Source organism: Dromiciops gliroides, chromosome 1 (genome assembly GCF_019393635.1).
Source record: "Dromiciops gliroides isolate mDroGli1 chromosome 1, mDroGli1.pri, whole genome shotgun sequence".
Taxonomy (NCBI): domain Eukaryota; kingdom Metazoa; phylum Chordata; class Mammalia; order Microbiotheria; family Microbiotheriidae; genus Dromiciops; species Dromiciops gliroides.
Window position 1 is genome coordinate 290,828,828 of NC_057861.1, and position 72,089 is coordinate 290,900,916.

Sequence of the window (72,089 nt, forward strand, 5' to 3'; positions counted from 1 at the left end):
CTCCCTTTAATAGATAGGAATCTAGGCCTTTCTCTCTCTCTTTACCAAATTATCATTCTCCTTAATAAATGCTTAAAAGTTGTTGCTAAAGCTTATAATTTATTGGCGACCACTCATTAAATATTTTAGACAGTTTAGGTAGAATTTTAGCCCTTAACAGGTGTAAGATTTTGGACTAAACCTAATTTCTCCCAGACTGCTTTCCAGTTTTCCTAGCAATTTTTACAGAATGGTAACTTCTCATCCTTAAAAGTTAAATTGTTACAATTGTCAAACATAAGATTACTATAATAATTCAATGCTATGTAGTGTATGTCGACTCTGTTCCACTGATCCACCTTTCTGTTTCTTAGCCTCTACCAGATAGTTTTGACTATTATTTTCTTATAATATGGTTTATGACCCATACTGCTAAACCACCTTCCTTTACACTTTAAAACATTAATTCATTTTATATTATTTATCTTTTATTCTTCCCAACGAATGGTGTTATTATTTTTCTAGCTCAATAAAACATTTTTGGTAATACAATTAGGATGGGATTGAGTAAAAAGTTTAGCTGTCATAATTTTATTATATTTGCTCTACCCACTGATGAACAATTAATATTTTAACTATTATTTAAATCTGACTGTATATAAAGTGTTTTATATTTACATTCATGTAGTTACTGGGTTTGTCTTGGCAGGGATACTTCTGGGTATTTTTGTTGTCCATCATTATGTTAAATGGGGTATCTCTTACTATTTCTTGTTGCAGGGTTTTGTTAATGACATATAAAAATGCTGATTATTTATATGGGCTTATTTTATTTCCTACTACCTTGGTAAAACTAGTAATTGTTTCAACTAGTGTTTTTTTTTTTTTTTTTGCAGGCAACGGGGGTAAAGTGACTTGCCCATGGTCACACAGCTAGTAAGTGTCAAGTGTCTGAGGCCGGATTTGAACTCAGGTACTCCTGAATCCAGGGCCGGTGCTTAACCATTGTGCCATCTAGCTGCCCCCTCAACTAGTTTTTCAGTTGAATCTTTAGCATTTTCCAATATATCATCATATCTGCAAAGGAGATAGTTTTATTATTTCCATTGTGATTCCTTTGATTTCTTTTCCTTCTTGTATTGCTAGCATTTCTAATGCAATATTAAATAATAATGAATGCCATAAAATTAGTTTTTAATGTTTTTCTTATATTTATTATACATATATATGTATCTGTACATATGTACATATAGAGATGTGTATGTATACACATACACTCATATACAAGCATAGTGATATTTTATATATGATATTATGACATTATCATATATATGAAAACATCAGTAAACTTAAACTATCATTAGTACTAAGGTAGGTTGAAATAAAGATTGGGGGTGAATTGTGTAAAAAAACAAAACTGTATATGAAAAGCTAAAAAGAAGCAATTATACTATAAAGTGTGGCATGAAAGGAAAAACTAATACAGAGGAAGCAAGTGGAGGTGGAAGGAAGGTAATGTTGGAAACTTACTCTCTCCTGGGTTGAAGAAGAAACAATGTGCACATCTGCAAGAGTATATACATTTTCTGACCATGTAGAGGACTGAGAATATTGTGATACAGGGTGAGGGGAAACTTTTAGAGGCCTGTGTAGATTGAAATTGGAAGTGGGAAATGGCTGTGGGGGCTCTTAGAGGGGTGGATAGAAGTTTCATATCTTAAATACATAGAGAATTTTGACATATTTATAGCAATATGAGTTGTTCCCCAATGAATATATTCTCAAAGGATATGAAGACTTTTTAAATTTTTGGATGAAGAAAGCATATGTTAATATGAAAAAGTACTCTATAACATTATTGATTAAAAAAACAAAAAAAAAACTTTGAGACATCATCTCATACAAATCAAATTGATTAACATGATAGAAGGGGAAAATGGCAAATGTTGGAGTTCATGTGGAAAAATTAGCACATTAATGCACTGTTAATGGAATTATGAACTTATCAAACCATTTTAGAGAATAATATGGAATTATGCCCAAAGATTTGTGAAATTTTATAGAAACTTTGACCCATCAATACCACTATGAAGTCTGTTCCCCAAGGTGATCAGGGAAAAAGGAAAATGACTGATATGGTCAAAGGATTTATAGCAGCTTTCTTTGTTGTGGCAAAGAACTGGATATTTAGGGGATGGCCATAAAATTAGATAATGGCTAAAACAAGTTGTGGTATATTATTGTGATGGAATACTACTGCTCTGTAAGAAATGATAAACTGGTTGATTTTAGGGAAAAAAAACATGGAAGGTTTTGCATGAAATAATGAAAAGTGAAGTGAGCTGAAGCAAAAAAAGCAGTATACAGTAAGCACAATACTGTTAGAAGAAAATTTTTAAACAATCAAGCTATTCTGAATACTATAAATAGGCAAGTCAACTATTAAGTATCTATGTCAGAAGATGCTATCTACCTCCAGAGAAAGAACTAATAAATAGAAGTATACATAGTTTGATTTTACATATATTGATAAATCTTTGTCAAATGGTGAACATCTCCATTATGGGGTGGGGAAGGAGGGAGGAAGATAGCTTGGAACTTCAAATGTAATAAAAATTAAAATTTAAAAAGAAAAAAATAACCAATGGTTTATCTTTTTATTGATTTTTTTCACAAAACCACTTCCTAGATCATATCCTAGATTTATTGCTCCAATGTTTTTTCTCTCAATTTTATTAATAACAATAACATATATTATATAATTATAACAACCAATCTATTAATTACCAATTTGGTGCTTAATTTGGGATTTTTAATTTATTCTATTTCTAGTTTTTATTACATACATGCCTAAGCCATTGACCTACCCTTCATCTATTTTATTGATATACAATTTTAGGAGAAAAAATATAACCTAAGTACTTTTTGGCTACATACCACCTATATTATTTTATTTATTTAGATATTTTATTTTCCAAAATTACATGTAAAAACAATTTTATAAAAACTTTGTGTTCCAAATTGTCTTCTTCCAACCCTACCCTGCCAAAAACTGAAGCAATTCATATAAATTATACTTCAGTAGTCATGGAAAACATTTCCCCATTAGCCATATTATGGGGGGGAAAAATCCAGAAAAAAAATTAAGAAAGGAACTAAAAAAATTATGCTTCAATCTGTATTCACATGCCATCAGTTTTTTCTCTATAGATGGATTGTATTTTTCATAAGTCCTTCAGAGTTGCCTTAGATCATTGCATTGCTGAAAATAACTAAACCATTCACAGCAGATCATCTTGCAATATTGCTGTTCTTTTGTAGACAGTACATTTTACTTTGCATCAGCTCATGTAGGTCTTTCCAGGTTTTTCTGATACCATCCTACTCATCGTTTTTTTTTTTTTAGCAAACTACATTTATATAGAATGTAAAGGAGAAATATCCTTACAATAAACCCATGAGGTTGATTATTGCAACCACAGTAATATTCAACATTTATATAGTACCTTGTACCTGACAAAGAACTTTCTTCATAATTGCCCAGCAAAGTAAGAACCATACATTTTTTCACCATCATCATCATCATCATCATCATCAATAAATCCTCCTCATCATCAATCAATACTCATTATCAATCAGTCCTCATCTTCATCAGTCAGGCCTTATCATCACGAATAAATCATTATCAATCAATCATCATCTTCATCCAATCACCATCAATTCATCAATCAATCACCATTATCATCATCTTACATTACTCTTGTCTCTGCTTCAAATTTTTTCCCAATTACTATTAACTGTATTTCCCTCAATCTGATTCCCTCCCCATGATATTTACTCTATTTTCTTTCTTCTTTTATCCTGTCCCTCCTCAAAACTGTTTTCTTCTGACTGCCCCTTCCCACAATCTGCCCTCCCTTCTTTCACCCCTCCCCTCTTATCACATTTTCCTCCTATTTTGCTGCAGGTTTAGAAAGATTACTCTACCCAATTGAGTGTGTATGTTATTCCCTCTTTGAGGCAATTCTGATGAGAGTAAGGCTCACTCACTTTCCCCCCACACACACCTTCCCCGTGCACTCCATAAGCCTTATCTTGCTTCTTTTATGAGATAATTTACCCCCTTCCACCTCTAGCTATCCATTTCTCCCAATGCATTCCTCTCTCACCCCTTAATTTTAATTTTTAAAGATATCATTCAAATCACACCTATGTACTCTGTCAAAATATACTCCATCCACCTGCCCCAATAATGAGAAATTTCTTATGAGTTACAAGTATCATCTTCTCATGTAGGAATGCAAACATTTTAACCTTTTAATATACCTTATTATTTCTTTTTCCTGTTTTCCTTTTTATGCTTCTCTGGGGTCTTGTATTTGAAAGTCAAATTTTCTATTCAGCTCAAGTCTTTTCATCAAAGATGCGTGAAATTCCTCTCTTTTTCCCCTGAAAGATTATACTTAGTTTTTCAGGGTAGGTGAGTTTTGGTTGTAATCCCAGTTCCTTTGCCCTTCAGAATATAATATCCCAAAACCTCTGATCCTTTAATGTAGAATTGGCTAGATATTGGATTATCCTGACTGTGGCCCCACCATACTTGAATTGTTTCTTTCTAGATGCTTGCAATATTTTCTCCTTTACCTGGGAGTTATGTAATTTGGCAATAATATTACTGGTGGCTTTCATTTTGGGATCTCTTTTAGGAGGTGGTCAGGGGATTCTTTCAATTTATATTTTACCTTCTGATTCTAGAATATCAGGGCAATTTACTTTACAATTTCTTGGAATATGATGTCTAAGTTCTTTTTTGATGATGGCTTTATGGTAGTCCAATAGTTTTCAAATTATCTCTCCTGGGTCTATTTTCCAAGTCAACTGTTTTTCCAAGGAGAAATTTAATATTGCCCTCTTATTTTTTATTCACTTGGATTTGCTTTACTGTGTCTTGGTTTCTCATAAAGTCACTAGCTTCCATTTGTTGAATCCTAATTCTTAGGCAAGTATTTTCTTCTGGGAGCTTTTCTATCTCCTTTTCCATTTGGCTTTTCAAGCTGTTGACTTTTTTCTCATGACTCTCCTGCAGTGCTTTCATTTCTCTTACCATTCTTTCCTCTACCTCTCAATATCTTCCTTCTATCTCTCCTACTTTCTCCTCAGAATCCATTTTGAGTGCTTCCATGGCCTGAGACCAATTGATATTTTTCTTGGAACCTTTGGATATAGGAGCACTGAGGTTGCTATCCTCTTCTGAGGGTGTGCCTCAATCATTCTTGTAGCTAAAGAAACTTTCTGTAGTTCTCAACTTTCTTTGCTTGCTCATCTTTCCATCTACTACTTGACCTTTTTTTTTTTAGTGAGGTAATTGGGGTTAAGTGACTTGCCCAGGGTGACACAGCTATTAAGTGTCAAGTATCTAAGGCCGGATTTGAACTCAGGTCCTCCTGACTCCAGGGCCAGTTCTCTATCCACTGTACCACCTAGCTTCCCCTATTCTTTGACTTTTCACGCCCTCTTACAGTGGGGCCCTACTCCCAAGATACACTGTCCCAAGCTTCAGAGAGTCCCAGGTTTTTTGGTTTGAAGAAGGTCAGATTTTCCTCTGGCCTGGCCTCTTCTCTGGTCTGAAGATAACCTCAAGCTAACCTGCTAATTAACCAGTCAGCAAATTTTTGTGTGCTGTGGTTATTAGCTCTGATAAGCCTATGCCCCTCCCTCACCTGGGCCTGCTGCTGCTGAAGATTCATTCCTGGTTCCCTGCTGGGTTGGGATAGCCAAATTCCACCTTAGTTCCTGCAGACACCCCTGTATTTTCAACCCCCCTCCACCAGCAGTTCAACCCTCTCACCTGACCATTAGCTTAGTTCCAGATGACAATGGTGCTGCAGCTGATTTGGAGGGTTGTGCATGTTTCTCAGGTGCAGCCTGCCTGGGGACTGTGTTGGCTGGATTGCAGCATTGGACTCTTCTTATAGCCCATCACAGCCCACTCAAGGCTGTCTTTGGCTGAAAAATAATCTCAGCCCATTTTTTGCTGCTCCAGGGGTTGGTTAATGGCTGATTTGGGGGTAATTGTGTCAGGAGCTCTGTGCCTTTAATGTCTTTCTTCTGCCATCTTGGCTCTGCCCCTACCATTTCTCTCCTATAGCCATTTTAACCTTATTTTAGTATAAGGTGTAAGATATTGGTCTATGCCTAGTTTCTGCCATACTATCTTCCAGTTTTCCCAGCAGTTTTTGCCAAATACTGAGTTCTTATCCCAGAACATAGATTCTTTGGGTTTATCAAAAAGTACATTAATGGGGCAGCTAGGTGGCACAGTAGATAGAGCACTGGCCCTGGATTCAGGAGGACCTGAGTTCAAATCCGGCCTCAGACACTTAACACTTAGTAGCTGTGTGACCATGGGCACATCACTTAACCCCAATTGCCTCACCAAAAACAAAGTAAATAAAAGTACATTAATAAAGCAATTTCCTACTGTGTCTCCTGTGCATAACCTAGTCCAATGATGAACCATGCTATTTCTTAGCCAGTACCAAATAATTTTGATGATTGCCACTTTATATTAAAGCTTCAGGTTTGGCAAAGCTAGCCGACCTTCCTGTTCATTTTTTTTCATTAGTTCCCTTGATACTCTTGACTTTTTTTCTTCCAGATGAATTTTTAAATTATTTTTTCTCACTCTAGAAAATAGTTTTAGTATTCTGATTGGTATGGCACTGAATAAGTGAATTAATTTAGGTAGAATTATTATTTTTATTATATTAGCTCAGCCTATCCATAAGCAATTGATTTTATACCAATTATTTAGATCTGATTTTTTTGTCTGAAAAGTGTTTTGAAATTCTGTTCATATAGTTCCTGGGTTTGTCTTGGCATGGAGACTCCCAAATATTTTATATTGTCTACCATTACTTTAAATGGAATTCCTCTTTTTATCTCTTTCTGCTAAACTTTGTCATTTATAGAAATGCTGTATTTATGTGGATTTATTTTATATCCTGCAATTTGCTAAAGTTGTTAATTCTTTCTAGACCAATAATTCTTAAATTATCTCTCTTCAATCAATTTTCCATGCCAGTAGTTTTTCCAATGAGATATTTTACATTTTCTTCTATTTTTCATTCTTTCAATTTTGTTTCATTGTTCCATTATGCCTCGTGAAGTCATAAGCTTCCACTTGCCCAATTCTAATTTTCAAGGAAGTGTTGTCTTCTGTATCCTTTTCTATCTCTCATTCCATTTGACTAATTCTACTTTTTAAATGAGTTCTCTTCAGTGGATTTTTTTTGTCTTCTTTAATATTTGGTGAATTCTGCTTTTAAGATATTATTTTCTTCAGTATTTTTGTGCCTCTTTGTGCCGAACTATTCACTCTACTTTTGCAATTTTTTGTAATCAATCTCATCTTTTCTCCAATTATTTTTCTACCTCTCCTTGATTTTTCAAGTACTTTTTTATCTCTTTTAGGAATTCTTGTTCATCTAATTTCCAATTCACATTCTTCTTTGAGACTGTTCTTCTAGGTGCATTGAGAAAGTTGTTTTCTGCATTTTTGTCTTGATCTTCCCTGTCAACATAGTAATGCTTTATAATCATATTTTAACTTATATTTTTTCAATTTATTTATATAATATTAGAATTAACTATTCCTTAAATGTTTGGAAAAAGTCACTTATAAAGCCTTCTAGTCCTTTTTTTTTAAGAGCTCATGTAATATTCTTCAATTTCTTTTCCTATGAAAGGGTTATTTAAACATTCTATTTCCTCTTCTGAAAATTTAGGCATTATATATATATATATATGTGTGTGTGTGTGTGTGTGTGTGTATGTATTTCTAATTATTCTTCTATTTCACATAAATTGTCATTTTTCTGACATATAATTGGGCAAAATAAATTTAAATAATTGATTTAATTTCTTCTTCATTGGTGGGGCTTTTGCCCATTTAATTTCTGTGTTTGTTTTTTTATAGAATTTCTTTTGTGTGTGTGTGTTGGGGGGGGCAATGAGGGTTATGTGACTTGCCCAGGGTCATAAAGCTAGTAAGTGTCAAGTGGCTGATTTAAACTCAGGCCCTCCAGAATCCTTGGCCAGTGCTCTATCCACTTTGCCACCTAGCTGCCCCCTTCTTTTCTATTTTACAAAAATAGTTCCTTGCCTAATTCTTTGATCAATGCTTTCTATCTTTTTTAAAGAGGTAAATAGACTTTTTAATGTCCCCATGGAAGTGGGAGGCATCCATAGATGGCCTGTCATCCACAGCATGTCTTTTTTTTACATCACATTGTTAAATAATTTTTTAACATTTGGGGATTTTTTAAGTTTTGAATTTCAAATTCTATACCTTTCCCTTCCCTGAAAGAGTAAGCAAAAACAGATATAGGTTATACATGTGCCATTATGTAAAACATTTGCATTTTAGCCATTTGGTACAAGATTCAAAGGAAAAAGAAAGAAAATGGAAAATAGCATGCTTCTGTCTGTATTCAGACAATATCAGTTATTTCTCTTGATGTGATTAGCATTTTTTATCATGAGTCCTTTGGGATTGTCTTTGATCATTGTATTGTTGAAAATAGCTAAGTCATTCACAATTAATTTATTACTGTGTACAATGTTTTCCTGATTCTGCCCATTTCACTTTGTATCAGTTCATGTAAATCCAGATTTTTCTAAAATCATCCTGATTGTCATTTCTTATACCACAATAATATTCCATCTGTGAGAATATTACTCCCCAGGGCCCTCTTTGGGAGTGAGGCAATTGGGGTTAAGTGACTTGCCTAGGGTCACACAGCTAGTGTTAAGTGTCTGAGGCTGGATTTGAATTCAGGTCCTCCTGAATGACTCCAAGGCTGGTGCTCTATCCAATGCGCCATCTAGCTGCCCCTTGAGGTGACCTTTCTGAGTTTTCTAAGGTTGAATTGGTGTCCGGAAGTAGCCTCATAATTCATGAACCTCCTTTAAGTCATGTCAATGGATGGACTTGAATGCTACCAGCCAATTAGCTTGGAGCTGTGTGTGGGGACCACCCCTCTTCCTGTTCCACAGGGAGCTCCCAGTTGAACTGACTGAGATTCAGTTTTTGGAAGTGTGACCAGCTAGATGAAGGAGGTTTTCTCTCTTTCCCACATAGATCTGAGCTAGGTTTTTCTATTCTTTCAGAGATATGTATTCTCTCTTTACTAATTTCTAATGTACATTAATAAATGCTTAATGCCTAAAACTGTTGCTGAAACTCCTAAAGTATAAGTAAATCCTAGCTAGTTTCCCCTCACACTGGGGGGCAGGTAAGGTGATTTAGTTTTACTTGTCACACATCACAATCATAATAAACTAGTTTCTTTAGTCATTCCCCAATTGATGTACATCCCTTCTATTTCCAATTCTTAGCCAGATGGAGGCATGTTTTGAGAGTTATTTCTTGATGAAGTGGAGAAAAAGCTCATGCTACTGAGAGCAAAATGAAATATAGAATTTAACAGGAGCAACAACAATTCGTCAGAGTACAAGGGCATCTTAAGTCAATGGATCGTAAAAGGTTAAGGAAGGGAGTCAGTTCACTAATTTGTGTCTGTACAAGTGAAGAAATAAACTGTCTTTTCTCTTGAGGCAGAAACTCAATTTCCTGCTGAAGAATTTTCAGATGGGTTTGCAAGTCTTGGGGAGCCATACCAGCTTGATAACACTGTTTAAGGCAACAAGCCGGACAAGTTTCTCTGTTATATTTTGTGATTTTACAATCCATTGGTGGAACTCACACAAAATTGATTTCTTTCATTTCTTTTAAAGATCTCTTTTCCAAAGAAGCATCTACAAGAAAAACATGCAGAACCGTTATAGCGACTTTTGGTAGCTTTGTCACCACAAATCACACAATGATCCTGCTGGAGCAACTCAAAGTCCTTATTCATGAGCTTAGAAAGAAAAGCATTTAGGTGAAGATGTCCAGTCAAGTGTGGGGAAGGCAAAGTACCCTGATGACCTGTGGATTCCAACCTAGGAGAGGAGAGTCCTAAGGAGGTAATGACTTCTACCTGCTTTTACTGGAATTCAGATAGCTGAAGCTCTCCATTGTCTTTGCCTGTAGGAGGCAAGACCATAGCAAATAGTGGATAGAATTGTATTGTACGTTGGGGTGGGGACATAACTGAGGAGGTAGCAGAAATATCATCCAGCTCCACAATAAATCCAAGGCTTGTGCCATATAAATGGTATACAGGGAAGATGCTATCCAAAGTCCAAAGGAGGTGGAAAATCTCTATCTTTTTTTGATGTTTGTGTTGAGAGATATAAAAATTTCCTTAAGTACTGCTTTGGTTCTACACCCAATGTAATAGGTATGAGGTAATTTCTAAGAATTGTTTTAATTTGCATTTCTCCAATAAATATTGATTTAGAGCATTTTTTTCATATGACCATAGAAAGCTTTGATTACTTCATGTGAAAATTCCATATCTTTTGATCATTTAGCAGTTGGGGAATGGTTCTTAATTTTTATAAATTTAACTCATTTCTCTACATATTTGAGAAATTAGGTCTTTAATCAGAGAAACTTGCTTCAATTTTTTTTCAGTTTCTTTTACTAATTGTATTTCCTTCCATCTGATGCCTTCCCTTGTTTATTCCATTCTCTCTCATTTCAAAATCTCTCCTCAAAAATGTTTTACTTCTGGCTACCTCCTCCCCCATCTGCTCTCTCTTCTATAAACCCTCCCTCCTTTCTCTTCTCCCATTCCCTTTCTACTTTCCAGTACGATAATATAGACTTCTTTGCAAAATCTAGTGTGTATATTTTCACTTCATTGAGCCAATTCTGATAAGAGTAAGGTTCTGGGGGTGGCTAGGTGGTGCAGTGGGTAAAGCACTGGCCCCGGATTCAGGAGTTCCTGAGTTCAAATCCAGCCTCAGACACTTGACCCTTACTGGCTGTGTGACCCTGGGCAAGTCACTTAACCCCCATTGCCTGCAAAAAAAGACCAAAAAATCAAAAAAAGAGTAAGGTTCTGTCTCTCTCCCCCTCCAAATCCCTCATCTACTCCTCCATTGTAAAAAGCTTTTTCTTTTTTTTTTGCTTCTTTTACATGAGAAAATTTACTCCATTTTACCTCTTACTTTCCCTTTCTTCCAGGACATTTCTATTTATCACCCCTTAATTGAATTTTTTAGATATCTTCACTTCAAATTCAACCCACACTTGTGGTTCTCTTAAGTCTTGTATTTGAAAGTCAATTTTTTTATTTAGTTCGCTTTTTTTCATCAAGAATGATTCAAAGTCCTCTATTTTGTTGAATGTACATTTTCCACTTGAAGGAATATACTCAGTTTTGCTGGGTTTGTGATTCTTGGTTTACTCCTAGCTCCTTTGTGCTCCTGAATATTATATATTTAAGCCCTCCAATTCTCTCTCTCTCTCTTTTTTTTTTTTTTTTTTTTTTTTTGCTGAGGCAATTGGCATTAAGTGACTTGCCCAGGGTCACACAGCTAGTGTCAAGTGTCTGAGGTCAGATTTGAACTCAGGTTCTCCTGAATTCAGGGCCAGTGCTCTATCCACTGTGCCACCTACCTGCCCCCCACCTCCAATTCTTTAATGTACAAGCTGCTAAAGCCTACTATAGCCAGACTGTGGCTCCCATGATATTTGAATTGTTTCTTTCTGGCTGCTTGCAATATTCTCTCCTTGATCTGTGAGCTCTGGGATTTGACTGTAATATTCCTGGGAGTCTTCATTTTGGTATCTCTTTCAGGAGGTTATAGGTGGATTCTTTTAATTTCTATTGTACCCTCTGGTTCTAGAATATTAGGGCAGTTGTCCTTGATAATTCTTGAAAGGCTATTTTTTTACCTCACCATGATCTATTTTCCAGGTCTGTTGTTTTTCCAATGGAATATTTCATTTTGTCTTTTTTATTCATTCTTTTAGATGTTTTTGTTTGTTTCTTTCTTGATTTTTCATAAATTCCTTGGCTTCCATTTGATCAATTCTATTTAAGGATCTATTTTCTTCACTGAACTTTTGTAATTCCTTTTCCACTTGGTCAATTCTACTTTTTAGGGAGATTTTTATTTTTTCAGTAATTTTTCTTTGTGTCTTTTTGGCCTAATCTTGTCTACATTGGCTTGTTGTAACTCTTTTGCCATTTCTTTTAGTCTGTTTTTAAGGTGTTATTTTCTTCAGGATTTTTTGTGTCTCCTTTACAAAGCTGTTGACTCCTTTTTAATTATTTATTTGTATCACTCTCATTTATCTTCCTGATTTTTCCTCTACCTCCCTTCCTTGGTTTTCAAATTCCTTTTTGAGCTCTTCCATGACTTGTGAACAATTCATATTTTTCTTGGAGACTTAGATGAGGAAACTGAGGCAAAAATAGATTAGTGACTTGACCAGGGTTGCACAGCTAGTAAGTGTATAAGGAGAGATTTGAAGTCACAAAGATGAGTCCTCCAGATTCCAAGTCCATTGCTCTGTCAGTTGTGCTACCTAGCTGCCTGACTTGGCAAATACTAACCACTTAATAAATTATTTTACAATCTTCTACTCACAAGATAAACTAAGATCTCATCTATCAAAAATAAAAAATAGATATATAGATGCAAATTAAATGCACATACACATAAACATGTCATATGTTGAACATATCTAAACTATTAAGTATATATAGATATAGATGTACATTATATAAATATGCATATACAGAACCATCTATAATGTATACACATTGTGAAAAAATAGCAAGTTGAAATTAGAATTGAACAGAAGAAGGGCATTGCTGGATTCAGGAGATACTGAGTTCAAATCTGACCTCAGACACTTGATACGTACTAGCTGTGTGACCCTGGGCAAGTCACTTAACCCTCATTGACCCACTCAAAAAAAAAAAAGTACTCAGGGCAGCTAGGTGGTGCAGTGGACAGAGCACCAGCCCTGGAGTCAGGAGTACCTGAGTTCAAATCTGGCCTCAGACACTTAACACTTACTAGCTGTGTGACCCTGGACAAGTCACTTAACCCCAATTGCCTCACTAAAAAAAAAAAAGGGCACTGGAGAGTTTGTTTTTAGTGAATTACAGTGTTATTTTAGTGACCCCAACCTTCTCTCTGACTATATGACCCACATTTTTAATATCAATATTCTTCCTTAATTATTATATGGTTACCCATAGAACTCTAAAATTGGCCCCTAAAAACCTGAAAATTTATATCAACCAAGAAGCATGGAAAGGAACATTGTTATTTTGAGTTGGTTATAAAATATTAAAAACTGGAAGTTAAGGAGAATAAATAAATGCATGGAAAATAATTTATTAAATTCTTATTATGCATCAGGCATTGTGATACATGCTGAATATAAAGGTACATGATAAAGACCTTATCTTCAAGGAACTTTATTATGATAGATGGGTAGATGATGGCCAGGGAAGGAGTAGGAACAAGTAAGGAAATAAGCTGTGCGTCAGGCACTGTTAATCATTTTCTAAATATTATATGATTTGATTTCATAAAAGGAGTATGTGGAGACAGAGGGATGGTGAGTTGAATGAAAAGGCAGTTTAACTGAGAGCCTTTCCAGAAACAATGGTGGTGTGGTAATATTGATTTCATTATTAAGACTGGGGCAAGAAGAAGGAAATAGGGTAATCTGACTGTAGGATGAATGAGATTTGAAGAATGGTCAGATTTTATATTCTAGGGCCAGCTAGATATATTGGCCTATTTGAATTTGCTTGCTGGTCAAAGATGGAGAGTCCCAGGTCAGAAACTCCAAAGATGAGTGAATTGTCTCCTTCAGGGAGTAGGAGGATTTTGTTTTTTGAGATTAGGAGGAGTTCTTTGAATAAATTCTGATTCAGGTAGGGAAAAACACATCACTATCAGGGTAAATATCAAGGTGGCCAAGGTATATAGAATAAAGGATAATATCCAAGGTGTATATGAGCAGAACAGAAGGTAGATTGATTTAATTAGGGATTAAGGGATAACTAAATGGATAGCATATTATTCCATTAGCATCTATGAGCTGACAAAAGATAATCACAGTAGCCCCTAGCACTTTGAGGAGGCCCTCTATGTTAAACTTAGGGGAAGACATAGCTAATAGTTACACAGGATAATGAAACATGGATGGACTATAACCTGAATTGCTTCAGGGGATAATCACATCAGTGAGATCACAGACACATAAGAACATTATACCCAGAACACTACTAAGAGAGAGAGAGTATGTGTGTGTGTGTGTGTGGGGGGGGAGGAGCATTCATTAAGTGTCTACCATGTACCAGGCCAAGCAAAACACAATTCATCTGCAACTATTTGGGTCCCAGGGAAGTAAGCTGCTTGCCCATGGTCACATAGATAATAGGTATCAATAAAAGGATGTAACCCAGTTCTTCCTGCCTCCAAATTCATAATTTTATCCATTATACCATACAGTCTCCTTCAGATATATTATATTATATATAATACTATATATGTATATGTGTATATATACACATATACATATATACATGCACACACACACACACACACATATATAAAATTTAGGGGATGAGGGAGCATTCTTCCATGATATCCCAGTTCTTAGATCATTCACAATACCATCTGTCTGATATCAATCCATTAGAGAGTATAGTAAACTTGTTCTTAAAAATGTGGAATAGGGGGTCTCTGTCATTTCCCTCTTTGTTCAGGAATCTGGTGATGGCGATGGTGATGGTGATGAAAAGGCTCTTAAATTGGCACCTGATCCCAAGCTTAATGGGCTTTAAAAAGTTCCTATGAATAAAGTTTCACTTTCTTCTGTGGTACCTAGTGAGATAAGAATTGCTATGCCCAACTCTCCCCATATATTCACCATGTAGATACACAATCATGACACTGCTGTTACTTTTGCTTATTTAAGTAAACTCTTGTCATGTCTTAGATGAATGAGTATCATAAGGGACTCTATAAGTTGCAAAAAATTGGAAGAACCTTCAGAAGTCTAAAACGTAAAGTAATAAATAGAAACAGTGAGAATTTGCCATTACATTCTCTATTTTACTGCAATGAGGAATTGGACCTAAAGAGTCATCTATTTGACTCAGCCTATCAAAGAATTGACAGGAAACAGAAAATATCTATAGCTATTCTGAAAGATGAAGGGAAAGACTTTTCCATTATGAATTTCTAGAAAGAGTCTTAGAAAACATCCATGAGCAATAAAAGACATGTTCCAGATGCTCTAAGGACTAGGCCTTTATTGATCAGTTCCTCCATTACATATATTTGTAAAGGGGATAATTCCACACATGGAATGGAGTCGATTGTTTAATGCCAATCAAGACTAGGAGGTGAAAGCAATGTCAAAAGGTTCACTTATACTGAACCAAATTAACCCCTATACCTCTCAATTTTTAGCCTGATTAAGTTAATAAGTTTCTTTCAAGATTCAAAAGCAGTGTAATAGTGTGCATTGCTTAGAAATTACCAAAAACAAAGAAAAAAATCACTCTGATTTGTTTACTATTGTCCCAGGGTGATCTGGAAAAGATTCCTTCTCCTTCCTTCTAGGATAGATTCTCAAACTACGCGATTATATTACACCACAGCCTAGAACAAATCATTATTATTAATGACAAAGTACATGAATAGTGGTAGTGGTACTGGTGAGATCTATTATTTCATTATTATATGGAATTCGTAAGGAGAGGGAATATTCTTTACCAATGTTCTTTCACACTTTCCCTGCAATTTATATGTTTTAGACAATTTCTCAAAGTATTAAAAGTCTTTCCCAGGCTGATGTAATCAGTATTTGTTGGATGTGAAATAAGAATATCGGGAGGCATATGATAGTACATGTTTAACAATTGGCTTTCTGAAAAAAATCTATATGTGACACTTAAATTTAGTCTACATTAATAATGTTTTCCCTGTCACTAGAAAATCAGCAAATTATAAATTAAGCCCTGATTTGTAAGGATGCTGATTTCAGCAGTCAGGTGAGAGCTGGCATCTGGATCATTCTATATTTGAGGTAGCCTCTCTATACATCAGGCCATGCTGTTTCTATGAGGTTTACAATATACTTTAGTAGTGTAATAAAGTATAGAAACACAGATAAACATAACAACAAGATATAACAGGTTATATAATACTTTGTGGGGAAAGAATGTCCTTTTCAGTCCCTACCAGTGCTCCAGGGATGTTAGAGAGGAAAAGAAGCTGTGGATAATACTCTGGTCATCTTATCCACTAAAAGTCTGATATTAAATTCCAATATTCTCGGGAGCCAAGATGGCGGAGGAAAGGCAGTGAGCTCCTGAACTCATGACACGATCGCTCCTGAAAACATCCAAATAACGCCATAGGAAAATGCCCGGAGCAGCAAAACTCACAGAAGAATATGCTGAAATGATCTTCTAACCAAGAACAGCTTAGAAGGTCAGAAGGAGGGAGCTGCTATGCTGATACAGGAGTTACGCCCAACCCCACAGTCATGCTGACACAGATCCAGTCTCAAGAAGTCCTCACCAGAGAAGGAGGCCCCTAGAGCATCTGAATCAGCTGAAGCACCAGTGTCCTCTGGAACTAAGCTCACAGTCTGGTGAGTGGGCTGAGTAATGGGCAGGGGAGAGACTACAGCTCTCTATGCTGGTGCTAAGGCAGAACTTGGATTTTATACCCCTGCTGAGAACCAGGAGGTAGGCTCGAGTAGCAGTGGTCCAGGTTGGGGAGGGGCACAGGCTTGTCAGAGCTAACAACCACAACACACAAAGCTTGTTGATTATCAAGTTGGTCTGGGGTCATCTAGGACCAGGAAACAGGCCAGGCAAGTGAAGAACTTGATTCTCCTTAAATCATACCACCTGGGACTTCTTAAGCTTGCGATACTGCAGCCTGGAAACAGTGCCTCACTTTAAGGAGCTAGAAGTCTAGTAAAAGAAAGCCAAGATGAGCTGACATAGAAAGGTGAGGACCATAGAAAGTTTCTTCAGTAACAATGAAGACCAAGGGGCAAACCCAGAGGAAGATGTCAATATCAGGGCCCCTATATCTAAAGCTACCAAGAAAAATACAAATTGGTCTCAGGCCATAGAGGTGCTCAAAAAGGACTTTGAAGATAAAATTAGAGAGGAAGAGGAAAAAATGGAAAGAGAAATGAGGGTGATGCAGGAAAGACATGAGAAAAAAGTCAACAGCTTGAAAAGTCAAATGGAAAAGGAGGTACAAAAGCTCTCTGATGAAAATTATTGCCTAAAAATTAGGATTGAACAAATGGAAGCCAGTGACTTCATGAGAAACCAAGACACAATAAAGCAAATCCAAATGAATAAAAAAATAGAGGGCAATGTGAAATATCTGCTGGGAAAAACTGCTGACCTGGAAAATAGGTCCAGGAGAGATAATTTGAAAATTATTGGTCTACCTGAACACCATGATCAAGGTAAGAGCTTAGACAGCATCTTCCAAGATATTCTCAGGGAAAATTGCTCTGAAATTCTAGAAGAAAAAGCTAAACTAGAAATTGAAAGAATCCACCAATCACCTCCAGAAAGAGACCCCAAAAAGAAAACTCCTAGGAATATCATAGCCAAATTCCAGAGCTCTCAGGTCAAGTAGAAAATATTGCAAGCTGCCAAAAAGAAAGAATTCAAGTACTGTGGAGCCCCAGTCAGTCTAGCACAAGATCTAGCAGCTTCTACATTAAAGGACCAGAGGGCATGGAATATGATATTCCAAAGGGCAAAAGAAATGGGATTACAACCAAGAATCACCCACCCAGCAAAACTCAGAATTATCTTTCAGAGGAAAAAAATGGGACTTTAATGAAAAAGAAGACTTTCAAATATTTGTGATGAAAAGACCTGAACTGAATGGCAAATTTGACTTTCAAATACCAGACCCTAGAGAACCATAAAAAAATTGGAGCTGGGGGACATACCTGGGGTTGTACAGTGGGCGACTGTCTTGTGTCTGAGGCCGGGTTTTGGCTGGGACCCCCCTGGGTCCAGGGGTGATGATTTGTCCACTGTGTCACTTAGCTAGATGATAACATCTTTAGGGTTAAATTGAGGGGTGAAGGGAATTCACTGGGGGAGGGGGAAGGGCAGAAGTGAAATCTTATATGAAAGTAACAAGAAAAGACTTATGGAGTGGGGGAAGAGATGGGAGAGGAGCAGGGCAGTAAATGAATTTTACACTCATCAGAAAAGGCTCAAAGATCTTAAACTCATCAGAGCTGCCTGAAGGAGGGTCTAACAGACACACTGAAATGAGTGGAGTAATCTATTTAATCTGGGCAGCAAATGAGCCTAACACTCATCAAAATTGACTCAAAGACCTCTATCTCATTAGAATTGGCTCAAGGAGGGAATAATGTACACACTCAATTGGGTGGAGTAATGTCTATAACCCTGCAGGAAAATAGGAGGGGAAGGGGATAAAGAGAGAGGGTTAAAAGAAGGAAGGGCAGAGTGGGGGAGGGGACAGACAGAAGCAAATCCCTTTTGAAGAGTGATAGGATGAAAGAAGATGGATAATAGAATAAATATCATGGGGAAGGGAATAGGATGGAAGAGAAACAGTTAACAATAGTAATCATGAAAAAGAGAAAAGGGGGAAAATTGTGCAAAAAATATTTATAGCAACTCTTGGTGGAGGCTAAGAATTGAGAATGAAGGGAATGTCCATCAATTGAGGAATGATGTAAAAAGCTGTGTTATATGATTGTAGTGGAATGGTCTTGTGCTACAGGAAATGACAAACAGGATGATCCCTGAAAAACCTTGAAAATCTAATGAATATCAATGTATAGTGAAGTGAGCAGAGCTGAGAGGACATTGTGCATAGTGACAGCAGTATTTTTCAGTGAGCAATTGTGAATGACTTAACTACTCTCAGCAGTGCAATGATCCAAGACAATCCTAAGGAACTAATGAGGAAGCTTATTATGCACCCCTATAGAAAGAACTGATAAAAAGAACGCTTGTGTATTGTACATATATAACCTGATTGTGATCTTGTGGAGGGGGAAGGAAAGGGAGGGAGGGAGGGAGAAAAATTTGGAACTCTAAATTTTATGAAAATGAATGTTGAAAACTACCCTTACATGTAAATGGAAAATAAAATAAATGTTTGTTGCTAAAAAAAATCCAATATTCTCTCTGCCCTACCTAAGTTCTCACTTGGTCTTCATTTTCTACTGAACTGTATTCCTCTCCACTCTGCTTTGCCTTCAGGCAGAAGGTTCAAGGACCCATTACAACTCCTTTACTGGGCTAAACGTGGAAGTAGCTTTAAACGTACATCATCTTTATCTTTATTTTTACATGATTTCTTATTTAAAGGTATTTGCTTTGAGGTCAAAAGCATCATAGGTAACACATGTATACCCACGTACAAATATGTCACCAGTCCACCTTGTTTTCCTTGCAATATAACTGGGAAGAGAGATAGTCTTAACTAAGTATACATAATTATTTTTTAAAAATTCTCTAAATTCTCTAACTACAAAATCCTTGTGTTTAAAACATATATGTCAGGGGCAGCAAGATGAAGCATTGGATAAAGCACTGGCCCTGGATTCAGGAGGACCTGAGTTCAAACCTGGTCTCAGACACTTGCTAATTACTAGCTGTGTGACCTTGGGCAAGTCATTTAACCCTCATTGTCCTGCAAAAAACAAAACAAACAAAACAAAACAAAAAATTTATATGTCTTCCTCAAAGTGATCCACAATATATGTGCCATTGCTCAAATTCATAAATTTTATTTACCATATCATATATCATCTTAAAGTTTGATTCTGAATATTTTAAGTATATCTGAGACGTATTCATTTAATTTTTAAAAGTGAGACTTTACTATGTGCTGAGGCCTGCAAATAATTATAGAAAAATAGATTTTTCAAGCTCAGAGATCCCAGCTTCTATCATGGCCAATCACACAGAAGAATAGAATCCCTAGTAAAATGTCAAAAATAGCCATCCATATAACTTCTGCTTAAAGAGATCAATCAAACAGGAAACTAAAATATCCAGAAACATCCCAGCCTAATGTGATTGTGTGTTATGCTACTGTGCAATAAGAAATGATGATCTCATTGATCTTAGAAAAACATGAAATTACTTGAAGAAAATAAAAGCAAGAAATGGACAGAACCAAGAGAACACTGTATATAATAACAGAAATAATGTTTAAAGACTTATTTTGAATGAATAACTTCGACTATTATAGATACCCAAATTAACTATAAAGGACATATGAGGAAATAAACTATTTGCATTCATAGAAAGCATTGAAAAATAGAAGTGTGCATAGAATACTTTGAAATATGTGTGTATAATACATGTGTGTATATATGTACATATGTATGTGTATCTATGCATACAATGCATTTATGTGTGCATGTGTGTGTGTATGTATGTATATATTTATATGTGTGTATTTGGCTAATGATGATCATTTCTAGCATGGGGAGGAGGAAGAAAAAAAATAAATTTACCTGATATATTTGTTGTATATTTAGAAGAAATAGCAAATTATACATATTAGATTTACAGTCAAATTTAAAATAAAATAAATTTTTAAAATAGATATTCTGTCATTAAGTTGTATTCTCCTCTAAAATCAAACCTAAATTTACATCTTTATAACTTCTATCCATTGTTCCCAATTTTGCCTCTTTAAGCCAATCAAAACAAGACTAATTTTTCTTTCACCTAATAGCCCTTCAAATGCTTGAATATAGTTTTCATGCCCTACTGTTCCCAATCTCATTCATGAATCTTCTCATTCTGAGGATAATCATCAACAGATACTTCAACTGATGCTCATATGACACTGTTGTGGGAAGTTTTTGATTCATTTTTTTTTCTAATTTTAAGGATGAATTTCATTTATGTATATTCCAAAGGTAGAAACAATTAAATTATTAACACAGATAGTGAGAAATTTTAAGTAGTGTGGTCTTCATTTAACAAATATTTATTGCTTAAAGAGATTGGACAAATATTTATTCTTAAAAATCTTTGTATCCCTAATTTCTGCAAAATATAATGGAAACAAAATGAAAGAAACATAATGATGAAAAAAATAGTATTATTCTTATATTTTTTCTTTCATATTTAAGAATCCCTATTTATTGACTTGTTTGTGATTCTATGAATGAAAGCAAAATAATATTTTCCCATGTTGCTAATGGACCTTGAAATTGGGGTAGCTGTCAGTCTATCAACATCATGATGATGTCAGCAATTCATGAGAAAAATGAGATATACTCACCCACCTTCTTCTTTCATAACAAAGGGTCAGTGTCCCATTTTTGAAACTGACAGGTCCTTTACAACTCATAAGCAAGGTGCAGGAGGAGAAATCCTTATTTTTCTAGATCTGAATAACAACTAATAGCAAATTTTGTTAAAGAATAAAATATGACATAAATCTATGCATTTTGAAAAAATCCTGAATAAGGTTTAAAAGTTTACATTTGTCACTTCAGGAAAAGAAGGAAGTATAATTTGGGTAATTATTTGGTTGATTTCATTAGTGACAGAATTCCCCCCAAAAAGTAGTTGTGGCACTAAAAATCTATTAGAGGGTATGACTTATTAACATTCTCTAGCTTCATTTATTATATAAATATACAATGATTATTGACTATGAGATCAGCTCAAACTCAGAAGAATATTATGTCCAAAGACCAGAAAGAGTAAGAAATATAATAAACCAGATGTTATGATCTAGTTATAACTATCATTAGTTTAGAAAACTTAGGGCTTTGATGCAGTATAAGAAATTTCAAGGGCTGTTGACAAGTGATTATATTCTTCTAACAAAGACATCGTGGGTGTAAACTGGTAGTGGAATGATTCTTTGTAGTCTTGTGTTCATGTTGGGCCAGATACTGATAATGGAAGAGGATGGAGGTGTTGCAGAAGGAATAGCTGACACATGGTGAGAGGGGCAGAATGATCAGGGTCCCAGTGAAAGAACTAATTTACTGAATGGTGGATTCCTAGAAAGAAGGTGGCAGAGCCTAAACTCTGACCTAGAAGGATGATGTGCAGGAAGGCTTAGCCACATCCCATAAAGTCTATCCTTTTATCCATTTGGTCCATCCTATCACTGCCAAAGATGGTCTAAGAGCCTTCTTACAGCAACCTTAATTTATTGACATAATATAACAATGGAGAAAATGTATTAAGATTAAAGTTATATATGTCTCATATGCACATTTGTTTTTACACTGTTGGTTTAAAAACATTTACCAGCATTCCACTGATAATATTTTAGAGAGCCATGATTCTCTTAAATCTCTACCCATCCTATTCCTGGAACACTTCTTTCCTTCTCCCCCAAGCTACTTAAATTTTCCTACAGAACAGAACTAAGCATGAAGGGCTACAGTGTACCCTGGAACATGAAAGACTGGCAACATGATTTTTTTGCATGTTCTGAGTCATGATACCCTTACTTGTATTCTAAAAGACAGCAAACTTAACCTGGATAAGAGAACTGAACCATGAGTCGGAAAAAAAAAAAAAAAAAGATTGAGAATCTAGTTTTTACCTTCACAGTAAAGCTGGATTTCCATGGCTGGGGAGAAGATCGCCTTGTAGGTTTTTTCCAGTTCTAATTATCTGTGGGTCTCCATGGTTTGGGCTCAATTTCATTTCAATTTACCTTATCCCAGCTTCAATTTCAGGAAGAGTTGAATGAATCTTTCTCTTTCACCTTGAACAAGTCCTTTTATCTCACTGGACTCTCAATTTCTTTCTCTATAATTGAGTAGTTGGAGTAGATTATTTGTAAGGTTCCTTTTAGTACTACTATGATATTTTTAGGGAATTGGGGGAGGATAATTGGCTTTTGTTATTTTCTTCTTTGCCCAAAAAGCATATAATTATGCACTAAAAGGTTTACCCCTACACTCTTCTATCCCCTTATAATCAGTGTGCTTGTGTACCAAATGTAAAGAATAAACTGATTTTAGCAACTAATTATCAAGAATATTAAAACTCTAAAATGGATTTGGGATACATTTATTTGAATGACCTTTTCAACAATATAGATATAAACCTTTATGTTTGGATATCCTGTGGTATTCTTATTCATTTTTTCCCATATGTTCGCCACAATTGATTTACTTAAGATACTGGAGACTTTCCTTAATCATTTCCTGACATGTCATAGATATCATTGGAAGACTCTTGACTATCTGTCATCCCCTGTCTTTGCCTCATGAATAATTTATCATTTTTCTATCATATATATAAACACACACATATGTATGTGTATATATATATATATATACATATATATATATTCACACACCTAATGTTGTTTTATACTCTTATTTTTCTTTAGATTTCTACCTTGGTTATATATTATGCTCTGTTTATAACCACCATGTACTTCTCAATTGCCCTTTGATATAATTTTAAAATTTATTTAAAAATTTAAAATTATTATTTTAAATAGGTAGCTATCAAGTGGGTCAAATATTGAGGGTAGGCATAGATAGCATTTTCATCAATAGGTATTCTTCAGGTTCTATTTTGCCCTAAGAGGTAGTAACTTCCCATCACCCCAAATAAGGGTTTTTTTGGGAACTAGCAACAAATATAATTTGTAGTATTGATCCCAAGTATAAAACTCCCTAGTTATACCTTGTGGCCTTGTAAGAAAAGAGCATAAAAATTAGCACAGTGATCCAAGCCCAGAAAAATTTGAGTTTGAATTGTACATGCATCATAAGAAATTGACAACTCAATCCAGTATTTGATTCATCAACATATTTTGAATAAGAATTTAAAAAGCATATGCTTCAATGACTGCATTTTAAGCCTGAGGTGTGCAAATGAAATCTTTTGTTAAATTTTTCAATTGTTGAAATTAATGTCAAATGGAAAGCCAGGCTACAAAGGATGAGGTACTTTTGAAATTCAAATAACCTGTTATGATTCTATTCCAAAATGAATTAATCAAGTATGAGAAAATATGTGCCAACAATTAATTTAAGATAAAAAGAAGATAAAAATTACATAAACTTCCAGTTATTCTGTATCAGGTCCCCAGATTTTTTTCACCTTTCTCATCAAAGGGAATTAACCCATCTGGCTTGGGGTTGTTATTGGTGGTAATTAACACATTTTAAGAAATTATAGTGAATAATAAATATTCAGCACCCTTTTAAAAAATGTTATGTTGTGTTCAATACATACTAAAGTGTAACTTATCTTTATTGCTTGTCTGGCCCATTTAAGGATGAATCAACCTAACTTGAAAAAGAAAAATGAGGAAAAAAAATGCAAAAAAAGGAAAAGGAAAAACAATAGCTAGAGAAAAATTGTGCAGAAGGGGCAAGGAGACAGACAGAGATAGAGTGACAAAGACAGATAGAGAAAGGTGTATATATATATATATATATATATATATATATATATATATATATATATATATATATATATATATATATATATACAGAGAGATGCAGAGACAGACAGTCAGAGGTAGACAATACCTTGTCATGATTGAGAGTCATCTGACCCAGTCAAGTTGTGGATAACTAATACACAAAGACTAAAAATATAGGTTTCTGAGGGTGATCAGGTGAAGTGCCAAATAGATGACAATAGGACAAATGTTACAACAGGTCACAGGCAAGTTAACAGAAGAAAGAGTACTCCATCCACAGTATTTAGAGATCTAGCCAAGAAGGTGGTCAGAATTAATGGTGCTCAGTTGTGGACAGCAGTTTGCCAGTAGTTATGAAATATTCAAGGGAATTACTATACTATATATACAAGAGTAAGGTAGCCAAATAGGCCAAAGAGAAGCAGTAACAGAGTTTTGTAAACAGGTGGCAAGATTCAGCTACAGGGGCTATGATCCCAGGGCAGGCTCCAATTCCCAAATAGACTGATAAGAAAAGTGCAGAATACCAGTCATGAAGAGAATGATAGGAAATACACAGAAGAATGTTCCCTATCATGAATTTGTGTTTTCATTTTTCAAATCCAAGTATACGAATTAACATTTTTCACTGTTAAAATTTCATAACTTTACTTTCACCTTCTAACTTATCTTTTTGAGTCCTGATTGTGTATACTAATATATTACTTATTCCTTTGAACTTAATCAGTTAGACAATAATAGATGATATCATCTACAAATTTGATAAGGACTTCATCTATGTCTTTATCTCAGTTGTTAAGAATAATTTTGAAGTGCAGTCAATAACAGTTCACTGAGGTACCCAATTGGAGACTTTTTTCCAAGTTGACAGGGAGTCATTAATGACAGTTCTTTGAGGTTAGCAATTTAGAATCCAACTAAAAATAGTATCATCCAAACGAATATTTCCAGCTTTTCCAGAAAAATAATGTGGGATATTTTATTTTTTTGCTAAAATGTAGGTAAACTCTTTATAGCAACACCTTGTTGCACCATTTCAGAAAACTCAAAGTTGTCTTTAGATATCTCTGTCTGTCTGCCTGTCTCACTCTGTCTCTCTCTGTCTCTCTGTCTTTTTCAAATATCCTCAAGGTTAGTAATGTTATTCTCATCAACCTTTTCCTTTAAAATCTTTTCAGAATAAAATATGGGTGGGAAAAGGCGATTAAGGAATATGATCTTTGGTCAAAATTTGGTCTCCTTGTCCAGCTTATGAATTAGTTCTGAAAGTTGTTTAAAAATTATATGGAGCCAGCATACTATCAGAAAAACCTGGAAAGACCTACATTAACTGAATCAGAGTGAAATGTACTGTATACAAAATAAAAGCCATAGTGTAAGATGATCTGCTGGGAAGCATGTGGTTATTTTCAGCAAGGCAATGATCCAATATAACCCTGAAGGACTTATGAAAATTGTAATCCATCTACAGAGAAAGAACTTATGGTATCTGAAAAGAGATGGAAACATTTTTAAAAAATGACAATTCCTTAATCTGAAATTTTGGTTTTTAACTGTTTTCTCTCACAACCTAGCTAATGTGGGAATGTTTTCCATGACCACTCATGTGTAACTTATTTTGAATTGCTTGAGTTCTCGTGGGTGGGGGGAAGGAAGGGAAGGAGGAAGAGAAGTTGAAACACAAAGTTTTAAAAAATTGATGTAAATTTTTCTTTTAGTTATATGGAGCAATGGAAGAATCACTGAAGTTAATGTATTTCTTCCAAAACTAACATTTTGAAGGACACTGTATACTTGTATGGATAATTCATGTCTTTGTCTTCTCTCTTTTTAAGAATCTCACTTCATTATGGTATCAGGTATACATCCTATCTGGTTCTGTGTCTTAGTCTAATTAGAGCTGAGAAATCTGCAGCCAGCATCATTTCAGCCTTATCAGTAATTGTAGCAAAGAGGCAGCAATTGACTACCACTTACTTGTCCAAGTGGAGCTATCCACTAGGAGACTAAGAGTGAGCACAATAGAATGAAGACAGAAATGAAAGAGTTCTCCCAGATTGTGACATTGTCAAATTCTTTGGCATTTCTATAGTTATTGACATCTTTTGCCAATGGTATTTTCCCCTCACTGATAAATGTGGTAGTATAGAAAAGGAATGGGCCTTATATTGGAATCTAGCAAATTCTCAATTTCAATCTCTCTCTCTCTCTCTCTCTCTCTTTCTCTCTCTCTCTCTCTCTCTCTCTCTCTCCTTCCTAAGTCTTTTTTTCTGTGGATGGTTTGTATTTTATAAGTCCTTCAGAGTTGTCTTGGATCATTGCACTGCTGAAAATGACCAAGTCATTCACAGCAAATCATCTTACAATATTGCTATTATTTTGTATACAGTACATTTCACTCTGCATCAGCTCATGTTGGTATTTCCAGGTTTTTCTGAGAGCATCCTACTCATCATTTTTATAGTAAACTGCATTTATATAGTACTTTAAACAGTGATTTCCTTACAATAAACCCATGAGGTTAATTATTTCAGCAACAGAAATAGATATAGAGTACCTTATACCTGACAAAGAACTTTCTTCACAATAGCCCAGCAAAGTAACATAGTTTTGTCATCATCAATGAATCATCATCAATCTATCAATCAATCAATCATTCAATCATCCATGCAGTCATTCAATCAGTCATCATCATCTAACTTGCTCTTGCCTCTGCTTCAAATTTTTTCAGTTACCATTGCTAACTTTGTTTTCCTCCATTCTATTCCCTCCCCATGATATTTACCCATTTTGCATCTTATTTCACCCTATCTCTCCTCAAAAGTGTTTTGCTTCTGACTTCCCCTTTCCCCAGTCTGCCATCCCTTCTTTCACCCATCCCCCATTATCCCCCTTCCCCTCCTACTTTTCTGCAGGGTTGGTTAGATTACTATACCAAATTGAATTTGTATGTTATTAATTCTTTGAGCCAATTCTGGTAAGAGTAAGGCTCACTCACTCCCATGTACCTTCCCCATCTTCCCCTCCACTCATATGCTTTTTCTTTCTTTCTTTCTCTCTTTCTTTCTCTCTTTCTTTCTTTCTTTCTTTCTTTCTTTCTTTCTTTCTTTCTTTCTTTCTCTTTCTTTCTTTCTTTCTCCTTTTATGTGAGATACTTTACACCATTCCACCTCTTCCTTTTCCTTTCTCCCAGTGCATTCCTCTCTCACACTTTAAGTTTTTCTAAAGATATAATTTCTGGAGGAGTAGGGATGGCTGTGGCTGTGGAGGAGGTTGTGACCTAAGGGAAGCCAGTGGCAGTGCCAAACACCAGAGTGTACTCGGCCTCCAGCCCATGCTCAAGCCCCTTGGGGATCCTCAGCACTAAGCCCCAGCCCATGGAAGAAGACAGCAGGGGCATCCCCTGGCTATGGGCAGGCAGGCCAACCCAGGCAGATGGATGAGCCCATGGCCTGAGGGCAGAGCCATCCAAGCCCACACAGGCCCCCGGGGTCCCTCCCCTGTCTCTAGGCCAGGCCCCAGCTACTGTCCGCAGTGTCTGGAAGATGCAGCAGCTGCAGCAGCCTGGCCTGGCACTTGGGCCAGGCCTGCCTAACCCTGGGAACTGCCCTGGACAGTGCCAGTGTGGTGGTGAAGGCCCTGTGCACCTTGGTGCTGCTCCTCTACCTGCTATCCTTCATGCTGGACATGGGCATGGGCCTGGCTATCACCCCTGGCTCCTTCTTCCCACCCAACTTCTGGGTCTAGATCCTGGCCACACATGGACTGGGGGAGCTGCACGTGGGGGATGTGGCCCTGAACCTGGCCAAGGTGGTGGCAGCCAGCCAGCTGCTGGAGCCTCTCTGGGGGTCCTGGAGCTGCTGGTATTCTTCACTGTGGTCAAAATGTTGGTGGGGCTGCTGGGGGCCTTCACCTACCTCTTCACCTACATGGCCTCCTTCAACCTGGCCTATCTCTTCACCTTGTGCATCCATGGGTGCTGGTCTTCCTGCACGGGTTCCTGGTGGCCCTCAAACAGACTATGGGGGACAACATGGTGCTGAAGGTGCCCCAGGTGCAGATGCAGGGGGTACCCATGCTACTACTCATCTCACTGGTGTTGCTGTGGCTCTCTCCTCTGGTGGAGAGCAGTGCCCTGGCTACCTGTGGCTTTGGGATGCTCTCAGAATTGGTTTACTTGCATTTATATTCCATACCCAGGTGGGGGGGAACATGTCAGACCACTTTGCCTTCACCAGCTTCTTTCCCAAAATCCTGTAGCCTGTTGTGGCACTGTTGGTAAACTTGGTGAACAGTCTCCTCGTGAAAGTGAAAGTCTACAGAAATACTGGGAAGTGCTACAATGTGGGGGCTCCTTTTTCCATCACCATTAGCCTCCCTGGAACAGAACCTCAGGATGCTCAGCACAGAAGGCAACTGGCCCTGAAGGCCCTAAATGAGAAGTTGATGCAAGTGAAAGACTAGTCTGCCTGGCCTAGCATAGATGATGAGGCCATGTGCAAGGTGAACAGCCCCATGCTCCCTGAGAAAAGCCCCAATCCCCCTGGGGCTGCCCCTGAATTCAGCCTGATCATCTTTGAGGAAGCTCCTCCCCAGCTATAAACCAGACCTCCTAACCCAAGGGCACAACTCCCTTTCCCCAGCCTGGTCAGTAGTCACACCATTTAGACCACCCTGCTCCCTCTCCTTATCTCCCTGATCAGCTGTATCCAGAAACTGACTGTTTCCCAAGGAGAGAAGGCAAGAAGGGAAATCCTTTTGTCCATAGGGTCACACTATGTGCACTCTGCTGATGCTTCTGGATACATGGCCCCTTCCAAAACTATGCCATAAGGCCTGGCTCACCCATCAGACAACCACTAAATCCAGGAGCAGGGAGCATATGGCCTGAGGCTTGGCCCAGGACTCAGCCTCATAATCCCAGTTGACTGGTTTGGCAGCCAGGCCCAGTGGAGTAATATTATTCGTCTGATTCTGTGTCAGATGCTGGTGGTAGGAGTAATCTCTCTACCTGCACTCTACTATCATACAAAGATTTGTCAAAAAAAAAAACCAACAAAAACAAGAGTTCTGAGTACCCAGGCACCAGGCCCAACGCTGGATGTGACAAGGCCCAGCCCCAAGGTGCTTCTGCCACCCTCCCATTCCTAACCACTCCAATCTGAGGATGTGTTATCATTGCAGGTTGGTTTTCCCATGGCTGGGCTTCGGCAGTACATGAGTAAGGCTGAAATAGCCTTCCTCCCCAGGTCAGGGCTCTCTCCAGAATAGGTACTTCTGTTGGGGCAAAAAGTCATGGGGGTGTTTTTTAAAGGACTACTTGAATGGGGAAACTGGACTCTCAGTATAAATATAGCAGTTCTTTGAAAAAAAGAAAAAAGAAAAAGAAAAAAGATATCATTCCTTCATATTCAACACAAACCTGTTCTCTGTCTAAATATTTTACATCTACCTGCCCTAAAAATGAGAAAGTTCTTATGAGTTGCAAGTATCATCTTCCCATGTAGAAATGTAAACAATTTAACCTTTTAATATCCTTTATGATTTCCTTATACTGTTTACATTTTAATGCTTTCTTAGGGTCTTGTATTTGAAAGCCAAATTTTCTATTCAGCTCAGGTCTTTTCATCACAAATGCTTGAAAGTCCCCTTTTTCACTGAATTTCCATTTTCCCCCAGAAAGATTATACTCAGTTTTGCTGGGTAGGTGATTCTTGGTTGTAATCGTAATTCTTTTGCCCCCTGGAATTTCATATCACTTTAATGTAGAAGCTATTAGGTCTCATGTTATTCTAACTGTGGCTCCACAATACTTGAATTGTTTCTTTCTGGCTGCTTGCAATATTTTATCCTTGACACGGGAGTTCTGGTATTTGGCTATAATATTCCTCAAGGTTTTCATTTTGGGATCTCTTTCAGGATATCATCAGTGGATTCTTTCAATTTATATTTTACATTCTGCTTCTACAATATCAGGGCAAATTTGTTTATAATCTCTTGGAAGATGATACCCAAGCTATTTTTTTGATCATGGTTTTCATGTAATCCAATAATATTCAAATTATCTGTCCTGGATGTATTTTCCAGGTCAGCTGTTTTTCCAAGGAGATATTTCACATTGCCCCCTATTTTTTTCATTCTTTTGGTTTTGCTTTATTGTGTCTTGATTTCTCATGGAGTCATTAGCTTCCATTTGCTCAATCCTAATTCTTAAAACTAGATCTTAGTCTTATTGAATAGTTCTATAATGTTCTTGCTTTCAAATTTATTAATTTCTCATTTGATTTTCAGGATTTGTACTTTAGTACTTAGTTGGGGGGTTTTAATTTTTTTTCTAGCTTTTTTAGTTTCATGCCCAATGCATTGATGTCTTCTTTCTCTTTTTTATTCATGTAAGCATTTAGAGATATAAAATTTCCCCTAACAACTGCTTTGGCTGTGTGAGATTTAAAATTGGATACTAGAGCATTAACCTCCCCTTTTAACTGTTTCCCTTCTTTATCTCCCAGACTAGTAAATGGAAGAAGCCTCTGGTCTCTAGTTAGAGCTTTTATTGTTTGGAAATTACAAGGTGATCTTGATTAGAGGGATAGGAAAGTAGAAATACAAAACAAACAGTCTTAAGTCTAAGTTTAGTCTATATTCCATATAAAACTCACCAAAAGCCCAAGGCCACCTTTGAGGGGGGGAACCGAGTCAAGCATGTGCTGTTATGGCCAGTCGGGCCGAGTCCAACCTCCATCAGTCTCTGTGTGTGCAGCCCAGCCAGCGAACAAGGAGAGCCAAAAAGAGATCCCACTTTCGTTCTCTCCTTGCCTTTTAAGCTCGCACCCCGGAAGTGGAGTGCTTAGCAGCCAGACTGGCATGCATAGCCCATGCATGGCCATCCGTCTCCTGCCCGAAAGGGTGGTCCTTCAAAAACTGGTGTCTTTCTGTATTCACTAACCGACTGTTAAAACATTTTTACCACATCCCCGCCTTTGATTCCTCAAGAAACGAAATGTTTCCTTGACGGAACAGTAAAAAATAACAGAATATAATAACTATGCTAACTAATAATATGTTAACAACAATATAGAAAAGGAAGAGAGGAAAGTTTTGTCCAGAGGGGTGATTTTTTTTGTCCTCATGAACCGATGGTTTGACATTGGTCTTGCAAAGGGAGGACCTCTGCAGAGAGTACATGTTACAGATGGTGTATATTATAACAGAAAGGAGATAGTAAAAACTAACAGAACAAAACAGTTCATATAAAGTCTCTGAGTTCTCTTGTCTTTTTGAAGTGGTAAGATGTCATCAGGAGGAAACTGGATTCTGGTCTGGAAAACTGGATTCTGGACTGGAAAAACTGGATTCTGGACTCTGGTCTAGAAAGCTGGATTCTCTTCTTTAACTGTTTGAATTGCTGCATTTTTACTAAACCTTAGCATAGCATTGTCAATGATCAAATTAATAAATTCCATTACAGCTGCATGCCATGGATTTTGGTATGTTATCTCATTATTGTCATTCTCTCAGACGAAGTTATTGATTGTTTCTATGATTTGTTGTTTGACTCACTCATTCTTTCTGTGTGTGGGGGGGCAGGGCAATGAGGGTTAAGTGACTTGCCCAGGATAATACAGCTAGTAAGTGTCAACTGTCTAAGGTTAGATTTGAACTCAGGTCCTCCTGAATCCAGGTCCAGTACTTTATCCACTGTGCGACCTAGCTGTCCCACACCCACTCATTCCTTAGGATGAGATTGTTTACTTTCCAATTAATTTTTAGTCTACCATTCCATGGCTCTTTGTTACATGTAATTTTTATTTCATCATGATCTGAGAAGGATGCCTTTATTATTTCTGCCCTTCTACATTTCACTATGAGGTTCTTGTGTCCTAATACATGGTCAAATTTTGAGTATGTGCCATGTACTGTTGAGAAAAAGGTATATTCCTTTCTATCTCCATTCAGTTTTTTGCAGATATCTATCATATCTATTTTTTCTATTATTCTATTCACCTCTTTAACATCTTTCTTATTTATTATGTGGTTAGATTTATCTAATTCTGAGAGGGGAAGGTTCAGATGCCCCACTATTATAGTTTTGTTGTCTATTTCCTCTTGTAACTCATTTAACTTCTCCCCTAAGAATTTTGATGCTATATTACTTGATGAATATATGTATAGTATTGATATTACTTCATTATCTATCATACCTTTTAGCAAGATTTAATTTTCTTCCTTATATCTTTTAATTAGATTTATTTTTGCTTTTGCTTTTTCTGCAATAAGAATTGCTACCTCTGCTTTTTTGATGTTAGCTGACGCATAAGATATATTTTGCTCTGACTTTTTATTTTTACTCTTTGTGTAACTATCTGCTTCAAATGTATTACTTGTAAACAAGGTATTGTAGGATTTTTATTTTTAATCCACTGTGCTATTTGCTTCTTTTTTATGGGAGAGTTCATCCCACTTACATTCACAGTTAAAACTATTAACTGTTTGAGATAGTTACCTCACAGCCATGCCTCTGTGCTATGCCTTCTCCCCATGAGAAGAAGTCCAAATATTTTTCTCTTGGTTTCCCTTTCATATCCCCTAAATAAATTATTATCTTATTTTATTGGGGAAAAAAAGATTATTATTCCCTCTATCCTCTTTCCCCCTTTCTTTGTACTCTTTTCCTCTTCTTAAACCCTATTCCTCTTGATTACTGTTTTGCTTCTGACCAGTGGCTCCCTTAATCTGCCCTCCCTTTTATCAGCTGCTCTTCTTTTTCTTACCCCTTTCTTCCCTGCTTCTGCCCTCCCTTATATCAATTCTACCCTTTTCCTCTTTTGTTTATTTAAAAAAAAGAACTTGTGATGGAAAATGTTCTGAATATACAGAAAAAAGAACTGTGAATTATAAATGCAGATTAAACCATAAAGTTTCTACTTTTGGACTGTTTTTTCCTTCTTGTTTGAGGTTTTTCCTTTGTGCTCTGATTCTTCTTTCAGAAGATGACTAATGTGGAAATGTGTTTAATGTGATTGTACATGCACAACCTATATCAGACTGCTTTCCATCTTGGGGAGGAGGGAAGGAAGGGAAGGGAGGATACAAAAGAATGGAACTAAAAATTCAGTGAAAACAAATGTTGAATACTATTCTTATATGTAATATGTAATTGGAAAATAATAATGAAAAAGGGTAAGCTAAGTTCCTTTATACAAATGGGACTGTATATTGTTCCCTCCCTAAACCAAATCTGATGAGAGTAAGGTTGCAACAATGCTCACCCCTCCCTTCTTTCCCTCTATTGTAATGGTTTTATTGTGCCTCTTCATATGATGTAATTAACCTGATTTTACCTCCCATTTCCTCTCTTCCCACAGTCTTCTTTTATTCTGCCCCTTAAGTTTCTTTATATCATCATATCAAAGTCAATTTAATAACAATACCTTAACAGAGATACAGATCCCAAGAGTTAAAAGAATTAACCCCCCTCTTAGGGATGCAAACAGTTTAACATCATTGAACAATCTTTCCCACTCCCCACCTTGTTTACCTCTTTATATTTCTCTATAGTTTTGTTTTTGGAGATCAAATTTTCTGTTCAATTCTGGTCTATTTCTCAGAAAGCCTTGGAAGTCACTTATTTTGTTGAATGTCCATGTTTTCCTCTAAAAGAGAATGCTCAGTTTTGCTGGGTAATAGTTTATGGGTTATAATCCAAGCTCCTTCGCCATACTGAATATCATATTACAAGCCCTGTGATTCTTTAATATTTTGTTTCTTTGCTAATTCATTTTTTGGTTTTGTTTTGTTTAAATAAAAGTATTTTATTATTTTCCAGTTACATGCTTTCAGCATTTGTTTACATAAGATTTCCACTTTCAAAATTTTCTCCCTTCCTCTCCTCCCTCCTCCCCTCTCCCAGCCAGAAGGCTATCAATATAGGTTTTATACACACACACACACACACACACACACACATATACACATGCATATACACACACAAACATATACATAACAACATTAAACATATTTCTGCATCAGTCATGTTATAAGAGAAGGATCAGAGCAATAAGGAAAAACCTCAAAATAGAAAAACAACAGAACCAAAAACAAAAGAAATAGTATGGTTCAATCAGCATCCATATTCCATAGTTCTTTTTTTTTTTCTTCTGGATTTGGAGAGCCTTTTTCTTCATGGGTCCCTGGAACTTTCTTGTATGATTGTATTGCTGAGAACAATCCTATCTATCACAGTTGATGAACACAAAATGTTGATGATACTGTGTATAATGTTCTTCTGGTTCTGCTCATCTCACTCATCATTGCTCTCCAGAATGTTTGAATCAGCATTGCTGGTGGATCTGTGAACTGATACAACCACTCTGGAGACCAATTTGGAATTATGTCCAAAGGGCTATAAAGCTTTTTTTTTTTTTTTAAGTGCATAACCTTTGACCCAGCAATGCCACTGTTGGGTCTTTTCCCCAAGGAGATCATAGAAAAGGGAAAAGGACCCACATGTTCAAAAGCATTTATAGCTGTTCTTCTTGTTGTGGCAAGGAATTGGAAATTGAGGGGTTGCCTATCAGTTGGGGAATGGCTGAAAAATAGTGGTATATAGATGTCCTGGAATACTATTATGCTATAAGAAATGATGAGCAGAAGTAGTTCTAAGAAACCTGGAAGGACTTAAATGAACTGATGCTGACTGAGAAGAGCAGAACCAGGAGAACATTGTGCACAGTAATAACAATATTGTGTGATGAACAATGGGAATAGACTTGGCTCTTCTCAGCAGTGCAATGATCCAAAACAGTTTCTAATAACTTACTATAGAAAATGTTCTCAATATCCATAAAAAAGAAATGTGAATTATGAATACAGATTGAACCATACTGTTTGTACTTTTGGATTTTTTTTTGTTCCTTTTTTTTTTTTTGAGGTTTTCCCTTTGTGCTCTGATTCTTCTTTCACAAGATGACTACTGTAGAAATATGTTTAATGTAATTGTACATATACAACCTTTTATCACACTGCTTTCCATATTGGAGAGGAGAGAGGGAAGGGAAGGTGGGAGGAAAAAAAAATTGAAACTAAAAATCCTGTGAAACAAATGGTGAAAACTCTCCTTATATGTAACTGGAAAATAATAAAATACTTTTTAAAAAATCTTAATTTTTTAGCAATTATTTTCTTCAGAGAGATTTTGTATCTCCTTTTCCATTTGGCTTTTCAAACTGTAAACTTTTTTCATGACCCTCCTGCATCACTCATATTTCTGTTCCCTGTTTTCCTCTACCTATCTTACCTTATCTTCAAAGTATTTTTGAGCACTTCCATGGCCTGAGCCCAATTCATATTTTTCTTGGAAGCTTTGAGATATAGGAACTTTGACTTTGTTAACTTCTTTAGAGGATGTATTTTGATATTTCTTGTTACCAAATAAAATTTCTATTGTCCACATTTTTTCCTGTCTGCCTATTTTGCAAGCCTATTTCTTGACATTTGCCTCCTCCTTAAAGTGGGGCACTCCTTCCAGGGTACACTGTCCCAAGCTTCAGGGGGTCCCTGGTAGTATGGTTTAAGGAGAAACACAATCTCCACACCCCTGGCCTCTGCTCTGGTCTGTAAGTAACCAGAGGTCTGCTTGCTCTTAAACCTGGGAACAGAATTTTGTTTCACCATGGTTGCAAGCTCTGGCATGGCTGCACCCCTCCTGCACCCTGTGCCACCACTCAAGACTGCTTCCTGGTTCTAAGCATGGGCAACACAACAGAGTTCCACTTCAACACCATCAGAGACTCCTTCAATATCACCCCAGCCAACTACTTGACCTCCTCACTGCTCCTTGAGATGAGTTCCAGAAGTAGCTGCTACCTCAGCTGGCTCCAAGGCTATGGAGGCCTAATTTTCTCGGGCTGAGGATGGGTCTATATGAAGTGGCCCAGATCTTCACTCCACTCTCATCACTGTATAACAGACCTTTCCTGCCAACCTTCTAAGCTGTCTTTGGTTGGAAAATAGTCACACCCTGTCCTTTTGTGGATTCTGCTGCTACAGGAATTATGTTTATTACTTTAAAAGAAATAAACTTACCTGTGCTAAATTTCAGACTTACTAGTGAAAACTCAATTTTAAATAGGAAAATAATTAACATAAAGTTTGAGAAGACCAAAAGAGAAAAAAGATGGAGAAAAATATGGCAAAACAGTATTTTCTGAAAATTAGTGGGGGGTGGGGCCAAGATGGTAGAGAGGGGTCAGCAAAGTGTCTGAGCTGTCCCTCTTTTCCCTCAAAAAGAACATTAATCCAAGCCTATGGACAGATTCTGAAACTACAGAATGTGCAAATAGACAGAGAGACAAAGTCTTCCAACCAGAGATAATTTAGAAGCCTTCAGGAAAGGTTGGTCTGACTCAGGCAAAAGGGAGACCCAGAGCATTGTGGCAACACAGTGCCAAGAGGGTCTGGCAAGTCAGCAGGAAGCTGTGGACCACAGTCCAGAAACTGAAGCCCCTCAAAAATGGCTCAAAAATCTGGTGGCACAGCAGGACAGTGGCAAAACCCACCTGCACCAGCTGAGAGGGCAGGTTGCCAGCTGTTGGGCCATGCGCAGGTCAAGTGCAACCAGGCCTACTGATCCCAGCATGCTCTGACAGAAAGTCCAGGGTGGGGAAAAATCTACAAGATATAGAGGCCTGAGTGTAGAAAGCCGGTGACACTACCCCTATACCCGCGCACAAGAGACTTGAAACAAGGACCCTGGTGCCCCCAGAGCAGACCTCAACTTAAAATAAATAAATAAATAAGCTGCAGTATGAGTAGGAAACAAAAAAGAGCTCTCACCATTGAGAGCTTCTGTATTGACAGGGAAGAGGCAAACACAAACTCAGATGAGGACAGTACTCTCAAATTGTCTATATGTGAAGCCTCAAGAGGGAAGATGAATTTGTCTCAAGAACAAAAAGCCTTCTTGCAATAGCTCAAAAGGGATTTTAAGAATAAATTGAGAGAGGTGGAAGAAAAAATGGGAAGAGAACTCAAAAAGGATTTCCAAAGTCAGTTGAGAGAGGTAGAAGAAAAAATGGGGAGAGAAATGAAAGCAAAACAAGAAAATTATGAAAAAAAAATAAGCAGCTTGGAAAAGGAAGCACAAAGATTGAATGAAAAAAACAATTCCTTAAAAAAGCCATCCGGCCAAAAGGGAAAAAAAAGTGTATAATCTCACTAAAGAAAACAATGCCTTAGAAATTAAAATGGAACAGTTGGAAGATAATGTCTCCATGAGACACCAAGAATCAGTCAAACAGAATCAGAAAAATGAAAAAATAGAAGAAAATGTGAAATAGCTCATTGGAAAGAAAACTGATCTGGAAAACCGATCCAGGAGAGATAATTTGAAAATTATTGGACTGCCTGAAAGTCATGATCAGAAAAAGAGTCTAGACACCATATTCCAGGAAATTATTAAGAAGAACTGCCCTCATATCCTAGAATTAGAGGATAAAATTGTCATTGAAACAATCCACCAATCACCTCCTGAAAGAGACCCCAAAAGGAAAACTCCAAGGAATATTGTAGCCAAACTCCACAATTTTCAGGTGAAGGAGAAAAATACTCCAAGCAGCCAGAAAGATGCAATTTATATATCATGGAGCCACAGTCAGGATTGCTCAGGACCTGGCAGCTTCAACATTAAAGGACCACAAGGTTTGGAATATGATATTCTGGAAGGCAAAGGAGCTTGGACTGCAGCCAAGAATCTATTACCCAGCAAAACTGAGCATTGTTTTTCAGGGGAAAAGATGGACATGCAATGACATTGGGGACTTTCATCATTTCCTGATGAAAAGACCAGAACTGAATAGGACATTTGATCTTAACATACAAGATTCAAGAGAAGTTTAAAAATGTAAACAGGAAAAAAAAATGTTGCTCAATTAGGTTAAATTGTTTACATCCCTACACTTATAACTGTATATGTACTGAGAACTGTATATGTACTTGGGCAGACAGATGAATTATTCACAGAGGTTATAAATATAAATTGTGTTTGATGTGATGATATAAAGAGAATTAAGGGGTTACAAAGGGAGTCTATGGGGAGAAGAGCAAAGGGGAGGTGGAATGGGGTGAATTACATCATAGGAAGAGGTGAAAAAAACCTATTACAATAGATGGAAAGAAGGGAGGGGTCAATACTGGTTCAACCCTACTCTCATTAGATTTGATTCAAAGAGTGAATAACATATACGTTCATTTAGATAAAGAAACAGCATATTTTTTTTCTTTTTTTTAATTAATAAAGTAAGCTTATTCTTTAGGGAAGTAAAAGGAGAAGGGGGACTGATAGAAGGGAGGGCAAAAGCAAGGGAAAAAAGGGTAAAGAAAAGGGAGGGAGGTTATAAAAGGGGAAGGCAGGAGTAAGAAGCATAATGTTGGTGAGGAGGAATAGGGTGAAAGAAGAGGGGAAATTTCAAAGGGGGTAGGTAAATAAAATGGAGGTTAATAGAGAGTAATAATAATTGTGAATGTGAACGGGATGAACTCTGCTATAAAATGGAAGCAAATTGCAGAGTGGATTAAAAACCAGAATCCTACAATATGCAGTTTACAAGAAACACATTTGAAGCAGAGAGATACACACAGAGTAAAGGTAAACGGCTGGAGCAGAATATATTATGCTTCAGCTAAAGTTAAAAAAAAAAAAAGCAGGGTAGCAATCCTTATCTCAGACAAAGCACAGGCAAAAATAGATCTCAATAAAAGAGATAAGGAAGGAAACTACATCTTGTTAAAAGGTACTATAGATAATGAAGTAATATCAATATTAAATATGTATACGCCAAGTGGTATAGCATCCAAATTCTTAGAGAAGTTAAAAGAGTTACAAGAGAAATTAGACAGTAATACTATACTAGTGGGGGACCTGAATGTTCCCCTCTCAGAATTAGATAAATCTAGCCACAAAATAAATAAGAAAGAAGTGAAATAGGTGAATGGAATGTTAGCAAAGTTATATGTGATAGATGTCTGGAGAAAATTGAATTGGAAGAGAAAGGAATATACCTTTTTCTCAGCAGGACATGGCACATTTTTAAAAATTGACCATGTATTAGGGCACAAAAAAACATCATAGTCAAATGTAGAAAGGCAGAAATAGTAAATTCATCCTTCTCAGATCATGATGCAATAAAAATTACATGTAAGAAAGAGCCAGGGAAAAATAGACCGAAAAATCAATTGGAAACTAAATAATTTCATTCTAAAGAATGAATGGGGGGAAGCTAGGTGGCATAGTGGGTAAAGCACCGGCCCTGGATTCAGGAGTACCTCAGTTCAAATCAGGCCTCAGACACTTGATACTTATTAGCTGTGTGACCCTGGGCAAGTCACTTAAGCCCCCATTGCCCCACAAAAAACAAACAAACAAACAACAACTAATAAAGAATGAATGGGGGGAGGGGGGAAGCTAGGTGGCACAGTGAATAGAACACAGGCCCTGAAGTCAGGAGGACCTGAGTTCAAATCCAGCCTCAGACCCTTAACACTTACTCGCTGTGTGACCCTGGGCAAGTTACTTAACCCCAATTGTCTCACCAAAAAACAAAACAAAACAAAACAAAACAAAAAAGAATGAATGGTTCAAACAAGAAATCATAGACAAAAATCAAGAAAATGACAATAATGAGACAACACACCAAAATCTATGGGATGCAGCCAAAGTAGTGCTTAGGGGAAAATTTATAGCTCTAACTGCTTACATGAATAAAAAAGAGAAAGAGGAGATCAACGAATTGGGCATGCAACTTAAAAAGCTAGAAAAAAAAACAATTAGCAATCCCCAATTAGATACTAAACTAGAGATCCTGAAAATTAAAGGAGGAATTAATAAAATTGAAAGCAAGACAACTATAGAATTAATCAATAAAACTAAGAGCTGGTTTTATGAAAAAAAACAATAAAATAGATAAAATATTGGCAAATTTGATTTAAAAAAAAGAAAGAAGAAAACCAAATTACCAGTATCAAAAATGAAAAGGGTGATGTTACCACCAATGAAGTGGAAAATAAATCAATAATTAGGAATTATTTTGCCCAACTGTATGCCAATAAATTTGACAATCTAAATGAAATGGATGAATATTTACAAAAGTACAAACTGCCCTGGTAAACTGAGGAGGAAATAAAATCCTTAAATAAGCTCATATTAGAAAAAGAAATTGAACAAGCCATTAATGAACTCTCTAAGAAAAAGTCCCTAGGGCCAGATGGGTTTACAGGTGAAATCTACCAAATATTTAAAGAACAATTAATTCCAATATTATACAAGTAATTTGGAAAAATAGGTGAAGAAGGAGTTCTGCCAAATTTGTTTTATGACAGAAATATGGTGGTGATACCAAGACCAGGCAGAGCAAAAACAGACAAAGAAGATTATAGACAAATTTCCCTAATGAATATTGATGCAAAAATCTTAAATAAGATCACCAGGATAATACACTATGACTAGGTAGGATTTTCACCAGGAATGCAGGGCTGGTTCAATATTATGAAAACTATTAACATAATCAACCACATCAATAAGAAAACTGAGAACTACAAAATTTACTGAGAACAGATTGGGGGGGGGGCCCTCCCCAGTCCCCTCTTTCCCAGGCAGGTGAATTGCCTGGGGCTGACTGTCTTTGTGATTTGCAGACTCTTGATGGACTTATGGACCTTCCCCCAAGCAACTTGTCCCCTCCCAATATTCCCCACCTTACTCCCTGGACTTTATATTATTATGTAAAAAGGGTCCACCTAGATTAAGTAGTTTCTATTCAGAGTCAGTAAGGCCTATAGTTAAATTAGGAGCTATTCTATTATTTCTTTTGTCAAAGGTTCATTTACATTAATTAGCTATATGTCACTCTGGAGCAATCTTTTGGTTCCCTTTTTATTGTGTTACCCCATTAAAATTCTTGTCCTCTGTTCCCATTTTTGGGTATTCCTAGCTTCTGAGCTTTGTGATACCAAGAGCTACAGTTCCTCTGTACTGATTAAAGACCTTATTTTCTCCTATATTGATTGTTTCCTTAATTTTCAGGTTAACATAACCAAAATCATATGATTATCTCAATAGATGCAGAGAAAGCTTTTGACAAAATACAGCACCCATTCCTAATAAAAACACTAGAGAGCTTTGGAATAGGTGTAGCTTTCCTTAAAATAATAAGCATTATCTAGCGAAAAACCATCAGCAAGCATTATATGTAATGTATATAAGTTTGAGACCTTCCCAATAAGATCAGGGGTGAAACAGGGATGTCCATTATCACCTTTGTTATTTAATAATGTACTAGAAATGTTAGTGCTAGCAATCAGAAAAGAAAAAGGAATTAAAGGAATTAGAATAGGCAAGGAGGAAACAAAACTATCACACTTTGCAGATGATATGATGTTATACTTAGAGAATCCTAGAGAATCAACTCAAAAATTACTTGAAACAATTAACAACTTTAGCAAAGTAGCAGGATATAAAATAAATCCACATAAATCATCAACATTTCTATACATGACCAACAAAGTCCAGCAGCAAGAGATAGAAAGTGAAATTTCATTTAAAGTAACAGTAGAAAATATAACCTACTTGGGTGTCTACTTGCCAAGACAAACCCAGGAACTATATGAACACAATTATAAAACACTTTTCACACAAATCAAATCAGATCTAAACAATTGGAAAGATATCAATTGCTCATGAATAGGCAGAGTTAATATAGTAAAAATGACAATTCTACCTTAATTAATTTACCTATTCAGTGCCATACCAATCAGACTACCTAAAAATTATTTTATAGAGCTAGAAAAAAATAATAACTAAATTCATCTGGAAAAACAAAAAGTCAAGAATATCAAGGAAAATAATGAGAAAAAATGAACAGGAAGTTGGGTTAGCTACACCGCATCTGGAGCTTTACTATAAAGTGGCAATCATCAAAACTACCTGGTACTGGTTAAAAAATAGAGTAGAGGATCAATGGACTAGTCTAGGCACAGGAGATACAATAGTAAATGACATTAGTAATGTAGAGTTTGATAAAACCAAAGACTCCAGATTCTGGAATAGGAACTAAGTATTTGACAAAAACTGAAGGTCAAAATGGCTACATGCTTTAGACATAAGGGGTGATACCATAGGTAAAGTAGGAGAGGAAGGAATAGTCTACCTTTTACATCTTTGGAAAGGAGAACAGTTTATGACCAAAGAAGAGATAGAGAATATTATGAAATGCAAAATGGATGATTTTGATTACGTTAAATTAAAAAGGTTTTATACAAACAGAAGCAATGCATCCAAAATAAGAAGGGATGCAGAAAGCCGGGAAACAATTTTTATGGCCAGTACTTCTGATAAAGACCTCATTTCTAAAATATATAGGGAACTAAATCAAATTTATAAGAATCTAAGTCATTCCTCAATTGAGAAATGGTCAAAGGATATGAACAGGCAGGTTTCTGATGAAGAAATCAAAGCTATCTACTCCCATATGAAAAATGCTCTAAATCACTATTGATTAGAGAGATGAAAATTAAAACAACTCTGAAGTACCACCTGACACCTATCAGATTGGCTATAATGACAAAAAAGGAAAATAATAAATGTTAGAGAAACTGTGGAAAAATTGGAACACTAATGCATTGTTGGTGGAGCTGTGAACTGATCCAACCATTCTGGAGAGCAATTTGGAATTGTCATGGGGTGCAGAGCACCCCAGAAATTCTCTGGGGCACATCAAGGAAACTTCTCCTTGAGAAACTTAACCAGAGGACAGATAACGCCTAGAGGAACCAAATCGGACTGAGCTAGCTTGGGATTCCTACCCTTCATTCTGGTCTCCCTTACCCTGGGGAGATAAGTTTGGGTGTGGCTGCGGCCTTTGTGTTCTGAAGGGGGATCCGTAGCCACCACTCACCCAATTCCTTTAGTCACTACCAGTGGGGGATGGTCCTCCACTCCTCACCCAATTCCCCCAGCTACCACCAGTGGGGGATGGTCCTCTCTCACTAAAGGAACTTTTCACGGGCAGATGGTCCACCCCCATCAGGCCTCTATAAAAGTACCTTCCAATCTCCTGTTTGAGGAGATTTGGTACCTCTGGGCCATGTGCTTTATGCCAAATCTCCCCATGAAAAGTCCAAGGATTTCTTTCATGGTTTCCCTCCCCCCACCCTTCCCTTCACTTGCTCCTAAATAAACTATCACCTTATTCTAACTACATTTTGTGTGCAAGAGGGTGTAATTCTTTAAAGAGGAATTCCTAAGAACCCCATCCCCTACCCCAACCCATACCTCATTTTCCCACCATATCAGAATTATGCCCAAGAGCTATAAAACTGTGCATACCCTTTGACCCAGCAACACCACTTTTGGGTCTTTTTCCAAAGGAGATCATAGAAAAGGGAAAAGAACCCACATGTTCAAAAATATTTATAGCTGCTCTGTATGTGGTGGCAAGGAATTGGAAATTGAGGGGTTGCCCATCAATTGGGGAATGGCTGAACAAGTTGTGGTATATGAATGTAATGGAATTCTATTGTGCTGTAAGAAACCATGAGCAAGAGGAGTTCAGAGAAACCTGGAAGGACTTGCATGAACTGATGATGAATGAGATGAGCAGAAACAGAAGAACATTATACACAGTATCGTCAACATTATATGTTGATTAACTGTGATAGACTGGATTCTTCTTACCAATAAAATGGTACAAGAAAGTTCCAGGTCACTCATGATGGAAAAGGCTCTCCAAATCTAGAAAAAAAAAAAGAACTGTGGAATATGAATGCTGATTGAACCATACTATTTCTTTTGTTTTTGATGCTGTTGTTTTTCTATTTGGAGGTTTTTCCTTACTGCTCTGATTCTTCTCTTATATCATGACTGATGCAGAAATATACTTAATATTGTTATTATATATATGTACACACACACACACAAACACACACACACACACACACACACATAAAACCTATATCAGACTTCCTGCTGTCTAGGGGATGGGGGGAGGGAGGGGAGGGAGGGAGAAAAATTTGAAATTGGAAATTTTGTATAAACAAATGCTGGAAACTATCTCTACATGTAACTGGAAAATAATAAAATACTTTTATTTAAAAATAAACAAAACAACAAAAAACAGTATTTCCCTACTCAGGATACAATATATATTATTGAATAAATAATATATTTTTTCCAGAATACTGGAGCCAGAGTTAGTTTTCCCAGATTCAAATCACTGACACATCTTCTTCAACTATAAAAGCAATGACTATGCTCCTTCCTATCTGTATGACTTTAGGCAAGTAATATAACCTCGACAGAACTCAGTTTCCTCATCTGAAAAAATGAGGGGATGGGCTAGATGATCTATATAGTGCCTTTCAATTGAAATTTCTGTGATGGTATTTTTGTTCCCCTGTCCATTCACAAGCTATAATGGAATGACTTGATGCCTTTCTGTTGTTTAATTTTAAATCAAATGAGAGTTGTAGCTGAAATCTTGTTAGTTCTCCCCATGTGACTAAAATGGCTGCTATGTTTCTATGTTCTTTACCACTTCCCACTTCAAATATCCCTCTACCTAATCAAAATTGAACTATATTTCCAACAAAAACATTTTTCACTTGTTATTTCATTACAGAGATATGGAGCTTGGTCTTTGAGTATTGTATATGAGGCATATGATTCCTAGTGTAATCAACATAAAAAATACCAGTGCAACAAAACCATCAGAATATTCTATACTCTACCTTAATAGACTTTTACCCTTGATCCTATTTCATTCACATGCAGGTTCTTCCTTTCTTTACCTTTTGTATAAAATCAACAAAACTAAGTGATATAAAGTAGTTTGCAAACTTTAAAACACATGTGTATATTATTTTAATGTTTATTATTAATTCTTCAGCTATCTTGATCTTATTCTCTTCCAGGAGTCCTAATCTTATAATTACTACTTTCCTGTTGTTGTTGTTTTTTTCCCTCAGTCATCTACATTAACTGTGCCATCCTTACTGTATTACTTTCAGTGTTTTAGTCTTATTTTCCCTCATCTCCCTTTTTTAGTTTTTTAGTCTGTGATGAGTGTCATAAACAACAAATCCTCATACAAGATACTATTCTGTAACCTGATATCATCAACCACTGTGGCTCCATCTTCCTGAAATTCCTCTTATCTTCATTAGAGCATGAGATGGAGAGGTGAGGTCACTGTGGAGAGCTAAGATTACTACAGTGGCTACAGGGGCTCAATGCACATTTGAGAGTCTTACCCAGATGGGCTTTTTAAAAAGATTGAAGGTGGATTACCTCACTAGAGCTTATTAAAAGGTGCAGGGTACTTGGCAAGTCATATGTTTAAAAAAATGCAGAGTGAACACTGGCATATGGAAAATAGACACACTTTACTTAATGTGTATTATCCATTTACTTAGGTCTTTCGTAAGTATGCTATCAGCTAATAGGAGATTTTGATATACTATGAGTGAATGATTCCCGTCATTCACCTCAACAATAGATTTTTCATTTATTTTTTGAGCTATATTTATTCAATGTCCAGGCATAACTCTTGGGCTATGTTAATCATTCCAGTCAAGAATTTTGCAGAGTTTGTTGTATCCAGGGTTACGTATATTGAATAATAAGATATGAATTTGATTTTGATGTACAAACATTGACTATTTTCTTCAATGTTCTTATTCTTTATTTTTAATATGTCTTGCCTTGTCCTTTCTTCTTAAAATGTTCATCTTAAGTAAATTCAATTAAAAGAAAAAAAACACAGAGTAGTTACAATATCTATGGCACTATATTAAGTGCTGGATATATAATGACAAACAGTAGACTCTCTCCTCGAACATTTCATATTTTTCTTTTCTTTAGAATGATTATGATGCTATTATCAATTTACATAAGTCATTTAAGTCATGTAGGCCCCAGATTCTGATTGTAAAATGAGTGGGTGGGACAAGATGATGATCCTTAAATTTTCATCCAACACCAAATTCTATGGTCTTGGTAAAATATCTTGTAGGTCATTATTTTGCCTCAATAAGTAAGAATAGGATGATGATTCCCTTTGTGCCTTCTTCAACTTTAGTGAGCAACTGTTCTATTTCATAAAATTGTTAATAATGTGAGAATTTAGTTATTAGTTGGTCTTGCTAGCAAACTGCTTGAACTACATTGTCCCCTTAAAAGTTTTTGTATGCAGGAATTATAGGTGGGACTACATGAGTGCTAATGCTCCATTCCACTCAAAATTCTGATTCTATAAGCAAATCACTAAAAAAAAAATAGAAAGATGAAGATAAGTGCAAATGGCATAGAGTATGGGAAGAGAGACCTTTCATTATTTAGATGGTAGGTAGTGTTAAGTCCAAAATTGATAGGGGTATAAAAATCTCAGAGACAAAGGACACTACTGTTAGAAAGAAGCTAGCCTCTTTCATCAAACAAATATAAACTTTTAAATCTAGAATTAACTTTGGGAAATCACACAGTATAATATTGGCTTTCTCAGATGAGAAAACTGAGGAACATAGATTACATTTCCAGCCCAAATTTACACAGCTTGGTTTTATTCTGAGTCCAGCTTTATTTCTACTACAATATGCTGATTAAAGTCACTAATATGTTGCTAACACAAGTTATAAATCAATACAAATTAAACTGTACATTTGGACAATTTCATTCATTATGAATGTATGATAAAATGAAGAAAAATAAACAATCCAAGAATCTAAAGTCCTGTTCTTATAATCGAGGATACAAAGCATAAATGGGGATGAAACCTTTAGAGACATATGCCAAAACTTCAAAGTTCTTACATGAGGGGCAGCTAGGTGGCACAGTGGGTAAAGCACCAGCCCTGGATTCAGAAGAATCTGAGTTCAAATCTGGCCTCAGACACTTGACACTTACTAGCTGTGTGACCCTGGGCTAGTCACTTAACCCTCATTGTCCTGCAAAAAACAAAAACAAAACAAAAAAACAACCCCAAAACAAAAAACAAAAAAACAAAAAACAAAGTTCTTACATATACCTCAGATTCTGGGGTAAGTTAACTCTTTGGGTCTTCTATTAGTCAATTTTTAATTCTTCCAATAGTACGTGACAAATATAGCTACATCCTGCTGTGCTGGACACCCATTTATTCAGGTTTACTTTAAGTGAAAGGCCATACTATCCTCCTGAATCTTGAATCCTATACTTTCTCAATTCTGTTCCTATTCCTCAGTCCCTAACCAATCAGGTTCATCTATCATCTGGCATTTCCAGTGGGTATTTAGAAACTTGCATTGTACAGTCAATGTAATCTCTAACATTCTTAAACTTTTCAACCAGCCATCTTTTAAGTGATCATTTTAACAGGTATCTGTATTTCCCTGATGACACCATATCCCTTGCAACCTTTCCTACTGGTACCTAGACCTTTCGTCTCTGCCACCAAATCAAGAGGCCAGAATTATGGAGTGCTAAAACTACTCTTTCATCATTGTCAGTTCCAAACTATTCTTTAATGGTCTCATTCCTCATTCCTCAGTGTTCTTTCCCCTTCTGTAGAGTATGCTTGTAACTGAACTTTATATTCCATAGGGTTGTTGTGGAAAAAAATACTACTGCATGATAAAACATCACATAAATATATACTACTATTGCTTCTTCTCCTCCTTTTTCTTCTTCTTTACTGCTGCTACTGCTACTACTACTCTACTATTATTACTACTACTGACAACTACCTCAATAAACTAGTTTCAAATAACCTTACAAACAACTTCGGTCCAGAAGGATTGTAACAGTGGATTAAAAACTTAGTAGGATTTTCAAGGGTGAGTGCCTTTGGCAGATACTTAAACATGTTCTATTTTAATATAATTGAATACAAAGAGCCTCAGTATATCCTAGAATCCTTGTTTTACTTAAGCAGAAGCACAAAGTTACAAAATGAATATTATTCTCCAGCCTTCCATAATCTCAGTAATGCCAGGGAGAGGTGGAGGTGTTAGGTCTGAGGAAGTCCTAGGGGATAGACAATCAGCTCTTCTATGCTTCTGAGAAAAGCTTTTCTTTTTTCAAATTACCCTCCATTGTAGGGCCCACACGTGCGTACAAGATCATCCGCTTAAGATGCATTGAGGTTGGAGGGGAAGAGGAGAAGAGATATGTTGAGCATTCCTTACTGGTGTTTCCCAGCTGTGTCATGTTTAAGCCAATTTTAGCCTCCTAAGTGCAGAAGGAATGAAAAGCAGTCTGGGTGGAAAACAAAATATTAGATAGGTAGAAAGTAAGATCAGCTGTTTTGTTGTTGTTGTTGTTTGTTTTTTTTTTTCAGGGCAATGAGGGTTAAATGACTTGCCCAGGGTCACACAGCTAGTAAGTGTCAAGTGTCAAAGGTCAGACTTGAACTCAGGTCTTCCTGAATCCAGGGCCAGTGCCTTATCCACAGTGCCACCTAGCTGCCTCCAAGCAGCTGTGTTTTCCACAGCAAAAGAAACAAACCAGAAATTGTACAAAAATTAATATATTTTCATTTGGGATTGGCAATACTTTCCATTATGTATTTAAAGCATAATCCTTGTTCTTCTGTCTTTCCTGGACCTTTACAGTTTTTCATTTCTACACTGATATGCCAAGTGTCTTGACTTTCTTTTTTCTTTTACCAGAATGTATATTAAAGCATTAAACATATGCAATCTATGTCTTAAGCACCTATTATGTGCAAAACCTTGTGCTTGTGGCTGAGAAGATTGAAAGAATTATTTAGTCAGTTGTGCCCTATAGCTAAGACTGATGTAGTTAAAAGTTAGAAAGTTTGTTTAAAATAAACTATCTGGGACAAGTCAAGAAGTTTCTGGGATTAATGCAAAACTATGTGGAACTGTCTTTCTATTACAAACAGACATTTGTCTTGCCTATTAAATCTCTGGAAGAAAACTAAATAATACATTTCAATTTTTAAAAATATCAGTCTAAATAAGATAATTAAGGGAAGAGCATTCACATTTCTAATTTTGATATGCTTTCCATGAAGAGTAAATGAGACTTGGTAAATGCATCATAGATTTAAAACAGAAAGAGACTTTAGAGATCATTGAGTTTAATTCCTACATTTTCAGAAAACTTAGGCTTAAAGAGGTTTAACAACTTGCATAGTCATGCAACTAATAACTATTTAAGTTGTGTAAAGAATTAATTGTTATTTGAGGTTTTTATGACTCCATCATTTGGCTAGAATTTAAAAAAAAAATCTCAGCAGGCACCCTGGCCTCTGGGGCTCCGCAAATGGCATTGGTTGTAGCTGTCGCCATGGCACTGGCACCTCACACCATCACCACTCGCTGATGCCTACATGAGCCTGGCAAAATTATAATGATTAGAAGCCTAGTGAGGGAAGTCATGTGACTGTCAGAGTGGCCAGCCAATTGGCTGGGGGCTGTGTGTGGTCAGCCTGGGGTCTGCTGGGAAGGAGGGAGGAGATTTGCCATTCTAGCTGGAAGCTAGAAGGTGACAGGACTCTGCTGTGTATTCTCAGCTGATTCCTTGGCGGTTGTGTTGTTCAGGTTGCATAATTTCCCTTTCCCCATTTGATTTCCTTTCCCTTGATCCTACTGATCCTGTTTGTGGTTTTTTAAGTTCGTTCTTGTTAAATAAATACTGCTCTCTTTTGAGGGAGACTACTGGTCTCCATCCTTGCTGCAGTATTGTGGCGAGTTGCTTAGCTAACATTCCCCAATTAAAAATTGGTCCCCACAGTTTTATTCAAAACCAGGTATTCCTTGTTTCAAATACAGTATTTGATTCCAGACATTCTTTAACGAGTAGGTTGGAAGAAAAATGAAAATAAAAAGAAAGTTAAAATATTTATGGTTTAGTGTGACTATTAGAGATTACTACCAGATTAGAGATCAAGCAATATAGCCACTCATTTTACAGAAAAGAAACAGATCCTTGGAGTTTAAAAAAAAAAAAAAAACAACTTACCCAAAGTAGTAAATATAAGAACCAGTATTTGAAGCCATATCTTTTCACTCCAAAATCCAGTACTTTGCCACTATGCCACATTAGCAATATGACATTAACAGCTCTCGGATGTATTTTTCACTTAATTATTGGTTCTGAATTTGAATATTAGTGCCGAACACAGAGTGAAGACCTCAGTGTCAATTTGAATTTAATTAAGTAATGCCTAGAATTATATGTTCTCTTCTGAGGATCTTAGATTTTTCAGCCCCATGGTCTCATTCCTCAAATATTTTCCATGACATAGGATGATGATGGTATGACAATTTTAAAGATAGATTGATTAAAGATATTCTTGAAAAATGACTAGAAAAGATGTGAGTTTTTGAAGGAAAAAAAAACATTTTTCAATACCATTTTAACTTTTTTTTTCTTACTGCTTCAATACACTCAGGTTAATCTAAGAAAGACTACAACTAGCTCATCCTTCCTTCGGTGTCTTTTTGCCCCTTATTATGTTTCCCTCATCAATAGTATCATGCCTATTCTCTCCCCTATCATCCCCAAAATTAAAGTCTGCTAAAAGCAAGCTTATAACTTTCCTATTCCAATAAGATTTACTTGAATGATTCTATCTAGCTTTCAACAATGTTTTATTCTGCCTTTCCTACCCCTTTAGAGTATACATTATCTTGTTTTTAAATAATGGTATACATTTCTTTTTATTGCTCAATTATCTTTACTGTGTGCAGTAGACTTCAAATTTCCAAAGGAAGGAACCTGCAGTCACATGCTTCAGGATCATAGGATTTTAAGGTGGAGGGCAAATTAGATATTGTATTATTCATGTTCACATTTTGCAAATAAGCAACTGTCTCCTAGAAAAGAATTGAATTTCCTGAAGTGAAAGAGGTAGTAAATGGCAGAACCAAAATTTCAAACCAATTTTTCTGACTTTCCATCATACCATACTACAATAAATATTTTTGGATGGATGTAGGGATGAAAGAATGTTGTGTAAAATAAAACATTTTTTGTCATTGATTAGATATTTCAACACAGTTATACTCTATGTCTCATGTATTTTTGAATATCAGACCTAGTAACAAGGATGTCTACCATAGAGTAAGTTAAGTTCAGGACTGTCTGGTTCTGGCTAATTCACAATTAACCTATCTGGATACCTTTAGCAAAATCTACCATGCACCCACCCTTGTGCCCTTTGGGGAAAACTGCATTATTGAAGTGAGTCTCCTAGGCTACACTAAATTCTATGTAGAGTTGTTTTGACTTGTAGAAAAGAGATTATACAACCAGTCAAGAGGTTGGGGATTTACAAAAATAAAAGTCTCTTTAATATTACTGGCATGCCCTCCCCCCCAAAATGGGAAGACTTGCCAGCTCAGAGAAACTACAGATGCTCTCTAACTAGCAGTATTGTTTCTTCTAGATGAATTCACCCTATATTTCCCATGTGAGCTTGGGAACATTACCAAACCCAAAAGGAGTATGGGTGGAAGGATCATCCCTGAGAGGTTTCACTTATTTCATGTTGCTAAGGAAACCACTTCCTTTGTACATGTTCAGAATAGCAGGTTCCTTTGAATCCTGCCTTTCAAGCTCATTTTTCCCGCTCAAAGCAAACATATAGATATGTATTCCTTATGTTGGGGTGGCATTCTTTTATTGCTGCTCTTGTTATCTGTGAACTCATTTCAACTAATTGAAAACATTACATACTTGCTAGAACACCAGAAAGACATTTATTTTTCTATTTTCATTCCTATGATCTAAATTGTTACATTCTAGTTTTCTCATATAGTTGTCAGAAATTCTATGATTATGTGTGTGAATTAATATAGCAGCAGTTATTGAAAATAAGAGTAATGTAATGTGATTAATATTCTTCCCTTTTTGCTACTATAAAACAGTTTTGAATCTTTTTTGTGCAACATGCCCCTTTGTTAGTCTAATGAAGCCTTTCTCAAGGTAATATTTTTAATATATGTAATAAGATACATAGGCTTATAAAATAAATAAATTATATTGTGGTAGTTATCAAAATATTAAAAAATAAGATCATATACACTTAATAAACCTCTGACCTAGAAATAAATCAGTGTACATTCACAAAGCCCACTGTAACCAACTGACCCCAGGTCAGAGCAAATAATTTATCATATCTTAGGCCATATTATTACTATAATCTTATCACCCTCTTTTCATATCCTGGTCTAGGAACAAAAACCAAATTAATATTATTATAGATTCTTGAAATGGTCATACAAACTCTCTCCTTATGCCTCCACACACTATAATTATTACTTCCTGACAAAAATTCCATACCCTGGCCACTACTACTTTTATGTTTGTTGTCTGCCCCTATTAAAATGTAAACTCTTTGAAGGCAGAGAGTATTTCACTTTTGTATTTGTATCCACAGTGCTTGGAATGTAGTAAGTAATTAATAAATATTTCATTCATTCATATATTCATTCACCATCTGTTCTTGGCCAAAGGCTAGTTATTGAAAATTAGAGTTTGCCTGCCTTTTTTTGTGTGGTTTTATTTATATTATTGTCTATAGTAGGTATTGTCTATAATAGGTATTGTTCTCATCCTAGATGAGTTCCTAAGGTAATTTGAATTATTAGGAAACATTTCCTTTCTTATATTACTAACTAACATATGAGAGTATGTAATTTGTTTATGTTTTAAAATGTCATAACTCCCTGTGTTTAGGTGATTTCAAAATTTTGGAGATCAAATACAGGCTTAGATGTTAAGTTTTTCTACTTGATGAGTCAAATATGAAAGAATAGAATTCAATTTTTTTTTCCATCATGGTGATTGCTATCTATATTTGCCAACAATTCATTGTGAAATATGTGGATAATGCAAAGTCACTAACTAGTTTCATAGTTTGGATTATCAGTACCTAATTGTTTTGATAATATGTATGCATTGCACATGTGAGAATCCTCACACCTATTAACAGATTTTTAAAAATATTAATGTCCTATTTTTTTAGGATATAACCAAGAATTCCATTTTGAGCAACCTTCATGATATTTCTAAATATATTTTTATGTTTCCATCTTCTCAGTTGCTCTAGGAAAGCATTAGTTGCTTTGATGTTGACAGTGCCCTACAAGCACCAAATCATATCATTGTGAAGTTAAAATGATTGCTGAATTTAATACACTAATTTGCTCCACTGGTTAAAATCTATTCAGCAATGGTAAATTTCACCATAAAAAATGTTTCTAGTTTCATTTTAAAGGATGACAAACCCTTGCATGTTAATTCTCCTTCTTTAAAAAGTTTCTATGAGTATGTCCTATTTTGTTTACTGATCTGTATTTCCCAACTATCTAGCAGTCACCTTACTGCAGGATGCAGCGTTCTTGCTATTTTGGTACTTCAAATGAAAAACTCAAAATGGGTGATTAAATTGCAATGAGAATGTAAAGGGAATTAAGAATTTTCTCTTTAAAATACATTAATTTTTTATGGATGTAGAAAGGATATACAATCTAGTTACCTCATGTAATGCACTGAAATACAATGGAATAAACAAATTTACTTTTATACTGTTATTATTTTGTTTGTTTTGTTTTGGTTTGGTTTTGCAGGGAAATGAAGGTTAAGTGACTTGCTCAGGGTCACACAGCTAGTAAGTGTCAAGGGTCTAAGTCAGGATTTGAACTCAGGTCCTCCTGAATCCAGGGCAGGTGAATTATACACTGCACCACCCAGCTTCCCCCTACTATTTTTATTTCTAATGAAATTTAGGGACAAATATTACCTTCTGTTTCCTTCTGGCCACCCCATATTAGGGGTGGGTTTCAAATTTCAACATAAAGCCCTATTCCAATGACGTTGGAGAACCTCATTCTTTCTGATTATTTTAGACAGTTATATATTGGCTCTTTGTTTTTATTATAAAATTATTGCATTGGTTTGCCAGCTTTTTATTTGCCTCCGGTAGAATAATATTTTATGGTTTTTGTTGGCTTATTGCACTTTAATTAGCATGGTGTTGTGTGTCATTAGTAGCATGTTGCTATGCTGCTTTTAATTGAAATCTTGCTCTTGAGCTCGTGATCATCATATCACCTTGATGCCTGTAAATTGCTGCTCTTATATAGTATGTGGTAATGTTGCATTAGCCATTTGATGCTAGCAATTTTGATTAGCATGTTTGGATGAGCTGCTATTAGCTGCATCACTCTTACTTATAATCTCCTCAAACATATTTTATAAATAATTTGCTTACCTTCATTCTGTAAACACACACAACTGCACACATTACACGCATATACACCCTGCTCATAAATGAAGTGGAATTTTTCAGTGGGAAATTATTTCCTACTTCAACCGAAGGACAAAGTTGCATAACACTGAGTACTTTTTTTCTCCCTATTTTCTTTTAACCCAATGAGAAGTGTTTCTCACCACCAATTAATGCTATACTGTAAACATTATAGGTAATTTCTGAAATCCCCTTGTGAGTACACACACACACACACACACACACACACACACACACTATTCTCTTTAAAGCAAGTTTTTTCTAGATGTTTATTATAGACTTTCTTATAGCTTTTTTTCTTATTGGATCTTTCAGTCTTATTCTTAAAACCCCAGTTCACTTCATTTTTTAATGTCCTCAGATTGTATCTCTGGGGGGATTGGGCTAGCATTACTTGCAATTGTATCAAAAAGGAAAACAGGTTCAAAGGAGAAGAACAAACATGAAAAGAGTCAAGAATGGGTTTCTCTAGTAAGAATTCTATGAGGCATACTTTAAAAATAGTTCATTTGGAAGAATAAAATCCAAAGTTATATTATTGATAAATAATTAAAATACTGTTATTGAGACAACTTCTTTGTTACAGTTAAAATTGGATACTCCTCTTCTTTATTAATGATTTAGAGTTGCTCTCCATGTTTTATGTCAATCATTGTTAGGATTCCTAAAGAGTAGAACATTACTTATAAGATGTAAGATTCAGAATTACAGGGGTGTTTTATTCCTTCAATTTGTCCCTAAGAAATTATGAATAAATCAAATGGTATTTTAAATATACAGTACTGCTTGTTATTTAAAGGAATTTTCTTTCCTCTTTAATGTTTGGTAAATTTGTATTTACTTGTATTGGATTTTCTTTAATCGTCTCATCAAATTTCATTATTAAATTGGTGAGGCTTTCTTCAAAGAAATCCATAATCTTAGTAGAAAACATTAAATTAATATTGCAAGGGTTCTAATTTCAGATGGGGAAAATTGTCATGGAAAGTTATTTTTTTCTGTAAGGATGATTAGGAATGTACAGAATCTTATTCTACTGAGAAAAGCTAAATCTTTCAAATTAGTAGTAATCTAACTTTTAGACAAATATCACTATATTAATTTTGGTAACTTTCAATTAATATTTGCATATTGATGGTTAAGATCTTAGAAACTCTGAAATGCTTTAATGTAATAAAGACTTTCTGACTCTTCATAATAAGAACTTATAACAAATAACTCAAAATTTTAAAGTGCTTTACATTTCACAAAATACTTCTTAAAAACCTGTGAGGAATAGGTCAAGTGACTTGCCCAGGATTTCAAGAATTAAAAAAAAAAGTGCTCACGTTTGAATTTAAAATCAAGGTCTCTTCAAGTCAATTACAATACAACATTCTTTCCATAAGACTACTCTCCCAATCATGAAAAAAGGGGAAAGTAATTTTGATATGAACAGTTAAAACAGAAAAGAAGTAGTCTTAAATAAAGTAAAGGAATGAATAGAATATTAAGAAAACTAAGACCCAAATTTTATTTTTCCTGTAAATATAGGAACTGGATGGGAGTGGAGATATGGGCAGAGACTGGTGGTGCCTGCCTTAATGATGTCTGCCACATTTCTCCAAGGTTAAACATCCAGAGCATGAACATGTACACACACACATACCCCTACATGATATACACGTGGAGGAGGCATTACAGAAGAATGTAGAGAGAATGCAAGTCCAAAGTTTATTTCCAAGCTTTTACTAGAAATATTTTGAAGAGAAGGTAAAAGAAATTCAGCCATGATTCCTTATTTTTAATAATTCATCTATAACTTGGATATGCTCATACATGATTCCTTAACCACAGAGAAAACTTTGTTATATTACCTTTAGATTATTAATTTCAATCAAGGCATAAAACAGTTTAATCAATGCTCATCAAAGTTGTTTATCACTGTGATGAAGGATGTCCTAATAGGAGACAAATTTTAGGGCAATTCTTAAACAATGAGGTTTGCCAGGTGTTCCGCTTTATGCTAAGATTCAGTATGCAATAGGGCCTATTTAATGAGTCAATTCCATCTATTCCCCTACTCCACACATCATCACCACGCTCTTTTCTTTTAATTCTGAAGAAGTTTCCCTTCTCACCATATCCTTGATCATATCTTCTCCCATATCCTCTAGTGGTGGCCCTCCCACCCCCAATCATCCTTTCCTCTCTTTCTAATCTTCAATTCCCTCCCCTCCCCCATTTACTGACTTATTCCCTCATGTCTACCAACACAACCACATGCCAATTCTAAAAAATATCTTCACTTGACCCCATCTTCCTTTGAAGCTACTATATTATATTTCTCCTTCCTTTAATAGGTTTTTACTTCATTTACTCTCACTTCTTAATGCCTTATATTATGGTTGTTGGTTGGCACAATGGACAAGTGGTATTCAGGATGAACTGAATTTGACACATGAGCTGTGTGACCCCATGCCAGTCATTTAATCTCCCTCAGCCTCAGTTTCCTCATCCATAAAAGGTAGATAATAATCACACTTCCTTTACAGGGTTGCTAGAATGATAAAATGAGATAATATACATATAATACTTTGCAAATCTTAAAGCCTTATATAAATGCTAGCTATTGTCACTTAACAAAACCTACTATCTTCAAGGTTTAAGAGGCAAAAATTCTTGATATACTATCTAAAATCTAATGAGTGGTCACCAATAAATTATAAGCTTTAGCAAAAATTTTTAAGTTTTTAAGTATTTATTAAAGAGCATTAGGATCAGAGAGAAAGGTCAAAATCTATCTATTTCTAAGAGACCCCATCATCTGACCTGCCATGGCGGGGTCAGGAACCAAAAAGACCCAATGCCTCCTTGTTGTTTTTTGTTGTTGTTTGTTTGTTTGTTTTGGTTTGGTTTTCTTTTACTCAGTCTGATGGCATAGTCAAAATACATCCACCTGTGGCCCAGCACAATTGTTGGATTTCTCGGAACCACGATATGTGGTATGGTAACCTTTCCATAACATTTTCAGGTGTCATCATGGATATGTTACAAAATTTGGCTTTGATCCAGACACATGGTGGTAAGAAGTGTTATATATTGTATAACTGCCTCAACTCTGTATTATATGGGTATAAATCCTCCAAAAGGGGGGGGATGTAATAATAATAATAATAATTATATAAATATAGTTTGAGTATGAGTTATATTGTAAAGAACTCTTTCTTCGGAGTAACTCCAAAATTCCATATACCCTACCAACCAGAGTACAGATCAGAGTCCAGTTTTCCTGATGACATCCCTCCATTCCAAGAAGACAAGATCTCAAAGACTTTAAATGAACAGTTTCTTTTTGTTGTTTTTCTTTTTTCCTTCTGTTATTATATACACCATTTGTAATATGTATTCTCTGCAGAGACCCTCCCTCTGCAGGCAGTGTCAAAGCGCCGGTTCATGAGGGACTACCTCCTGGACAAAATTTCCCCTTTCTCCTTTTCCCATATTGTCATTTACATATTGTTTGTTAGCATAGGGTGTGTTTCATCAAGGAAAGACTCTGTTCCTAGCATTCATTGAGGAAACAAAGAGGGGAATGTGTCAAGATAATGGAATGTGGTAGTTAAGGGGATTTAGCAGATACTCAAAGGCCCACCTGGAAATTAATCTAAACTTATTGAATTAAGTGAGAGTGATTAACTGCTGATTAGCCTACTTCCAGTTAACTAGATTGTAAGCACATCTGGTTGGCCCTCAAGAGGATATTGTTCTCAGAAGCCAAAAACTTTGAACTTTATATCGAGACCACCTTCTGGTCCAGTGAACCAATGAATTTGGTTTTGGGTTTTTTTTGCGGGGCAATGGGGGTTAAGTGACCTGCCCAGGGTCACACAGCTAGTAAGTGTCAAGTGTCTGAGGCCGGATTTGAACCCGGGTACTCCTGAATCCAAGACCAGTGCTTTATCCACTGCGCCACCTAGCTGCCCCGAACCAATGAATTTGAATGACCAAGCCAATCAGCTTGAAGAACCTCTCATTTCTGGGAGGAGAACATGAAGGAGGAAGTTGACACTGATAGGGAAGTTCTTCCTCTTTTGGTTTGAGACATTGGTTTGGTGGCAGGACAACACATGGGAGTTTTAGGAAGGCTAGGATTTCCATGCTACAAGAAATCTGTTCTCAATCTTTCTCTCTCTTTACTATCTTATATCTTTTAATAAACCCTTAAAAAGCCTAAACTCATTTATCAATGATTTTAGCCAGTTTCCCCCCAAAACTGGGGGGGACAGATTAGAACCCACATTTAGAATTTTAAAATACACAAAGGTTAACATCAATTACTTAATTGCTAAATTAAACACCCTCTTCTCTGTCCTAATACTGCCTGATAACATTGAATTCATGTATACTTTCTCTTCATGGGTTTTCCTGACACTGCTCTGAGTTCTCTCCTACATATTTGTATATTTATTGGTTTTGTTTTGTTTTGTTTTTTTGGTGGGGAAATGGGGGTTAAGTGACTTGCCCAGGGTCACACAGCTAGTAAGTGTCAAGTGTCTGAGGCCAGATTTGAACTCAGGTACTCCTGAATCCAGGGCCAGTGCTTTATCCACTGGGCCACCTAGCTGCCCCTGTATATTTATTCTTAAGTCTTCTTACTTAGATCATCATTATCATTACCATGATAGCTAATTTTGTAATAGTGGTTATTTTGTGACAGGCTCTGTGTTAAGAAATTACAAATATTTTCCTCTTTGAAACTCAAAATAACCCTGGGATTTAAGGTTAACAGATTAAATTACTTCTCCAGGGTCATACAACTACTTTCTGAAGCTGGATTTGAACTCAGACCCAGCTTTCTATCTCTAGTACAACCTAGTTAGCTTCTTTTTATCCATATTCCTGTAAGCCATTGGAATCTCAAGTTCATAGTATTAAATACTTTTCACATCTTTCCCCAAGACTACTTCTCTTCCTATATTAACTTCCATTGTGTATACTACCATCCTTCTTGCCATGCCAATTTGTAACTTTGTGGTCATCTTCCCTTACTCTTATATATAATCAATTTTCATGTCTTGTGTATTCTACATTCATAGCATTTCTCATATTTGGCCCCCTCTCTGAATTTACAATGTTGGTACCCTAGATTTGGCTCTTATTTCCTTTCAACTGATCTATGATAATAGCCTCTATATTGACTTCTGGTCTCAGGACTCTCCCTTCATCCTCTATTCAGCTCCTAAGGTGACATCCCTTAAAGCTCTTGTCACTTTCCTTTTCAGTAATTATTCAACAAGAATTTATGTATCCATCACTCTGTGTCAATCACTGTACTAAATGTCAGGGATAATAAAGAAAGAAAGAAAGAAAGAAAGAAAGAAAGAAAGAAAGAAAGAAAGAAAGAAAGAAAGAAAGAAAGAAAGAAAGAAAGAAAGGAAGGAAGGAAGAAAGAAAGAAAGAAAGAAAGAAAGGAAGGAAGGAAGGAAGGAAGGAAGGAAGGAAGAGAGGAAGAAAGGAAGGAAGGAAGGAAGGAAGTGTGAAATTTAAAATTGGATATTAGATCATAAATCTCCCCTACTTAACTTTTCCCTTAATTTATCTCCCAGACTAGTAAATGGAAGAAGCTTCTGGTTTTCTAGATAGAGCCTTTATTGTATATAAGGTGTTGTTGATTAGAAGGATAGGAAAGTAGAAATACAGTAGAAATCGTCTTAAATCTAGGCTTAGTCTATATTTCTTATAAAAACTCACCAAACCAAAAAAGGCCACCTTTGGAGTGAGGGAGACCGTCTGTGCTGCGCCGCCAGGAGTCCCGCCAAGCAGGCAAAAAGCCTCCTCTGCTTCTCTCCACCCCGGAAGTCAAAAACCCGGCAGGCAGTCTGACATGCGCAGCAGGCGGACTGTACCCGGCAGGCAGTCTGACATGCGCAGCAGGCGGACTGTACCCGGCAGGCAGTCTGACATGCGCAGCAGGCGGACTGTTCATCTCCTCCCCAAAAGGGTGGTCCTTGAAAAACTGGCGTCTTTCAGTTATCCTAACCGACTGTTAAAAACTTTCATATTTTACCACATTTCCCCCCTTTGCTTCCTCAAGAAATGGAATGTTTCCTTGATGGAACAGTAAAAAGAATATAATAACTTTTGCTGACTAATAATATGCGAACAACAATACAGAAAAAGAAGAGAGGAAAGTAGAGTACATGTTACAGATAGTATATAACAGAAAGGAGATAGTAAAAGCTAATAAAGCAAAACAGTTCATATAAAGTCTCTGAGTTCTCTTGTCTTCTTGAAGTGGTAAGATGTCATCAGGAGGAAACTGGATTCTGGTCTGGAAAACTGGATTCTGGACTCTGGTCTGGATTCTGGACTCTGGACTCTGGTCTGGAAAGCTGGATTTCTTCTTTAACTGTTTGAATTGCTTTTTGCAATCAGTAACACTTTTTACCACCATGTGTCTGGATCAAAGTCAAATTTAGTATGTGTTCATGACACCTGAAAATGTTATGGAAAGGTTATCATACCATATCTCATGGTTCCGAGACAGCCAGTGATTGTGCTAGGCCACAGGTGAATTCAACTGAGTGAGATAAAAAGATAAGTAAGTTCAGTTAAATTAGGTTAAATTAGGAGGGAGAGAGGATGAATACTGGACTGTGCCTAGTAATTGTGCTCTACATAGTCACCATCATAAGCAAACCATGGACTTATGTATACCTGTCTCTCCTTTTGTTGCACATATATTCTCTCCAGGGCCTGCATCAGAGTTCACAGCAAGTTAGTCTCTGAAATGATAAGTTTCCATATTTCTGAAATCTCATTAATTTCACCAAAGACAATATGATGGTAAAAATGTGTGCTATGCTGCATAACTGAGAATATATTAGTGATATATACAATAATTCCAAACCATACCCAGAGTATAATGACATATAAATAATAAATGAATGTAAATAGCTGATTATATTAGACATTGTTACATAATCTTCTTTTAGACATTATTACATAATCTTCTTTTAGCAAGTAGACCACATCATCTTATACATGAATTCTCTAGTATAACAGTAGCAGATACTTAAAGTGGTGATTAATTCATCAAAAAGAAATAAGACTTCAATTAGCAAGATTCAATATTCAATAGCATATACTTAAAATGCCTTTGAAAAGTCACTTAGTTTACAAAATCGGGTTTTTAAAGAAAAGCAAAAGAAACAGAAGTAAAAAAAAAAAAAAACAAAGCAAAACCAAAAACCAAAAATAAAAGGCAAAAGATTCGCTAAGCACCCTTTTGTGCTCTTAAAGAATTTAAAGGTGTGGTGAATTCCAGGTCTTTTCAGTGCCTTTCAAAAGTCAAAACAAAACAAAAAGCAAAAAGGATTAAAAAAAAAATAGGTATAGGGTAGGGAAAAGGGTGGGAGAAATTGAGGTGGGCCAGAAAACTAGGCCATGTGCTTCAGTGCTTTTGCCTGTGGAAGGAAATGCTTGTTAAATTTTAAGGTATTTAAGCTGCTAGAGTTTGGGGTATGCCACATTGTTTTAACTGGTTCCCCAATTCTCTGCATGCCAAAGTGGCAGGGGTTTCTGAATTGTCATTGATCTTTCTAATGCTGTCATAATGTTCTTTATGGTAGAAAATGTGGAGTTCTCTAGCATCAGTTTTGTCTGTGCCACTGATTCTCAATAAAGGCTGATTTAATTGATGAACCACAACATTCAGCTGATGCTGCTTAGCAAATGCTACAATTGTATCATTTCCTCCCCACTTTCCAAATTTCTTTAATTCATCAACATATTCTTCAAAAGGGGAGTCATTTACTCTAAAAGACTCAAACTCTTGTCTATGGTTAATCATATAAGAAGCAGCTTCTTGTCTGTGTCTGAGATGATTTCTACAGTGACCTTCTAGCTGGTCTGCTAAAGCCCTAAAAAGGCAATTTCCGTCTCCTGATACTTTACGAAGACTGAGTCCCAAAGCATTTAACTGATCAGTGGGATTATTAAATGGGAACTGCCTTTTTCCTCTGAACTCTCTTTGCTCTTTAACAGTTGCTATCTTTAGGGTTTTTACCTCTTTAGCGTCTACCTCAGGTCTATCTGAAATCTCTTCACCTATGAATGGTGCAGGCTTTATATGAGAGCAATGAATCCATGAGTCTTTTTCACCAATTTTAATGGCAGTAGGAGTTGTCAATAATACCTGAAAAGGTCCTTCCCAGGCAGGTTGAGTTCCACTGGTTCTCTGAAAATTCTTTACATATATTTTATCTCCTGGGTTGAAGTTATGCAATGAAAAGTCTAATGGTCCTGCCTGGACCACAGCTCCTGCCTCATGGAGTTCACGTAGCCTGGTTTGTAATTCCTGTATATAGGAAGCAACAGAAGTATCACCTCCCACCAGTGATGTATAAACTGGGGAAAAAGTTTTAGCTTGGATAGGAGGGTGACCAAAAAGCATTTCATAAGGAGATATATGAAGTTCTCCTCTTGGTCTACTTCGTAGATAGAATAATGCCAATGGTAGAACATCAGGCCATTTCAAATGGGTTTCAGTACATAATTTGCCAATCATACTCTTAAGCTCTTTATTCATACGTTCAACTTGGCCTGAACTTTGTGGATGGTAGGGCGTGTGGAATTTTGGAGTCACTCCCAAGAAAGAGTAGATTTGGGATAAAATCGAATCAGTGAAATGTGTGCCTTTGTCAGAATCGATGCGGGCTGGTGGGCCAAAACGAGGTACTATCTCTTTAAGGAGAATTTTGGCAACAAAGGCAGCTGTGGCTCGGGGGCTGGGAAAGGCCTCCACCCACCGAGTGAGCTGATCAACTATAACAAGGCAAAATTTATAATGTCCTGCTTTTGGCATAGTAATATAATCAATTTGTAAGTGCTCAAAAGGTGTATATGCTAGAGGACGCCCTCCATAAGCTTTGGCCTTAAAAGCATACTGATTATAAGACTGACATGTGGAGCAGCCCGAGCAGATTCGAGATGCTGTATTAGTCACACCTGGTGCTATCCAGGTTCTCTTAATAGAGTCTACAATGCCTTGTGTACCAAAATGGCCTTTTCTGTGAACAGAGAGGCATACCTGGTGGTAGAATTTCCGGGGAAGAAATGGCTTACCTTCCGGAGACACCCAGATGCCATTGATCTGTTTCGCCTTAAATTTCTTTTTCCACTTTTCTACTTCAGAATCGTCATAGGTTAGGTTGGAAGGAATATCCTCAGAAGGTGAAAGGTTAAATACATGTTCAGGAGCTTCTAATGCAGCAAGCTTGGCTGCAGAATCGGCTCGTGCATTTCCCTTTGAAACAGGATCACTATTCCCTGTGTGGGCAGGGCAATGTACAACAGCTAGGGAAGAAGGCAGTTTCAGGGCATCTAAGAGGTCCTTGATAAGGTCCCCATTGGCAATAGCCTTGCCCGAGGATGTTAGAAAGCCTCGTTGACGCCAAATCATACCAATAAAGTGGCATATGCCAAAGCCATATTTCGAGTCAGTAAAAATAGTGGCACTCTTACCTTTGGCTATATTACAGGCCTGTGTAAGAGCCACAAGTTCAGCAGCCTGTGCACTAAAATGGCAAGGCAGAGAAGCTGCCCAGAGGGTGTCATAATCAGAAACTACAGCAGCTCCAGTAAAACGGGTTCCCTCTCTCATAAATGAGGAACCATCTGTATAGAGGACAAGATCAGGATTTTCTAAAGGTGTATCAAAAAGATCATCACGGGGTTTTTCAGCCATATCAACTAAAGAAGCACAGTCATGCAACGGTTCCCCCGAGAATGGTAAATTAGGGAGTAGTGTTGCTGGATTAAGAACTGTGCAGCGTTTTAAAGTGATATTCTCATTACCTAACAGGGTTATTTCATACTTAGCCAGCCTTTGATCTGAAAAGGCTTGTGTCCTGTGACGTAGTAAGAGAGCCTCCACTTCATGAGGGCATTGCACAGTTAGAGGGTTACCTAGGACCAAATCAGAGGCTTTTTCTACCAAAAGCGCTGTGGCCGCCACTGCTCTAAGGCAAGGTGGCACTCCAGCCGCTACAGGGTCCAGCTGAATTGAATAGTAGGCTATAGGACGCTGGTTAGGCCCCAGTGACTGAGTCAGGACTCCAGAAGCCACCCCCCTTTGTTCATGCACAAAGAGAGTGAAAGGCTTACTATAATCTGGCAGTCCTAGGGCAGGTGCTGATAACAAGGCCCGTTTTAATTCTTTTATGGCTGAGAGATGCTGGGGATCCAACTGTAAACTGTCTGGAACAGAACTTTTTGTAAGAGCTATGAGGGGTTTAGTAATTTCACCAAAAGAGGGTATCCATTGTCTACAGTACCCGGCTGCTCCTAGAATGGCTCTCAACTGCCTCTTAGTAGTGGGGGCAGAGAGTTGTTGAATGGCCTGGACTCGCTTAGAAGAGACAGAGCGAGTTCCAGCAGCCAAAATAAATCCTAAATATTCTACCTGGGGCAAACACCATTGTACCTTTGTCTTGGAAACCTTGTGTCCTCTCTTGTGCAGCTCCAGCAGTAAGTGACGGCTATCTTCCTGACAAATTTCAGCATTAGGAGAGGCCAAAAGTAAGTCATCAACATATTGTACTAGTGTGGAGGCTTTAAAGGTAATAGAGGCCAGATCCTGCTGTAAAATTTGGGAAAATAATGTGGGACTGTCTACAAATCCCTGTGGGAGTCTAGTCCAGGTCCACTGTCTATTTTTCCAGGTAAAAGCAAATAAATATTGGAAGTCCTCATGTACTGGTATGGAGAAAAAGGCAGAGCAAAGGTCTACCACTGTGAAACATGTAGATTCATAGGGAATTGAGGAAATTATCATAGCCGGATTTGCGACTATAGAATGTCTAGGAATAACATAATTATTAATCGCTCTAAGATCTTGCACAAAGCGATAAACAGGTTTACCATCTGGCCCAGGCTTGGGTTTTTTAACTGGCAAAATGGGAGTATTGCATGGAGAGTGATGACATGGAATAATAATACCCTGGCTTTTCAAAGCCTCAATTATAGGGCTGATCCCTTCTATTGCTTCCCTAGACAATGGATACTGTGGAATGGAGGGGGGTGGTCCCCCCTTAACTTTAAAGGTAACAGGCATGGCAGACTTAAGGAGCCCCACCTCATTAGGGGATGAGGCCCATAAAGACTCAGGAATGTCAGAGGGGATTTTGGATACCTCCCCTGCTGTTCCTTGAGCTTCTGTAAGTAAAATTGGTAATAAATGAACAGTATCCTCTGGCAATTGTAAGGAGACAGCCCCATCTGGAGCACAAGATATGGTTGCTCTAAGCTTGCAAAGGAGATCACGACCTAATAAATTTACAGGGGCATCAGGCATGAGTAAAAATGAATGTTCTACTGTTAAGGGCCCCATAGATACCATGCGAGGATTCAATTTTGCCACTCTCTGGCTCTTTCCTGAGACTCCTACTACATTTAAAAATCCTACAGGTCTACACCCAGCATCTGGTTTGCTTATTAATACTGATTTAGAAGCTCCTGTGTCTAGCAGACAATCATAATAAGTCTCCCCCACTTTTAAGGTGACATGTGGTTCATTACTCTGGGGAGGTGAATGGACTGGCACAAGTGCATTCAAAAAATCCGGATCTGGGAATATATGGCTTTCATTATCTATGTTCCATTCCTCCCCAAGACACCGTCATTCCTGTGTCCTCTTCTGAGGGGGACCTTGGTTACCATTATTCTGGTACTGCCTTTCTGTATTCCTCCGAAAAGATCTATTTCTATTTTGATTTCGCCTGTAATTAGAATTAGAATTTCTTCTCCAAGTCCTACATTCTCTCAATTCATGCCCCTCCTTACGACAGTAACAACACACCTTAGTGTCCTTGCTCCGGTGTTCACATGGCTGACTAGGAATCGCTGGTGCCAGAATGCTCTGTTTAGGGTGATCTGGATCTTCCTCACGTGAGTCAAAGACATAATTTGCAAGTTCCTTAATTCTATCTACTGTGAGATTTCTCCAGTCTGGACATTGTTTCAGAAAGTATCTGCGTATTTCTGGCAGTGAATTATAAACAAATGTGTTGAGAACGATATAGGAATCTCTTAAATCTACTGGATCCAATCTGGTGTACTGTCTAGCGGCCTCACAAAGTCTATCATAAAATCTGTTTGGTCTTTCATTAGCCTCCTGAGGTAGGCTTAAAAATTTCTGCCAGTTTTCCGGTTTTCTAGAGCAAGATTCCATTCCCTTCAGAAGTGTTTCTCTAGCATCTTTTAATCTTTGGAAATCCCTATCATCATTATAATTCCACTCTGGATCCTTTAGAGGCCATTCCACATTGGCCTTACCTTTCGCAACAAGGGCATTTCCTGCTGAGATAATATCTGTAATCTCAGTTGGGGACAGTAAAGTTTCCAAAAGGCAAGTAACATCAGCCCAACTGGGTTGATATGCATTAAATATAGTCCTTAACTGTGAAATTACAGTGTTTGGATTTTTCTCAAAACTAGGGATGAAAGATTTCCATGCGCTCAAGTCACTTGGTCTAAAGGGGCTATATTTTCTGACTTGAATTGGCACTCCCTTTTTACTATGTTCTATAGCTTCCTGCAGAGGGAGTAGTTTCTGTTGATCTGATTCTAAACTTGGATCATCTCTAGTAGAAACAGCCATTTTGAGGTCTCTCTCCATATGTGAGAATTTCATTTCGAGGTCTCTCTCCATATGTGAGAATTTCCCCCATATCATAACAATGATAATAACAAAAACAAAACAAGACAAAAAAAACCCCAAAAAAATAAAATCCTTAGTCGTATGAACTATGGATGTGGTATTAAAAGGTATTTCAATTGCAGGCATAAAATTTCTACTTATATTAAACGTATTTTCCCAAAGATTCTCACTTATACTATTATACAAAAAACTTTTTGCTGCCTGAATGAGGAAAAAACCAATAATGTTTTGAAGGACCATTGAGTAAACTATTCCTCTAAGTCGGGACGTTATGCTGTCCCAATACATTCCGATGAGAAAAATCAAAGGGATAGTAGAATATTCGAGCATCTTGCCCTTTAAACTGGGCTGGCTTTTCTGTTTAAAGCAAGACTTTTAGAGGCTTAAAGTCTTTAAGGGAGATTAGACAAAGGGAAAGTCCGTGGGGGGGGGGGGGGTATTCGGAAAATCCACCGAATTAGCCGGCTTATGGCCAAACTAGGGAGGGTGGGAGGGTCCTTAAGGTCCCTTCGGGGTCGCCAAACTGTGAAATTTAAAATTGGATATTAGATCATAAATCTCCCCTACTTAACTTTTCCCTTAATTTATCTCCCAGACTAGTAAATGGAAGAAGCTTCTGGTTTTCTAGATAGAGCCTTTATTGTATATAAGGTGTTGTTGATTAGAAGGATAGGAAAGTAGAAATACAGTAGAAATCGTCTTAAATCTAGGCTTAGTCTATATTTCTTATAAAAACTCACCAAACCAAAAAAGGCCACCTTTGGAGTGAGGGAGACCGTCTGTGCTGCGCCGCCAGGAGTCCCGCCAAGCAGGCAAAAAGCCTCCTCTGCTTCTCTCCACCCCGGAAGTCAAAAAACCCGGCAGGCAGTCTGACATGCGCAGCAGGCGGACTGTACCCGGCAGGCAGTCTGACATGCGCAGCAGGCGGACTGTACCCGGCAGGCAGTCTGACATGCGCAGCAGGCGGACTGTTCATCTCCTCCCCAAAAGGGTGGTCCTTGAAAAACTGGCGTCTTTCAGTTATCCTAACCGACTGTTAAAAACTTTCATATTTTACCACAGAAGGAAGGAAGGAAGGAAGGAAGGAAGGAAGGAAGGAAGGAAGGAAGGAAGGAAGGAAGGAAGGAAGGAAGGAAGGAAGGAAGAAAGGAAGAAAAGAAAAACAAACATCCCTAAAGGAGCTCACATCCTAATGGGGAAGGCATGAAATTAATTATGTATATAAAATTTACATATGGAATAGAGGGAGTAGTTAGCAACATTAGGAAAGGTCTCTATATTACTTCTAGAATAAAATACTCTGTCTCTTTCACTGTCTGTCTCTGTCTCTCTCTGTCTCTCTCTCTGTCTCTGTGTCTCTGTCTCTCTCTGTCTCTGTCTCTCTGTCTCTCTCTCTTCCTCTCTCTCTCTCTCTCTCTCTCTGTCTTTCTCTCTCTCTCTCTCATTTATAATCTTTCCCAATCTGGATAAAATGTAGTTCCACATTATTCCCTTTCACACAGTCTATATTTCAACTACATTGACCTTCTTGTTCCCCACAGACAGAATTCCATCTTCTATCTTTGCACAATTTGATCTTTGCATAGCTTGATCCTGTTATTGTAATTCATTTCCTCTTTCTCTCTACCTTTTAGAATGCTTAGCTTGTTTCACAGTTCAACTCAAAAGCCCTCTCCTACATGAAGTCTTTCATTATCCCTCATTTGTAGCTACCACTGGCTGCCAAAACAGAGTAGGTTTAATGCATGTTGATTGATTGGTCTATGGTTTATTAACAATATGTAAATTTATACATATATAGCAATATTTACATACATGCACAATCCAACTGCATGCTTTAGTTTATTGCAGGTGTCAAATTCCCTGCACACAACATGAAGACTTCAAAATTCCCACATGTGGCCCAAACGAGTTTAAACTGTTATTAGGAAATCTTTAAAAAATACATAAGAGGAATACAACATATATAATATAAATTTGTGGTTTTCTATATTAATCTACATCCCAATGTTTATTCTATTTGACTTTGGCACCATTAGTTAAGATGTTAAACATTTTAATTTGTTCTGTCCTTTCCCCCTAACTTTATACAAGAAACTATAAATTCCCTTTTCCTCACACTTTTTGGAAATGAGACATTTGATTCTGTTTTCTTTTCTAGTGACTCTCCTGGAAAACAATATCAATATTTGAGTTATTTTAGACAGGATCAAAAATATATTTACTCAATGATTCTCTTCACCAAATATATCCCCAAATTTAGTATGTTTTCATGTACAAAAACTGTCTTCAATTCTATTTTGAAGAAAACCTAACATTTTCTGAAGAATTATCACTCTCTTTTACTTTGGAAATTTGTCACAGCATTCGGCCAAAAGCAATATATTTTTAATAATATGTATCTTCCTCACAAGTTCTTTGCAAAATTTATTCATCCAAAATGAATCACATTTTACAATTTTTATATAATACTTTATGAGATTCCCATCTGCTTTTTTTCAAGTAGTTAATGAACTTTAAGTGAACATTGAAGTGCCAGAAAGTTGCTTGATATTTAAAAGATTCCTGACTTGAATCTTTTCTTTAGTCTTTTGTGTCTTGGAACCCTTTGGTATTCTAGTGAAGACTATGGACCTTTTCCCAGAATAGTGATTTTTGAAAAATTGAAAAAAATGTGCCCAGCAGCAAGAGATACAAAGAGAAACTACATTTTAAATAACTATAGAAAATATAAAATATTTGGGGGTCTATCTGCCAAGAAAACCCATGAACTTTGTCAACACAATTATAAAACACTTTACATACAAAAAGATCAGATCTAAACAATTGAAAAATATTAATTGCTCATGGTTAGTCCAATTCAATATAGTAAAAATGAAAATTCTACCTAAATTAATTTATTAATTCAATGTCATACTAATCAAAATACCAAAATTATTTTATAAAGCTAGAAAAAATAATAGTATTCATCTGGAAGAACAAAAAGTCAAGAATATCAAGGTAATTACTTTTTATGCATGAACATTTTTATTTAAATTATTGAGTTCCAAATCTAGCCTTCCTTCACTCCTTCCCCTACCCCTTCCTGAGGTGGTAAACAATCATATGTAGGTTATACATGTATAATTATATGTAACATTACCATATTAGTAATTTCGTATAAGAAGACTCTAATAAATGAAAAAGTGAAAGTGAAAGTGAAAATAGCATTATTCAGTGTTTGTTCAATTGATATCAGTTGTTGTTTTTTTTAAATGGATAGCTTGCTTCACCTTTAGTCCTTTGGGATTGTTTTAGATTACTTGTATTACTGAGAATAGTTAATTCCTTCACAGTTCTTCATCAAACAATATTTCTGTCACTGCACAACATTCTCTTGATTCTGCTCACTTCCATATACATAAGTTCATACAAATCTTTCTAGGTCTTTCTGAAATCATCCTACTTGTCATTTCTTATAGCACTTGTCATCCCTTATAATAAAGGGACCTAATTAAAAACAAAAATCTAAAGGGAGGTGGCCTAGGCATACCAGATCTCAAACTATATTATAAAGTGGTAATCATAAAAATAATCTGGTATTGACTAAGAAATAGAGTGATAGATCAGTGAAATAGATTACAGGGAAGTAAACATTACACAAATGTAAACAGCTATAGTAATCTAGTGTTTGATAAACCCAAAGACTCCAGCTTCTGGCATAAGAACTCATTCACTATTTGACAAAAAATGCTGGGAAAACTGGAAAATAGTATGACAGAAACTAGGTACAGACCAACATCTCACATAATATATCAAGATAAGGTCAAAGTGGGTACATGATTTAGACATAAACAATGGTGCCATAAGCAGATTAGGGGAGCATGGAATAATTTACCTTTAAGATCTATGGGTAAGTGGAGAATTTATGATCAAATAAGAGAGAGAATATTGCAGGATTTAAATAGATAATTTTGATAATAATAAATAAAAAAAGGTTTTGCATAAACAAAACCATTGAAGACAAGATTAGAAGGAAAACAGAAAACTGAGATGGAATCTTGCAGCAAGTTTCTCTAATAATGGCTTAATTTATCAAATATGTAGAAAACTGAGTCAAATTTATAACAAGATAAGTCATTCTCTGACCAATGGTCAAATGATATTAACATGAAATTTTCAGAAAAATAAATCAAAGCTATCTATAGTCACATGAAAATGTGATTAAATCATTATTGATTAGAGAAAACACATTAAACAACTTTGAGGTACCACTTAACATGTTTCAGATTTTCTAATTTGACAGAAAAGGAAAAGTAAAAAAAAAATGAGGGGATATGGGAAAATTGGAACACTAAGGCAGGGATGGTGGAGTTGTGAACTGATCCAATCATACTGGAGAACAATTTGAACCTATGTACAAAGGGCTATTAAATTGTGTATACTCTTTGATCCAGAAATAACACTTCTAGGTCTGTATCCGAAAGAGAGCAAAAAGGGAGGAAAGACATATTTATACAATAATATTTATAACGACTCTTTTTGTGGTGATAAAGAATTGGAAATTGAAGAGATGCCCATCAATTGGAGAATGACTTAATAAGTTGTGGTATGTGATTGTACTACTATGTCATAGGAAATGATAAATAAGATGATTTCAGAGACATATGAAATGCCTTACATGAAGTGATGCAAAGTGAAGTGAACAGAACTGGAAG

The 72,089-nt window shown here is 36.5% G+C and overlaps 1 pseudogene; it reads left to right on the forward strand.

Moving 5' to 3' along the window:
- Window positions 1-27,929: 27,929 nt before the first annotated feature.
- On the forward strand, window positions 27,930-28,986 carry LOC122736942 (annotated as a pseudogene).
- Window positions 28,987-72,089: the final 43,103 nt, after the last annotated feature.